Source organism: Juglans microcarpa x Juglans regia, chromosome 2S, assembly GCF_004785595.1.
Source record: "Juglans microcarpa x Juglans regia isolate MS1-56 chromosome 2S, Jm3101_v1.0, whole genome shotgun sequence".
NCBI classification, from domain to species: domain Eukaryota; kingdom Viridiplantae; phylum Streptophyta; class Magnoliopsida; order Fagales; family Juglandaceae; genus Juglans; species Juglans microcarpa x Juglans regia.
In genome coordinates this window covers 28,460,690-28,532,778 of record NC_054597.1, presented here as the reverse complement: position 1 = coordinate 28,532,778, position 72,089 = coordinate 28,460,690, and the positions used below count along the sequence as shown (strand labels likewise).

General features: G+C 33.8%; 3 protein-coding genes across 3 annotated transcripts; 2 read left to right on the top strand and 1 right to left on the bottom strand.

Moving 5' to 3' along the window:
• Nucleotides 1–25,046: 25,046 nt before the first annotated feature.
• LOC121251910 (protein phosphatase 2C 77-like) lies at nt 25,047–29,972 on the top strand. Its single transcript, XM_041151318.1, has 4 exons — nt 25,047–25,612; nt 28,074–28,358; nt 28,814–28,919; nt 29,282–29,972. The coding sequence occupies exons 1-4, from the start codon at nt 25,148–25,150 to the stop codon at nt 29,590–29,592; spliced, it is 1,167 nt and encodes a 388-aa protein (XP_041007252.1). The 5' UTR covers nt 25,047–25,147; the 3' UTR covers nt 29,593–29,972.
• Nucleotides 29,973–33,607: 3,635 nt separating this feature from the next.
• On the top strand, nt 33,608–34,929 carry LOC121253541 (histidine-containing phosphotransfer protein 4-like). Its single transcript, XM_041153542.1, has 4 exons — nt 33,608–33,766; nt 34,000–34,068; nt 34,373–34,450; nt 34,818–34,929. Exons 1-4 carry the CDS (start codon nt 33,627–33,629, stop codon nt 34,927–34,929), a joined length of 399 nt encoding a protein of 132 aa, XP_041009476.1. The 5' UTR covers nt 33,608–33,626.
• A 2,954-nt stretch (nt 34,930–37,883) lies between these two features.
• LOC121251908 (putative ABC transporter B family member 8) lies at nt 37,884–46,049 on the bottom strand. Its single transcript, XM_041151317.1, has 9 exons — nt 45,625–46,049; nt 45,471–45,525; nt 44,897–45,075; nt 44,059–44,516; nt 42,279–42,819; nt 40,809–40,988; nt 39,284–40,573; nt 38,749–39,164; nt 37,884–38,604 (listed from the first exon to the last, which is right to left on the bottom strand). Exons 1-9 carry the CDS (start codon nt 45,871–45,873, stop codon nt 38,235–38,237), a joined length of 3,738 nt encoding a protein of 1,245 aa, XP_041007251.1. The 5' UTR covers nt 45,874–46,049; the 3' UTR covers nt 37,884–38,234.
• Nucleotides 46,050–72,089: the final 26,040 nt, after the last annotated feature.

The window sequence follows — 72,089 nt, the reverse complement described above, 5'->3', positions numbered from 1 at the left end:
AGCTTTTGTGGATGGGAATGAACTCGTTGCTATTTTTTCACTGTCGTCCTTTCAAGACCAGTCGACTGGCCAGATAAACTACAGGGATCCACATCCGAGTCATAAATCTTCGCCTTACCCAGTCTCAAATTTTGATCCTCCATCTCCTTATCTGAAGAATAGACAGGTTTAACAACACTCAAAACTTGTGCAGTACCAATATTACTGACCTCTTCTGAGGACACCACTGAAACCAGAGGCATACTTATCTCCACTGTGTCGTTCATAGAAATAACCAACTCTGCTTCCCCCTGAGATTTATTTTCTTTCGAAGTAGCACCTAGCTCCTCTTCGCACCACACCTCCTTAAACTCCTTGTTATTGTCCGCTCCCTGCTCTCCCCCCCCCCCAAAAAAAAACCAGGCAACCCTTCATCCTTCCATTTTCCTGTCCTCTCCTACTCCAGGTCACCTTGTAAAGCATTAACTGATTCACTGATCACAGGGTTGTTAGGGCCACACAGAGTCACCCTCTGCTCAGACTGGGAAATAACTCGCTCGTCCCCCGTAGCATCCACAGCAGTTACTCCTTCCACATTCTGCATATCCCTATCCTTATTATCATTCTAACTTTCAGACACCCCTTTTACAGATTTCAGTTGCCAAATCTTCTTATTTTTCTGTTTTGCCTCTACTTTGGTCATCTCCCATGCCTGACAAACTACAGACGTGTGCCATTGTCGGAAACATTTTTGACAACAGAAACCAAAATTTTCATACTTGGCTTCTTGCCAAATCACATTTGACTGGAAACAAACAATAGGAAAACCTTGAACGGGCTCCTCAGTCAGGTCTATCTCCACACAAATGTGGGCCCCTGACGCCTTAATCCGATTCAAAGTCGCATTATTAGTCCCTAGGAAACGACCGAAACAAGTTGCCAAAATCTGTAGACAATCTTTTCTATACAAATGCATTGGCAAACCTGGGAGATAAATCCATTGAGGAGCCATCAGAGGCTCCTTATTTAGATCAAAATCTTTTGTCCATTTAAACAACTGAAAAGAATACCCCCCTCCCCAAAGTTCTACCCTCATGTGCCCATCCATGCACGAAGTCACGTTCATTTTTCATCTGGATCAAAACATGCAGTTCATCCATAAAGCTGATAGTTGGTATCTTAAACAACCCCCACGTCTTGACCACTGCAAGTCTAATATCATCAATCAAAGGGCAAGATCTCATAAACTTAATGACTAAAGCAAACCGAAAATCTTCCGCTACCTTTACCATTCTGGTTCTGTGAAAATAAAGCCAAGTTCCCCATCAATGTCAACTGGAAACCTCATAGGCAACTTCAAAGTAGGAGTCTCCGTCGAACAAGACACTGCCTGAGTGTAAGAAATCGCCCCCGTACCACCCTGAACAATTGTCCCCACCAATGGCAAAGCCACAAAGGGGTAACATTTGTTGACATGGGCAAACCCTAGCACGAATGAAAACGTAAAATGACACCAAAAAAGGAAACTCTGTAAATCACGGAATCGCCTCATAATTGCCTTACTTCCTTCCCTATCGCAACAATATTTCAGGATGTGCAGTTCTATCTAGTGAGATTTTTTACAAATACTTTTATATATCTAGATTTTTAATAAATTTTGAAAGTATTCTAACATATTTTTAGAAGGAATATTGTACCTATAACAATATGTATAAGATGAGAAATGATATTAGCAGTTCTAGTATACCATGCAAGCTCTGTGCACTCTTTTTGAAAAAAATAGATAAATATGAGACCGACATAAAAAAAATCATATTTATAATAGTGAGCCACACTTATATTAAATAAAATGTGAGAGATTTGTAGATTCTATAATTGTCTCTATGATTAAATAAAAATTTAAGGTAGAAATGCCCATGAAATATTCCATAAAATATCATGTAATAAAAACATTATCTGAACAATATCAATTAATTAACAACGTATTGAATAAAATAAAACTCAACTCAAATAATTTTAACAAAATATAAGATTAATTAAACCCACTTAGCCTAGACTCTTGGTGAGCTCTTAAATGTCTCCATGTTGATTTCACACCTAGTGTGGCTAGTGCAACAATTGCAATGGTACTGCATTATTGCCAAATTTGTCACAAGTAGTATCATCCAGAATTGGGCACGTCGAAAACGAAACCCTAGCCTCTCTCGCCTTATCCCTATTCTCTCTAGAAAGCCCCTTAAAAAACCCAAACCAGAGAGAGGGGGGGGGGGGGGGTTGGAGCTCCCTCCCTCCCTCTTCCCTCTTTCCTCTAGTTTTTCCCTTTATTTTTCTATTTTTGTTTGGTTTTCGCTCAAAGTAGGGCGAAATGCCGATCTATTGTTCTCTGAAGCCCAGAGACCACCACGCGCCCCACCACAAGATTTCGAAGGTGTCGATCTTTCAGACAGGCAAAAAATCTCGCCGAACAGAGCAGCGTGTGAGCCACATACACGATCCAAAGTGCGCGCGTGACAACCACATGCCACCGCAAGGGGAGCTCTATTGCTAGCACTCGCAATATTTCTGGGACCAGGGCCACAGATTACTTTAGACTCGACTTTCTGTCATACTCCCAAGGTGGCGCATGTCCCTCACACACCATCACAGTCTCTGTGTTTTTTTTTTTCATTTTCTCTAAGGTTGAAAATGCGGAGCTACAACTTTTCAAGTTGTATTTCTCTATTTTCCCACGTATCATTTACGTTTTTTATTATTTTCTTTGTTTTAATCTCTTAGACACTTTGTTCATAAAGTGAAAGTCTTCTTCTCCTCCGGAGGCTGGGGTTTGAAATCTTTGTTTTAGGCAGAGTGTGGTCTCTTAGACAATTTGTCTATAGAGAGTTATAGAAATTAAGACCATATCAGTCACAAAAGAATTTGTGTACTGGTGAAATTTCAACCGTGAGTAGTTAACTTGTAATCTAGGATTGTCTCTGTATGTATAAGTCATAGTTGTAACTTCGCTTTCATGAATAAATGAATTTTATTTCCCATAAATAAAAGAAATAAAAAATAGAATAAAAATTAGGCACACCACCCCACCACTCTTTTCCTCCCAGTACATACAAAGTCAAACAATTTTAAAGTTCATCGTTACAAATTCAACAAGTACTGCTACTAGAAATGTTACAGAGATAACAGATTTTATTAAAATAAATTTATAAATTGATGCGATTTTATGTGATTCATTAGATCTATTTTAATAAAATTAATTTGACAATTTGACGTATTACATTAAGCCACATCATTTTGTATATTTATTTTTATATAATTTCTTTATGCCTAAAATATTTCTCTAAAAAATACTCGGCATCTATGATTGGTCATAGGGGATTTGACTCCTTCAAACGCTAAAATAGTTTCAATTTCTCAATTAGATTTTTTCTTTCTTCTTTAACACAAATAGGCCAACTAATTATTCACATCAAAGTTTCAACAATAATCACTCACCATTTGATCTAAATTAGGGGTGGAACCAAAAAATCTAGTTTGGGGGGAGGGGGGGGGAGAGTTAAAAAAAATAATTTTGGGGGGTCAAATGCTAATTTTCATATAGTCTACGTTATAAAAACACCTTTCAAAATTTAATTTTTATAAAATTTTGAAAACTTTGGGGTGCCCAAGCCCCTTAGTAGTTCCACCTCTGATCTTAATACTATGGATCATCTAAAAATTATAGCCATATTTTCTTTAATGTTATCTTGAAAATGAAGGAACCCAACCGGGTGGCGTGAATTAAGGGCAAAGTGGAACTCACCGGTTCACTTAGTTTTGCTCTTTTTTTTTTTTTGTGATTTAATAAGAAAAGAGAAATTCTACAAGAAAGTTTAACACTACGCACCTCCACCTAATCAATATGTGATTTGTCCTTTTATCTTAATGCTTAAATATGCGTATATTCAAGTAGAAAGACAAAAATGAAAAATAACATGTTGGTTAGGTAAAAATGTGTGATGTAAGATTTCTTTCTGGCATTTTTCGTAAGAAAAAGGGTTGGGTTTGTTTTATGAGAGACAAGCTTTTGGTTAAGGGATTTTGGGTTGGGGTTTCACATCCACTCTTCCTCAAGCATCATGTTTGCAAGTATTTTTCCTTCTTTTAATTAAAAAAGACTGAATTTATTTCTTTTTGTCACCAAATGTTCACGCACAGTGAGCCCTAAGGGGAGGTTGAGCCCTAAGGGGAGGTTTGAATATTGAGTTGAGATGAGATGAGTTGAAATGAAAATTAAAAGTTAAATAAAATATTATTAGAATATTATTTTTTAATATTATTATTGATTTGGAAGTTGAAAAAGTTGAATTATTTATTGTATTTTGAGTGAGAATTTTGAAAAGTTGTAATGATTAGACGAGATAAGATAAGATGAGATTAGTTACAAGATTTTTTGTATCCAAATCTCTCCTAAGAGTTTGTGACAAGATTTTTAGATGTAGTCTTTATTGGATTTTGTGAAATGAGAGAAGAATTTGAATAATTCATCTTTGAAATATGTTTTATATAGAGTTGAAAACTTATTTGAATATAATTTTTTTAATACTAGGCTTTTGTTATGATTCTTTGTAAAACATGCTTTTATTTTTGTATTTGGATAATGATTGGATGAAAAGCTAAAATAGTGTATTTAAAAAAAAAAAAAGAAATTGAAGATGCTTGTTTTGATTTTGAAACTCTTTTTAAAGAATTTTGTGAAAATGGCATAACTAAACAAGGCCACAACATTTCTAAATTAATTGGGCGTAAGACTCACCCAATACTAAATTAACCATTCACCATTCATAATCATCGTTTGGATGTTGAGTTGAGTCGAGATGAGTTGAGTTCTTTATTAATAGTAGTGAGTTAAGATGGTAGAGTGAGTTTTGTTTAGCCCATCTAAGATGAGTGTAGATATGTTTAAATATTAAAATGAGTTAAAATTTATTTATGGAAAGTTGAAAAAGACTGTAGGTCTCGATGTGTAAAAATGTGTTGAATTGAAAAAGGTTGTGAGTCCCATGTGTAAAAAGGTTTAGAGTTGAGATGAGTTTAGTGATTTGAGAGTTGAGTATTTGGATGTTAGACTCAGCTTAAAATTAGATTGAGCTCTTCATTTCAGTTCAAGTTCCAAATGGGGCCTATCTGTCCTACGCTACCACATTCACCAGCCTCAAGTCTTTCAGGTCACTCCTACTCCACTCCACACTGCATTCACCAGAACATGAACCCCACGTGCCAATATAGTTCACATGTGACCATGTGACCAAGTGTGCCATCACCAAAAAGTTGACTCCGATACCCTTTTCTCAGCTACAATTGCAACTCCATCATCCACCAATTGCACAAAATGCAAACCGTTTGTTTTGGCAATCCCATTTTCAGCTCGTTCTAAAAAACATGGGCCCAAACCAATTTATTATATTTATTTATCTTTTTTTTTCATTTTATTTATTGTGCTAGGGGTAAGCACCAACTATGTTAGAGTTGGATTTAGGCCTCCAACTCAGCCTCTGACAAGTGTAAAATACGATCTGACTTCAACTCCGTTAAAATGGAGCATAGTTAGATCGGATGTCAGATTTGGACTTTGAAACTGGGCCATACATGTTTTGGGCCTTTTTTTTAGTTGGCTATGTTTTAAGAAAAATTCTATATGCTATGTTTTGGGCCTTGTTTGGAAATCAAACAAGTCGTGTTATGAAGTCTCGAGCACCGTTGATTCATTCTAAACAACACCACAATTAGAAACATGTGACTTTATCTTCTGATGGTAGCAGTTTGAAGAGGCTGAAATCTATTGATGACAGAGCTGTGGTGGAAGTTCCTGTTCTATCGGCGGAGGTTGGTGGCCAACCCTGCCGTACACCATTAAGATCATGAGTTGGAACTTCCAAAGGCTTGGGAACCCTCAAAGAGTTTGTGCCCTTCAAGATTTACTTTTTAGGGAAGTTCCTAACGTAGTCTTCATCATGGAGACTCATTCTGATACACGTTGAATGGAGTGGCTGAAATGCCAGATGGGCTTTTCTTGCTTCCTTGCAGTGGCTAGTTCTGGTCAGAGTGGAGGACTATGCCTTTTTTGGGGAAGAGAGGTATAACTTTCTTTACGCTCTTACTCTAAATTTCATTTTGATATTTCTGTTGTGGACCCTGTTATTGTTGAAATATGGAGATTAAGTGGGATGTATGGAAACTCTATTACTGGTCAAAGACATGAAACATGAGATTCAATGAAATACTTGAAGAATTAGTCAGATGAACCATGGTTGTGTTTTGGAGATTTCAATGAGATTGTACATCAATCTGAAAAAATAGGTGGTAGGGTAAGACAAATAAGATAGATGTTGGATTTTTTATCTGCATTAGACTATTGCTATTTATGTAGCCTAAATGCAGATGGACCTTTTTTCACATGGAGCAATTTAAGCGAAGGTGAAGCTTTAATTCAAGAGAGGTTAGATCAATTTACAAGTAATTCTGATTGGCTAGAAAAATACCCCACCTGTAGAATTCGCAACACAAATACTTCTATTTCAGATCACAGTTGTTTAATTTTAAACATAGTAGATATGAATTATGTTGCATATAACGCTAATTGTTTGTTTAGATTTGAGGCTATGTGGGTTGGAGAAAAGGGATGTGAGGAAACAATTGAATCCACATGGAAGATATGTCAATTTGACTCTTTGATGGGTAAACTTAAGAAGTGTCAAGCTAATCTCAAAGACTTGAGTTGATCTAATTTTGGGCATGTAAGGAAAAACTTGGCAGCAAAGAGAAGGGAACTAGAGTTAATGCAATCTACACCATTTCCTTTAAAGTCTTCTTACGAGATAAATCAGGTAAGGAATGAAATTAATTTTTTACTAGAGAAAGAGGAACTGATGTGGAGACAGCAATCTAGGGTGAACTGGTTGGGAGTTGGAGACTCAAATACAAAATATTTTCACTTTAAAGCTTCACAGAGGAGACGTCGTAATTTGGTCACTTGTCTGAAGGATGATTTTGAAGCATCTTATGAGGGACATGCTTTATGTAATATGATCACTTCCTATTTTGAGAATTTGTTTACATCCACTAACCCATCTGAAATTGATGTTGCTTTGAGCTCTATATATCCACACCTATCAACTTCTATGAATGGGGATATGATGCGATCTCTTAATGAAGTGGAGATTAGAGAGGCAGTGTTTCATATGCAAGCACAAAAGGCTCTAGGTCCGGATGGTATGCCTACACTAATTTTTCAAACATTTTAGCATTTGGTTGAGAGATACATGGTGGATATTGTGTAAAATGTTTTAAATTCGGGAGTTATGCCTACTAAATTTAATAGTACATATATTGTGTTAATTCTGAAGGAAAAACAACCTGTATATATAAGGGATTATAGACCCATTAACTTATGCAATGTAGTTTATAAAATCATAGCTAAGGTACTAGCTAATAAGCTGAAGATTATTTTACCGAGTGTTATCTCACAATAACAATGCACCTTTGTCTTGAGATGTCTTATTACGGATAATGTTATGGTAAGCTATATAACAATGGGTGCAGTTCGAAGAAGGAAAAGGGGTCAAAAAGGTTGCATGTCCATCAAATTAGATATGAATAAAGCATATGACCGAGTAGGGTGGAGTTTTTTGGAGAAAATGTTGTTTAAACTAGGTTTTGATGGCTCTTTTATCCGTTTTATCATGATGTGCATAACTACACTCTCATATCAAGTTTTAATCAATGGGGTTCCTTTGGATTCAATTAAACCCACATGGGAATTTCGACAAAGTTGCTCTCTATTCCCTTACCTATTTCTTATTTGTGCTTAAGCTCTATCTATTATGTTACAAAAGGCTGAAATGGAAAATTTGGTGAAGGGGGTAAGTGTTTGTAATAAAGCACTACAGGTAAGCCACTTATTTCTTTGTTGATGACAGCATCATCTTTTGCCGGGCTTCTATTAATGAGAATATGCATATTCAGAATATCTTGTTTATCTATAGTGCTGCCTTGGGACAATAATTGAATCGGGAGAAAACAAAACTTCTTTCAGTCGAAACACAAATGGGATAGTTATGAATGATATCAAGCAATTGTGGGGTGTTCAGGCTATTCACCATCATGTTAAGTATCTTGGATTGCCTTCTTTTGTTGGTAGATCAAAGGTTCATACCTTACGGGATATTAAGGAGAAGATCTGGACAAAACTACGAGGATGGAAAAAGAAGTTATTATCTCAAACTGGTCGTGAAGTCTTGATTAAGGTTGTTGTGCAGGCTATTCCCAATTATGTCATGAGTTGCTTCAAATTACCAAAATGATTCTTTAGAGAAATTGAGGGATTAATTGCAAGATTCTGGTGGGGGCAACGAGATAATGAAAGAAAAATCCATTGGATTAGTTGGCGGCAGGGTTGCCATTCAAAGCTTTTTGGTGGTATTAGGGGTGTAACTGGTCTGGTTTAGTCTGGTTTTGGACAAATTTTAGAACTGAACAGGTATACACCGATTTTGAGTTTTGAAGAACCGATACTGTACTGATTACACCCCTAAACCGGTACTTTCAGTTTTAACAGTCTGATCTAGTTCGGTCTAATTTTTCGATTTTAATCATCTACCGTGAAAGAAAAATCTGCAATAAAAAAACTTCTCCCATGTAAAAAATATGTTGCCATAAAAGATATGCTATAAAAATATAAAATCGGGTACAAAATATAAAATCTGCTATAGAAAAATCTACTATAAAAATATAAAATTTATTATAATAAAAATATGCTATAAGTCCATATTACGAGTTCATATTACACGCTGCCATATTAAAAGAAGGAAGGATCAATTAAAACTGACTTTTTTTTGTAAGTGTTCAATAGACACCAAATGAATTGATATAAGGAATCTAAGTACAACCTTGGTACGTAATTCTCACGTTTCAGCCGCTCCCTCATTAAATCAATAAATTCATCCAAAAAAGAACAGAATATGCACGACAAGTAATCTCAAAAGTTACATTGCAGTTTCATCTGGAAAGCAGAGAACTTAGCTTCTTCTCTGGCACATTAAGCAGAAAATTTTAAAGTTGAAAAGCAAAATTGAGGAAAGGTAAAACTATAATAAAAAGATTGAGTTTAAGTTTTAGGATGGAGAAGGAGTTTGAACAATAGCGTCAAATCTATTCCTAAGTATGATTGAAGAGAAAACTAGAAACAATAAATAAATAAATAAATAAAATATAATTATATGGGCTTGTACAATTATTTCATATAAAATATAAAATTAATAGCATATAATATAAATTTATTTTATATAAAATTATATATATTATATATAAAAATTATATATAATATATAATATATATATATATATATATATATATATACAAACCGGTACCGGACCGAATCAACCGGTTCGATCCGATTTGGGCTAGTTCACCGGTTTACTGGTTTTTATTTTCATGCCTAGGTGGTATGGGATTTCATGATTTAGAGGTATTTAATTTGGCTCCATTGTCCAAGTAAGGATGGCGACTGCAAGTTAGAATTCTCTTTTTTATGATGTCTTTAAGGTTAAATATTTCCCACATTCTGACTTTGCATCTTCTCATTTGAGTTCTAACCCGTCTTATTTGTGGTGTAGCATTTGTGAAGCCAAATTTGTGGTGCAATCTGGATGCTTATGGCGCATAGGGAGAGGTGATCTAATTCGTATATGGGCTAATAATTGGTTGTCGAACTCTCCAACCAAGAAAGTTATTATTGGATGCAATTTATTACCAGTAGATGCACTTGTCTCTGAATTGTTGATCAGTCACAACGAGGCAGGTGGAACACATATTTAGTGAAGAAGGTATTTATCCCTCTTGAGGCCTCGAAAATCCTTGCTATTCCTTTATTCTCCCATTGGAATGCTGATAAATTAATATGGGGCTATACACGTAATGGCAATTTTAGTGTGAAGTCAACATATCATTTAGTAATGCAATCTAGAAAGGGGCAGAGGTTGGTACTAGTCTATCTGATTCCTCACAAAGATTATTATGGAAGGCTTTATGGAGAATGCAAGTACCAAATAAAGTTAAGAATTTTTTATGGAGGGCTTGCAATGATAGCTTACCCACAAAGAGCCATCTTTCCCATCGTCATGTCATAGATTCCAGTATGTGTGATTTTTGTCATGAGGCTGTTGAAGATACTCTCCATATCTTGTGTCATTGCAAAGGTATTTCTCAAATCTAGGCAACATGTTTTGATAGAGATATGGATTAAATGGGGACTACATGCTCGGTTTGATAACATGGTATGGGCTGTAATGCAACTCAAAGATCCCAAAATTCTGAATTAGTTTGTTATTCTTGCCTAGAGCGCATGGAAGTTCAGGAAACCTCCACCAATTGGAAAAATGGAAGCTAAATTTTGATGGGGCTATCTTCACTGAACAGAATCTATTGGGAGTAGGAGCTATCTTGAGGGATGATTCTAGAAGTATGATTATGGCAATTTCGAGAAGGGAAGCAGGTACTTATATGGTGGAGGAGATTGAGGCTCTTGCTTCTTTGAGGGGATTACAAATGATCCTCCACATGGGAATATCTCATGTGATTCTTGAAGGAGATACACTAACTGTTGTGGAAGCTATTAGATCAAGTTGTGAAGAAGAATGCACTTACAACCCTCTAATAAGAGAGATTCAAGCTTTGTTATTGCACTTCCATTCATTTGATGTTTTGCATGTTACTAGGCAGGGAAATGAGGCAGCGCATCGATTGGCTAGAAATGTACGATGGATGGATGATACTATTTAATGGTGGCACAATCCGCCGGATCTTATTTTGAGCAGTTTAGAAATTGATGCTGAAGGCCTTTCTGCTATGTAAAATATTTAGTATTTGGTTATTGCTATTGAATGAAGCAATCTTTATTCCTAAAAAAAAAAAAAAAAATTACTAACTTACTAGTGTCTAACTACATGTTATTATACTACACTATTACATGTTATTATACTACACTATTTATTACATATTACTCACTATTAGCTGGTCAAGTATATTATTTCTATGCTTGACTATGTATGATAAAAATACAATGATGTATACATATACTATACTATTAGTCTATTTATATTATATTATAGTATAAGTATATTATTCTAGAATAATGAGCACATTCTAGTATAGTATTGAATTTAACTATATAAGTTTTAGAATTTTTATGAGTATATATGATCAATATATAAATAATACATACTTTTATAACCTATGTATACTTATATAAGAGTTGGAGGAATAAGTCGAAGTTGAATGTTGGTGCAGAGTTAGAGGCTAAAATCGAATGTGGAGGTTGGATGACGAAGTCGGAGTAGCTAAAAAAATAGATTCGTCTCCGACTTTGACTAAAAACACAAGAAAACCTATGACTTCGACTCTGTTTTTTTTTTTTTTGGAACTTTACTTCGATAGTGTGGTGTCAATTTTTGGATTTTGACGCAACCCTAATGTATTAAGGCTCTCTATCTCTTTTCTTGTATTCCTGATTTTGTTTTATTAAAAAAATTGATAGTTTCTTAGCTTTTCTCATGAGCAAATAGTATCATTGAAAGATAAAACAAGTGGCAGAAGCATCGGTACAATTCCAAAAAGGGAATGGAGGCAAATATGAGAGGGGAGAACCTCTACTCTCTAGTACCAAAGGTCCAAAACAATTGAGCCTCCATTGTGTGAGACACAGCGAGAGTGGACATCATAATTTGGGTTGTGTCAAATCGTATTTGAGTCATATATGTGCCAATTCTGTCTCTGTCATTTTAATTGGAGAAAAAATATTTGTAATTATGAATTGTGTAACTGTCGTATAATCATTTTGAAAAAAATGAATAAAACATGAGACTCACATGAAAAAAATTAATTTTTTTTATAATGAACCCCACTCTTTTTCAAAACGATTACGCGACATTTACGCACTTTACAATTATATATAGAATTGCTCTTTTAATTGAACCGTTTAAACTCCTCAATTATAATCCGCTAATTTCATATGAAGTTGGTGCCCAATTCGCAAGCTACGTACAAAATTATTGGCCTTACTTTGAATTTTGAAGCCCTGATCACAACAAGCACTATCAGTGGAGTGGGTTTTGATAGATTCTTTTGATGTTTCTTTCTTTTAGCTAATTTTTTCAGCGTTTCTCTCAGCTTCTTCAAGATGGTGGCAATTGTTTTCAGACTACTTTATTATTATTTACATATAATTTATTATTATTTATAAATTATTTAATTATTATTCACCGATGATTTAAGATATTCTTAAGATCCAAACGAAACTTAATAACTAAATATTTTGTTGCTAAGAAAACACAAGGAGAGAAAATGTAACTTGTGAATCGCATATTAATTTCCGGGTTGCACTTTTATTTTCGATGGTGTTCTTTGAACAACGATGTAGAGAAGCGGATGCCTGTTTGAGTTGTTTACCGAGCCTACTAAACAATGAATGGATTGATGCAAGTTGATAGATCGAGGTGGAAAGATGTTTGATTACTATTTTTCTAGAATAATTTTTGTTTGAAATCGGTCAATTTCCGTAGATTTGCAGAAGTTTGGTTTGGAATTTTAAAAACTGCGGAACAACTTCTTTCTAATCAAACAAGGGTTGTTATTCTTTGGTCCAATCATGTTGTGTTGTTTAGATTCAAGACTAGCTCTTTCTCTGTAGGATTTAAAGCTCGAGTCAAAATTAGAGGGAAATAGAGTCATAGACCAACTAGTAGTAAATGAGATCCATAAAAAAAAAACAATAGTAAATGAGATAAAGACTACTTTAATTAGGACAATGTTACATGGACCGAGAGAGTGTACCGATAAGCGTAAAATCTACTCTTTTTTTAAAATATTTTTATATATTTCTAAATATTCTTTTAAAAATAATATCAATTCACTAATAATTATTTCCTTAGTCATTACTAAAAATAAATATAAAAATACAATCGGTTAAGATTGTCGTTCACAATCCTTTGTTCAAGAAGCATTTTCCATTTAATTATAAGGGATTGAACCTCACTCAATTTGAATCCCACATATTAGAGCATGGGCATTGGCTTAGGTAACATCTTTTAATTTAATCAAAAGTATATATTTTTCATAATTTCAAAACTTCCATATCTATAACTCTACATTGGATTAGCCATTAGATTAATCAAAATAATAATATAATATTATTTTTTTAATAATAATATTTTTAATTTTTTTGTTATATTTTACAATTATACTATCTAAAGAAAGCTCAACGATTAATAATGAAAGATTAAATGGAAGGCATTCCAGATAGCATTGGTAGCTTTTTTGTTGGCCTAGAATTAGATGGGAGCATCAGACATTTTAGCTAATAATATTATATTATATTATTATAACAAATAAAAATTATTATAGCATTAACCCTATAGTATTAACCTTACACGAATTTAATTGGGTTATTATTATTATATTATTGTACATCGTTTACACAGGAAAAAAGTTAGTTTTAGTTTTTATAATAAAATATTACTTTTGATGATTAACAGTATATCATCAAATTTAAAGATGTACTTAAAATTATTGTAGCTCAAAGTTTAAACTTTTGTATTTTGATAAAGTTAATATAGATGATTTTATTTATATTTCTTTAAATTTTGAATATATATTGATTTTTGATAAAATCAATGCAAATGTTCTAAGATATTGTCAAGATTCAAAGACATTAAAAACATAGGAAAATTAAACTTCTTGATTTGATTCCTGTGGCCTTAATGTCAATGGTCCCCTCACGTTAAGATGATGGCGGCTTAGACACACATGACTCCTGGTGGATTAAAAAGTAAACAGGGTTGGAATTTTCCTTTAAAAAATGACAGGAATGTGGACCTTTAGCTTGTCAGTACCTGTATCATGGCATGCATTATGAAAGCTTCGGTTTATTTTATTTTATTTTATTTTATCGATGCACGTCTTTAAAAGTATTAGTATTGGACTCATTATTTTTAACTTTAAAATTTGATAAAAAATATATATTTTTTATAAATCTAAAACTTTTCTATCCATAACTCCACATTAGATTAGTCATTAGATTCATCAAAATAATAATATAATATTATTTTATTAATAATAATATTTTTAATTTATTTTTTTTCATATTTTACAATTACACTAACTATATGTTAATTAATAATTTAATTTGATATTTAAATTATTATTTCTTAACTTAAATATATTGTGGCTCAAAATTGAGAAATAATCATTTAAATAAATAAAATAATAGTTATAGAGTGTAAATAGTAAGTCTTTAAATTTGAAGATGAAGATAAATGTACTGTAGCTAAAAGCTTGACATTTGAGCATATGGTGAATCCAATGCCAAGATTTTAAAGCCAAAATCATCAAATTTTAAAGATTGGACTCATTTGATGAGTCTAATACTAATGCTCTTAGAACATTTTTCAGTTTTCCAATTGCTTATTCTGCTTCTTACTCTTTCCAATATGTTCTTAAAAACTTGAGATCGAAGATCTATCAATGATGGTTGGCAAACCAAGATGATTTTCATAGTTATGATCTATTTGATTAAATACCGTTATACTTGTTTAAGTTATAGAACATTGTAATGAAAAATTAGATAATAATTTTATCTAAAAAATAAAATTTTCTTACTCCAAAAAGTAGGTCTTTATCTTTTACTCTTTTATTTTTAGACTCTGATTGAATAATGGATTGAACATCCCCTTTAGCTTATATTAGTATTACTGTTTATGAAATTGTCTTTTACCATTCATCATCACTTTATATTATTTCCGCAAAACAAATGATAAAATACATAAAGCCTTGGATGGAGCGATAAGGTGGTTTTTCTTATATTTTTTGTTTATTTATTTACTTTTTTTTTATAATTCATAGGCAGCTCGTACGCAATTGCTCGATTTTGTAGAACCGTCAAAGTTGACTTGACGACCGTCGTATCTTTGGAGTTTGAACTCTTTTCAAAGATTTTATTCAAAGATTTTATCGATAAATAATGTTAGATATATAATTAATTATATAAAAATCATACAATTTTTTTTAAAAAAATTAATTTATTATTAAAAAATTAATTTTTATATTAATTTTATATTTTTTATATATTTTATAACTATAAATATTATTCTTCTTTATTCACAAAATTTATGTTCTGAGAGTAACTACAAACACATCTGACAAAAATAAACATTAAATTTATATTTTTCATTGAGAGTGGATACTGAAAAAAGCCATCGAAATAAATTTTGTATTTATTTTTAGTTTTTATTTATTAATAGTTAAGAAAGCATTTTTTAATAACTTTATAAATTTTATTTTTAAAAGTTTTAAAAAAATATTTAAAAAAAACCAAAAAGAATTATACATTCAATGAAAATTCTATAATATTACCCTTGCATCAATGTTAGCTTTGTAAATTTATTTTTAAAAATATTTATAACTTAAAACATTGGGCAAGCCTACTCTGCCGCTCAGCATTTATCGTTGGATGTGTTGTCTAGATTTTTTTTTTTTTTACTTTTTTCTCATGTTTTTTTAATATATTTTAATATTTTTAAAAAATAAAAAATACTAATATAATTAAAATTATTTTCTTAATTATTAAATAAAAAAAATAACTAACGATCAATTAGAGTTGTCAATATAAGTGGACAGAGAAGTTTTTCCAAAAACATTTATCTTTGCGAAAAGGTATGGTACGGCCGCCAGCTATGTTTGCCAAATTGCTTGATCGGCTTCCGATGTGAAATACTGGCTTATTCGTCTTCGGGGCTATTGACAATACGTTGAACATTACTTTTCTTGCCCTTCATCTTTTCATTTATACCTGTAACGTGCCACGAATGACATAAACACCAAACTTTGAAAATCTGCTCAGGTTTGGTTTGGTTGGCTCAATTAATTCTGTAATCTTATCTTTACCCAACTGGATTTTTTTCTTTTTTTTTTAATGTTTTTAACCTCCCATAGGTTGTCGATCTCCTCATGTCATGTTTTACGCAGTTGGGTATGGAGAATTAACGCAAGATTACACAAATTAAAGGGAAAAAGACAGCGACAATCTTATATATTAAGATAATATGATCAACGATTTAACACCTACATAAAACCTAAAAAATCATGATTAGGAAATCGGACGTTTTCTGCAGAAAACTGATTTCCGGCCGCAACTACTCGACGGAGAATTGGCACCGGCAGAGAGGGCAAGAGTCATGGTGGGAGAGCCACGAGGTGATGCACGTTTCGTGGAAGACATGGCCACAAGGGACTTGTTTACCAATACAATCTTCACCCGTCGACGCAAAGCTTTCGAAGCAGACCGAACAAACATGATCACTTGTTGTAGCAACCGCCGGCATGTTCATTAGCAAAGATCTGGGTACTGCAATCCGACGGCCGGAATCTTCAGGTAAAGTGAGAACTTCGTCGAGGTCGAAGAGGAGATCTTTCGGATAGTTTGACATGGCGTTCGATTCTGTGGATATAGCAGCCATAGAATAAGAAGAAATGAGAGAAGTGGAATCAGGTTTGTGTCAGTAAGCTTTTCTAGTGCTTGGGTTTAAATTGAACAGAAAGACGAAATGGGGAAGAGATTATCAGGGAAAGCTGATAAGTTTACTGCTTTCATGTCGATCGGTTTAAATAGGGATCATGTGCATACGTACGGATACTTTTTTTAATTTGACAATTAGGACCAAGTGAGAAACAATGACACGTGGGATTTAGGTTGGTTTAGATTTAAACCATAAAATAGTTTTAAATAAAAGTTAAAAATTAAAAAAAATATTATTAAAATATTTTTATTATTTTAAAATTTAAAAAAATTAAATTGAGAGTTGAAAAAGTTAAATTGTTTATTATCTTTTTATATAAAAATTTTTAAAAAAATTATAATGATAAGATAATATTAAATATTTTTTAAATCTAAATGGGGTTACAATTTTTATTAATTTTTATATGAAGATTTCGTGGAGCATTAAATGAACAATAAATACGGTAGAATTTGTTTATCTCTGAAATCATTCGGAGAAAAAGAGCCGTATATTGAAAGAGAAACTCTCCTCTCTAAAAAAAGCTATTCATCAATTTTTTAGTGTTTTTTATATTTTCATTTTTCTCTTGGTTCATTTTTTAGTACTGATTTGTGTATATGTTTTTATGTTAATATTTTTTATCTCATTTCTATCGATTTAGTTTTGGTCAAATCTATTGTACTCTAGTGACCGACTATCGACATATACCCCATCACACAACTTTTCAGCCACTAATCTACTGGGACGAAGCGGAAACGTAGCAAAAATCTCGATACGTGACACTCACGCGCAACTTGTTCCACGCGTGGTCATCACACATAGGTTGCGCCCTAATGAGTCCATCAGCTACACGCGAAGTAGATTTTCCACCTCAAGATTTTCTAGATCTGCCCCATCCCATCTCACAATCACCGACGCTTGGTTTCCACACGCCACCACAGGTGCGCATGAAGAAACTCGGCCCGCTGCAGTCCAGCTCATCCGATGCCGGTCTTCCTACTATATTTCTACTTTTCCTAACAGATAATCTTGAGGAAAGAAATACGAGTCTATTCAAGAAATATCTCAAGACACAAACTACAGTGCATCTTCAATTTCCACCGTCTCCAGTGGTGGCTCATAGTTAGTGAGAACTGTAAAAAAAAACTCGTCATTTAAGACAGCACCTTCTTTGCAAGGTATATATGATCAGTGGGGACCAGTATTTGACCCTAAAACCCTTTTTTTTTTTTTCATTTTTGTATTGTGGTTGTTGTAATGGGATATTTGTTGAGAAACCTTACCCCCCTTCTCATGTATCTTGTTTTCTTTATCTATATTTGATTGCTTAGGAAAAAAAAAAAAAAGTTGTTCTAGAGAACTTCAAGAGACTTTAATATGATCCGTGTATGTACTTTCTTAATTCGGTTCTGTTTGGATTCATAGATGAGTTGAGATAATTTTAGACGAATTGAATAAAATATTATTAGAAATAAATTGAGGTGCGTTTTGAATAAATGCACCGTTTATGTACAGTGTCCGTGTATTATTTACGTGGATTTAGCATTATTTCTAATGACTTTGTGTCATGTTTCTAATAAAAGGTAACATGGTAGTTGCAGAGTAGTTTCCCTAGCCTGATTTTGCTGGGCCATGCATGCAATTTGTTTTAATGCCGGCTGGCCTCTTTTTGTGTTGCTGACACCATCTAGCCTGCTTCCTTCGTTGAATCTCTAAACTTCTGTCATCACGAGGTTGTTTCCATTTGTTTCAAGAATAAAAAATCAAACGGGAGTAAAAAAATAAAGTTTCCTTTTACTAATTGCTAACTAATTATATATTAAATATCAATTTGATCATATGATAAGCATGCATGCATGCTGGTCAATTATCTGCTTTGACACTTCATAGTGTACCTTTTAATTGGCCCCCACACACCCACTCCCACCGCAGCCAAATCTTACTGACATGATCAGCAGCCCCCGGCCATCCAAATGGGAAAAGAAAGTGTTAATAGATGTCAAATGCTTCTTATACTTCTACCAAGATCATAAAGAGTAATCTTGAGTTTGTCATTTCCAGTCAATTAGGAGCACAATTCAAATAGGTTATCGTGTTAACAACTTAACAAAATAATAGATCCCAAACTCAGAGAGTATAAATGCTAAGATAATTTGTCTTCTCTTCGGGTGAGAAACGTATCACAATTTGAATGCAAATACTTGACTTCTATTAACGAAAGCATTGGCTGCTTAAATAAGTAAACCCATGTACATATTGCCGAAATAAAAGAGTCCTATCAGCTAGTAATAGAAAGTATAAACACACGTACTAAAAATAGAGCATGTAAAAACAGAGCATAAAATGCGACGTAAAACTCTCAACGATCCATTCCACTTCTGCACGTTAAGACATGACCCAGTCCACTCCTGTGTTCATTCTTCATGTGCTTAATGACCTAGTCCACTGGTCTTTCACGTCCACTCTCCCAAAGTCATGGCCTATCACAAAAATTAATTAAAATACATCACATCAACTTTAGTCGAATACGCTTGCTTGTTCAACCACTAGTGCTGCAAGTGGCTGATGTGCTTGCAAAAAGGGGTGCCAAAGTTATCTACGAAGAGTTTATTATTACACCAAATGCAATAAGGGATGGTTTATGTAAATGTAATTTCTGTTTAGTTAGGATTAGATGAGTTTGTATTTAATTCGAATTATAGATGAATGTAATTTTAAATAGGATTCTAGAATTGCATCCAATATGGATGAGTATTTATCCGATAATGATAAGTATTTGAATTGTAACTCTTATCAAATCTTGATTATATTATAAGATAAGAGTCTACAAGAGTCAAGAGTCATATATATGTTCGGGTCTAAGAGTTAGTTGAAGAGATAAAGATGAAAACTTTATTAAAGAAACTAAGGTTAATTTGAACTCGATGCAATCCAGAAGAAGTGATCCAGTTCGAAATGTTCGCAAATAGTGAGCAATGTATCTGACTGAGATTCTGGATAAACCTGTCAGCGGAGTCCTTCTCCAAATCAATCACAACATTGCCTATTTGTAGAGGAGTCAGCTGAGGGTTTCAACATACTTGAACAACATATATTCACGAGTATTGAGAGCTTGAAGATTTGGATAGAACTTCAAGAGATTGTGCAAGAGAACATTCTTGAGAAAATGATTTTCCAAAAAGCCTAGTCTGTGAGATTTGAGTGAGAGCATACTCCAAGGAGGAGTTGCCGTGTTTGAGTTCAACTACTGGAAGTTTCAGTTGGAAAGACAAAGATTAGAGAGTGTTAGAGGTTCTGACTACCTACTATTGTAGAAGACAAACGGGTCGCGTGTCTTGGGTAAACGTGTCTAGTTACAAAAATTTTGAAAATGTTTTACTTGTAATACTCTCAATCGATAAAATTGATTTTCCTGAGTTTGGTTACCGCGTAGGGTTTTTACTTTTGAAGAGTTCTTCAAAGGGTTTCCCTTCGTAACCAAATTATTGTGTTAATACTCTTAATATTTTATATTGGTTACTAATCCATGCTAATAGCTTTTGTTTAGTATTAACATGAATAATCAGAGGTACTTGGATAATTTCAGTTTACGTACTGATAAACTAGGACTCCTAGTGTTACATTGTAAATGATCTGGGTTTTATTTATTTATTTATTGAATTTTGTTTTTGGTTTTTAACTATGTTGAGTGTTTTTACATCTTGGATTTGATCTTGTCTTCCTCCACTATAAGTGAGGGATAATAATATGAAAAATGCTAAATATATGTTTTTTTAAAAAAACTTACTTTTCCACATGTAATACTAAAAATTTAAAATTTAAATTTTGAATTTCAAAATTTAAAATTTACTTTTCCACATAAAATTTAAAATTCAAAATTTGAATTTAAAAAAAGAACTAAAAAATGAATTTTGTAAGTAAAAGTATAAGTATATGTAATACTACTCTAATAATATATATTTTTCTTTAAAAGAAAAAGAAATTCTTCTCTCTTGAGTTGCTCGATCTAAGGCTGTGGGTTGGTTGAGTGTTACTCTTTGTCCCTACCATGGAGCACTCAACCACCACCCCCATGTGAAAATCAGTTAGAAACTTGGTGATCAACCAATCCGTGTAGTATAACTATATATATATGTAGAAAGCTAGACAAACTTATGTAACAACTTGTTCAATTACATTTGAGATTATCGAGGTGGAATAGAAACACGACTTAAAGGCTGAAACTTGGGTTGAGAAATGGAGAACTGGCTATATATGAAGGGCCCGCTGAAGACAAAGGCCCAAAAATGTTTTCTAACAAAACCCAACCATGGAAGATGGTGAAGACTATATGGTAAGACCGGCAGTGACAATATTAATCAGTTTGATGTTTTTAAGGATTTTTGTACATATATATATATGCTTAATCAAGTTGGAGTCACATATTTGCTAAATTAATGGACAAATCTTCATGAACATCGTTCTCGCATTGCAATCATTGACAATATCATCGTAGCAAGTGGAGCAAGACAAACCAGAAATTTAATAAATTATTGAGTATTTAATTTTGTCGAAAAACTATTATGAAAATACAGTTAGTGTGTCTATCTCGATCTAACTCTAGACTTTATAGTTTGGAAAATAATCTAAAAAAATTTGATTAATTTCAAGATAAGTTATAGAAATAGGATGATATTTATATGATGAATCCCCAAGATTGAATTATTGAACCACTCGATGCTAACTACGTTTACTAAATTGATTGAAATCATGAGAAATGAAAGGAATTAAGATGATCAATATAAAAATCAAACCAAGAAGATTTAATAATGGGGTTTCTTTTAAATTCTTTTTTTTTTTTTTATCTGTTCTTTTCCTCTATTTTCCATTATAGTTTTTATTTTTTTTTAATTTTTTTCCCTTTCTATTTTCGCATTTATAGATGAATTTTAATATCACTACTCCCATACCAACATATTTATTTTTTAGGCAAAACATACATTATTAGAGCACACCTCTCATCATTGGAAGAGCCGTTCTAATCAACACGTAATGCACTCCTAAAAATGAATTAATTTATAAGCACGCGGACACGGTTTGATTTTCATAGAATAATTATATAAGACGTGGCACATACTTTATATATATATATATATATATATATATATGAGCCGCAAGCTAGCAAAATTGATTTCTCAACAGACAAGCTAGTGCGAATGCATTACAACTAATACAATGGCTAATTATTGAGATTGTTCGGTTAGTTCGCATTATTACCTTGTTTGGATTCATAATTATTCTCGTCTCATCTCATATAATTTTTATAATTTTTTTAAATTTTCACACAAAATAAAATAAACAATTCATCTTTTTTAAATCAAAAAAAATATATTAAAAAATATATTCTAATAATATTTTATTCAACTTTTAACTTTTATTTTAATCCATCTCATCTCATTTATGAAAACAAACGAGATCTGAATCAAATCACCCTCTCGGTTTATTTTTTTCTTGTCAATTGACCAATAAAGTAGAGCCTCGTAACCCCTCGTTTGTTTTCACAACTCTCTCTAACTCATCTTATCTTATTTAATGGTTATAACTTTTTTAAATTTTCATATAAAATAAAATAAATAATTTAATTTTTTTAAATTTTAAAATAAAAATAAATAAAAAATATATATTTTAATAATATTTTATTTAATTTTTAATCTCAACTCATTTTGTATAAAAGCAAACTAGGCATGGTTAAGAAACCAAACACAATATCGGTTGCTCAAAAGTTGATTGTCCATCGTTAGGAAAGAAAAAACTAAGCTTTTCTCTCTTTAATATGTAGGCGAAAGTCCTGCCTCTCTAGAAGTAAAACTTCCTCACTCTCTCTTTCCTTTGTTCCACCGTCTTCCCCTCCTTCCATTTTCGACCCAATCCTATTTAATAAGCTTCTTTGATTTTATAACTTTTCATCTCCAACTATTCGGTCTAGTCCCGACCTATCGCTTTTGTCTACACGCCTGACGCCCCCCACCTGGCAAGTTTTTTCGACGGCAACACGTGTTGTACTAATAGTTTCTTCGTCTTAAAATTTATGCGTGGATTCCATCCATCGTCACAGGCAATAAAGGTGTAGAAAACCAGAAAACCGGTTTAGATATAAGAAATTTTTTTATCTCATCTTATAATTTTAATTTTTTAAAATTTTTATATAAAATATAATAAATAATTTAATTTTTTTAAATTTTAAATAATAATAATAATAAATAATATTTTATTCAACTTTTAACTTTTATCTCAACTTACTATATAATAAAGTATTTTAATCTCATTAACACTACTTATACTATACTAATATAATTATATACTAATAGATTAGTAATTATTAATAATAAATATTAAATTCTAACAATTAAATTTAATATTAAAAATATTAGTCTAATCCGATTTCGATGACGAGCTACTCCATATCGGTTCTTAGCACCATAGTGATATAGATAATTATATTAGACCATCATTTAAGATTTTGTTTGTTTTTATAGGTGAGATGAGATAAAATGAATTGAAATTAAAATTAAAATTTAAATAAAATATTGTTAGAATATATTTTTTAATATTATTTTATTTTAAAATCTAAAAAAATTTAATTATTTTATTTTATTTTGTATGAAAATATAAAAATATAAAAAAAATTATAATAATTAGATAAATTAAAAAGATTTGTGAATAGAAATGATTGCCGTGAATGATGCAAATCTCACTCCCTCTTCGTATATCTTGATTTATTTATATTAAGAAAATGATTGATTGATTAGAAATAAAAGAAAAAAGAAAAAAAGTACTAAACAACTTTGCTGATAAGTCAAGTTACATTTGTAACAAATAGCTCGCCCACGTGTGTACCCGTGACATCATTCTCCCTGTTAATCTTTTTCTGCGCATAATTTCTTCCTTCTTTACAAAGATTATGGTTACATCACAATCTGAGGTCAGTCAGATACCACGGGTTTGTATTTTTTAATTTTTTTTATCTAATTCTTATCTAATAATTATTTAAATATAAAATTAACATAATTTTAAAAAAAATTAAAAAAAATTAATTTTTTACAAAAATTTTATAATATTTTTATTTTCCTGTCATTTTTTAAACTCAATGAATATTTTTAATCAAATCATTTCAGTACAAGAAAACATACCCTAGAGTGACTTCAGAAAATTATTACACGACGATATGTAACAAGATTTGGCTCCTCACTTGACTTCACATTTAGGTAATTTATTTTTTATTTTATTTTTCTAAATGTAGAGTTGACACGCGAGCAATCTCTGATTCAATTACATATTTTATATTATTTTCTATGAAGAAAATTAACAAAAAGAAATTCATTCTATAAAAATATTATTTTTTTAAAAAGATTAGGGCTAACATATACAATCTATTTATTTATTCATAAAATATTCATCTATGCAATAAATGCAAAGAGTTATTCGCAATTAACATAAAGAAACGTGCTTGGTATTCACTATTGCAACGTTGCAAACTTGCAAGAGAAGACTTGGAAAAGAAAAATAAATAAATAATCCGTACATTAAATTAACCGCTTCAATCCTGGACTTTTGGAGGATACGTGTCCACCCTAGACGTGGGACCCTCGTTAATCCCACAGTAGGCTCCTCGCGAATACTGCCGTTGGATCAAGTCTCAATCCCCACACAATGTCGTGTCGGTTTGATGTTCCGACTCGAGTGGTTATTTACTTATTAATCCCTGCCACGCGGGTCCCACGTACCCGCAGTCAAGTCTGTGTGGGTCCCGTAGATTTTTTTCCGTGCCGGACCACACATCCTAAGATGGACGAATATAGGCCGTCGGATCCCCACTTTGTTGCTCAAATTATGGACGTGTCCTACGTGGCGACTCATCATGTTCTCCACTGTTATTAGATTTGTCAAATTTAACCTAATTAGTTAGGCCCCACAGCTTTTCCAATGTGCCACCTAGCTATGTTATAAAGACGGTTTACCATTGCATATGTCCTTCCCATCGGCACGTTTAGATTCTGTTCTCGTGAGGTAAGAATCTCCTACATTCACATATCAAAAGAAGACGTAGGACTATGCAATCAGTCTCCGCCACGTCAAGATTCTTGGTTACGGGTACAGATACTGGGGGGTGTTGAGTAGGGCGTGGTAACAGAGAATTGTTTCCTCCAATAATGGCGCAAAAACCAGCGTGGCACTCTGCCAGATCGAGAGAGGACACGTGGCGGTGAAGCGAAAGGGAAGCAAGTACGACGCTTTTACAATCAATGCCTTTGCCTTTTTTCCTTCTCTCTCTCTCTCTCTGTCTCTCTCTCTGTTGTTTTTACGTTTGGTAGAACAATGCCCCTTTACATCTTTGCCCCTCCTTTCACTGGGGATGCGTGTGTCATCCGAACTGATATCTTCCCACACGCGTCACACTCTGAGCCGTCTCTTCTGCTTCTTTTATCCCATCCTCGACCCCCCCCCTCTCTCTCTCTCTCTCTCTCTCTCTCTCGCGCGCGCGCGCTAGGTGACTTCAGTGAATGCGAGTGAGACACTAGCTACTATATTAGTATATTATTATAGAAGGCATGGAGGAAGAGCAAGTCGAGCGAGTCGACTCGGTCACCGAGCCGGACCTGGCATCGATGAGCTCAGGCTTCTCTTCTATACTCAACACGGAAGACTCCAGGAGCACAAGTAGCTCGGGCGACATCTCCATCATGAGCAACAGCTCCGGTGACATTCCAGCGATTCTGGTGCCGGAGATTTCCGCGACGATGCAGGCGGAACCGATGCTGTCTTTGGAGGGTTCTACGATGGCGGTGACAGTGAGGCAAAAGTGCGTGGGGAAGAACAACAAGGGAGTGAGCTATGGGTTCACTACGGAGATCGGGAGGCGGAGGGAGATGGAGGATGCCATGGCCATCATACCAGGGTTCATGTCACGCACTTGCGATCAAGTCGGTGGTTGTACGGCCCCGGGCTCTAAAACCTCCTGCGAGATCTCGCCCGTCCATTTCTTCGGCGTATACGACGGCCATGGTGGCTCTCAGGTCCGTTACGTTCATTTCCAAATTTAAATTTAAATTTAAATATAAACTTGTGGAAAAATCTTAACTCCACTAGACAGACAAAGAAGGGGAGAGAGAGAGAGGAAGAGGAGAGAGAGAGAGAATTGCCATTTCTGCATTCCGAAAAATCTAAAAAAGGAAAAAAAAAAAAAAAACTATTTTCATTAATAAGTATAAAAGATTATGTATCAACTATCAAGCATCGTTGGTTCTGGGTCCTCTGAGAACGGGTGGCACGTGTTGTACTAGGAGTGGTCCATAGAAAGAGAATTTAAGGCGCGCTCCCTGTTCGTTATGAACACGTGTCCTTCAAGGCCCCACCAAAAAAATGCTTCAGTACGTGTCATTTTTATAAAAGCTTTTGCATCGTATGAGAAATTCGGTGCACAGGGAAAGCTACGGTAACGGGGTCGTATACTAAGCACTTTCCCTAACAGTCACGGGCACATCCTTGTTTCGTTAGTCGCGGCTCGTTCGGTACGACTCTCTGAATATCAAATAGCACGAATACCTTCTTTACACTATCTGCATATATTTTTCTAGAAAAACGCTAGTATAAATGTACCCTCGGTTTGATCGCTTGATCAATTTTATTTTATTTTATTTATTTTTTTTTGCTGAATAATGAAATAAGTGATTTTAAATGTAGTGATATATATATTTTTATTTTTTAAAAATATTTAAATATATTAAAAAAATATAAAAGGAAAAATAAAAATAAAAAATACTGTACGGTACACTTGAGCGGACTATTATAAACGGTTACTCTCTTTTTTCTAATAATTCTGTCTTTTTTAAGGCCTATTTGTCTACGGAAAAGAAATAAATTAAGATAGAAATTGAGAGTTAAATAAAATATTATTAAAATATATTTTTAATATTAATTTTATTTTAATATTTAAAAAAATTGAATTATTTATTTTATTTTTTAAAAAATTAAAAAAATATTTAAACAAGAGTAACAGTTCTGCTGCTGTAGCGTCGAGGTTATATTATTGAGTGATAAGTATTGATATGACTTAGAAATTTTCATTAACTTGACGACATGTAAATAAGAAAATTTCTTAATTTTTCTCATCAAATAATTATAATTTTTTTAATTTTTATATAAAATAAAATAAATAATTTAATATTTTTTAATTTTAAAATAAAAATAATATTAAAAATATATATTTTAATAATATTTTATTTAATTTTTAATATAATATTATCTCATCTCATCTCATCTGCAAACCTTTATAAGATACGGACTGTGGAATCTCATTGCTAAATTGTCGGTACAGCCTAATTATCAGATAATAGCAATAAATAACGATAATATATCACTAAAAATTAATAATTATGTAAATATTTTTATAAAACTTCTATGTTCAGTCGTTTTTGCATACTTTTGCACACTTTATAGATTGAGAGTACTTCATAGTATATTTGTATCTAACAATTATTCGAATGTCTATCTACCATATTTATGGATTTTTTTTATGGGTAAGTAACTTCTAGTGGAATATTACGTTACAGTAAATTAAGAAAATATTTATTAAGTATTTCGAACTTGGTTCATGCACGTACACATATGAAGACATCTATTTTTTTGTTGATCAGATCATTTTCATCATTCGTGTCAAGGGAAGTTCGTCAATATTATACCTTAAGACCGAGTTGAGTTAAATCGAGTGACTAGATGTGTCCTATTAAGCAATGGGTGTATGAGATCTATTTATTTATGAGAAATAATAAGTCTATGGAGAGAAAAATACGGACGGAAAAAGAGTACTCGTATATGAATACAGTTCATAGTCAATATGTCTTGTTGTTTATGTGACTATGAACAGTAACACATGTGAGTATTCTATTTTTCAGTCCATTTTTCTACATGTATATGTAACATCACTCTTTAGTTTTTGAGTAATGCTACGTACAATTGTAAAATGTGCAAGCGCTGCATAATCATTTTGAAAAAGAGTAAGGTTCACTATAAAAAATTAGTTTTTTTCATGTATATTCCGTATTTACTCATTTTTTAAAGGGATTGCGCACTCCACAATTACAAATATTATTTCTCTTATTTTTTATAGTCAATTTTGTTTGCTCATTCACACGTGTAATGATCATATATTATTGGAGTATGGATACCTGGTATTCTTATCATATTATAAGATATTTCAATTAAAACTGGTTCTGACATAAGTAATTTTAATTGCATGACAATACGTCATAGGATAAGATCATCACGCCATTCGAACTTCGTGAATACCTAATAATTTTTCTATTCACACAAGATGACACATCTAGTAATTTTTTACTTTGACATAAGCCTTACTCCTGAAGATCAGCCTGCCCCACCTTTAGTTAAGTTCTTTTCTTCACAACTTTAATGATTTTGTTCTTCCCAAACCTCATAATGTGACAATTTGAGAGCTTAACTTGGGTGGTTGTTTCCTAGGTGGCTAAGTTTTGTGCAGAAAGAATGCATGAAATGATAGCAGAAGAGTGGGATCGGGAAACAGTTGACGGCTATGAATGGCAGAGGAGGTGGGAGTCAGCATTCACTAGTGGGTTTGAGAGGACTGACAATGAGGTCTCAGAGGCAGCTGCACCAGAAATGGTTGGATCAACTGCAGTTGTGGTTGTTCTATCCGGATGCCAGATTATGGCATCCAACTGTGGCGACTCAAGGGCAATTCTCTGTCGAGGGACTCAAACAATCCCCTTAACTGTCGATCAGAAGGTCGAATCAAATACCCTTTTATACTTTTCCGTCCTACATAGAATTGAAAGAGAGCTCTAATGGCTTACTGTTTGTCTTACTGATGTTATTTTGTTTGATTGATACATCGCACTAGAAGTTTCATTGGACTTTATGGGCTCAACCTCGTCAAGTTTCGTGATTTATAATTACATATCCGGGGGGATGGTTATATATAATTATGCAGATATAGTATTAATAGAAAAGTCATATGGCCCATTATGTACATAACAAACTATAGTATTTGCCTGGATAGTGGGGTCGGAAAAGATTGGACTTGCCCATAAACGATGGAGAAGGGTAAAGAAGATGGGAAAAAGGAAAGCCAATTAACCAACGACTTTCTGCTATTCAGATGATAGTCCTTTTGTTCATATTATCGGTAGTTTTATGTTGACACGATTGAGGAAACTTCTTGTTGTCTGCTGCTTTTACAGCCTGATAGACCAGACGAACTCATGAGAATTGAAGGAGAGGATGGGAAAGTCATAAACTGGAATGGTGCTAGGGTGTTTGGAGTCCTTGCTATGTCCAGAGCTATAGGTGTTCTTTTATCTCTATTTCTCCTATTCTTGCATCTCTTGTTCGACCGCAGTAAAGCTTTTATCTTCCATGGATCATTGATCAACACAACTATACATGCTTTCACCAATATCATCATGCAAAGTCCAACTAGGATCTTTTTGAATCCCTAGTGGTACTACAAGTGGTCTCTGATCACATCTCATGAAGCAGAGATCATCAGTCATATCTCACCCTCCTCCACCCATTGGGTGTTTGCGTGACTATTATGAAGAACCCAGGAATCTGCTTGGAACTGATAGTGGGAGATCTGAAATCCAGTTTTAATAATCCAGCATTATCATCTCTATTGTAGTATTTATTGCTCAGTGGCTATGTTTCAGGTGATCGGTATTTAAGGCCGTGGATAATTCCAGTGCCTGAGACCACTTTCATGGCTAGGACAGATGAGGATGAGTGTTTGATTTTGGCTAGTGACGGGCTTTGGGATGTCATGACCAATGAGGAGGTTGGAGAGGTGGCTCGCCGTCTTCTAAGAAGGCGGCGCAGATCCACGACAACTGATGAGGTTTCTCCAGCACAATTTGTTGCTAATAATCTCACTGAGATAGCGTATGGAAGAAACAGTTCTGACAACATTTCCATCATCGTTGTTGACCTGAAATCAAAGAGAAAGCGCCAGCAACGGCAATGAAAAAGGGGAGTGGTGAATGAATGTAAATGAATTACTCTTTCATACGCTTTTGAAGTTGTGAGATAAGGGAGGCAGGAATGATCTGGTGAAATTGCGCTTGTTCTAAACATGGACATGCCCCTTTTGGACACAATTTGGTATCATCCCCTGTACAGTGCTGACCGGCAAAACTCTGCTGCTCCGTGACCACCATCGTTGGTTTGTTACGGCGAAGAAGACTGGATCAATCCTCCGTTTTAATTGGGCTTGGTCAAGGAAAAAATTAAGAAAAAAGGACATAGTGTTCCTCACTGTTCACGTGAACGAACAGAAGAAAGAGGGTAAGAAATTGGCATGTATGAAACAAACATCTTTCTTTCTAAAGCTATTTGCTTTACTTCTCTCAGGTCCAAATTACCGTTCTCCTTTACTTGGGCCCCAGTGAGAGGTATCAGGTAAGTAAACAAAGTAGGAAACTAGCCCAACTCACAAAATTTAAACGCTTCTCAACTCTTCTTATTTGATGATTATAATTTTTTTTAAATTGTAATTATCTAATGATTACACTTTTACAAAATTTTTTAACTCTGATAATAATTCTTTTTAAATTTTAACACAAAATAAAATAAATAATTTAATATTTTCAAATTTTAAAATAAAAATAATATTTTATCTAACTTTTAATTTTTATTTCAATTGATCTCATTTAAAAAAATATACGACAAATGAGGCCTAAATAATAGAAAGAAAAGTTTCCTCGCAAAGCCAATAATTTTTTCTGTTCATATTTTGTAGTCATTTTTTTCCTCATGAGTCAATCGGATTCTTATGCATGTGTGCAGGGAAGAACCCAAAACCCTACTTTTATTAATTACAAAAAGACTTTACTCGCAATAAGCGTATTTATTACAACTTTAACATGTGTATACTACAGTGGATAATGAGTGTCATGACCTTCCTCAGCACTGCTCGTGATTGTAGTTTTGAAGTTAAGAAATAATTAAAGAAAGAAAATCACACCACGCGCTGGTTTTCTGAGGAAATAAGGCCTCGAAGAATTGCAAATTTTATTATTTCTCGTAGTAATATTGTACACTATATTTTTATCTTATTTTGATCATATTAAATAATATGTGACATTTATTATTATTAGATGATAAAGAAGCATGTAATAAACGATCATTTAATAGTGATAAATATATTATATTTTACTTAGTAGGATGAAATAGGATGGTAGTGATATATAGAATTTTTTTATTTCTTAATAGTAATGATATATATTATATTTTTATCTTATTTTTTATCATATTAAATAGTATGTGATACATTAATTACTATTAGATAATAAAGAAGTATGTAATAAATAATGTGATAAATGTGTCGTGGGATAAAAATAGAATGGTAATAGGTATATAAAATTTTTCATTTCTCAATGGCAAATTGCCAATTACAAAGGCTTCCCACCTATTTGTTACAGCATGGGCCCTAACCAATCTGCGCATTAGTCAGGCCCAACTAAGAGCATTCTTAGGTATCGTTTGGATTTGAAGATGAGTTGGGATGAGTTGTGAATAGTAGTAAGATGAGTTGTGAATAGTAATGAGATTTGTGAGTTAAAGTTGATGAATAATAATGAATAGTAGTGAGATGAGTTGAGATGAGTTGAAATGAGTTGAGATGGCTTGCGATTACAAATTGGGTCTTATTGAAATAGTCAAGTTTTAGTTAATATGAGATGAATTTGACTTTGATTATTACATTCACATTAAATTTCTAAATTAGATTATCTATTTATTCATTATATGGTAATAAAATAATATTAATTTTATTTTTTTAATTATTAATTTATTTAATTTTATCCTATTTTACCATTATGCCTATTTATTTAATTTTAATTACCTAATTTATTTAATTTTATTTAGACCATTTTTTCCTTCATAGATTTTAGTAGGAAGAGAAAAAACCAGAATAGAGATATGAAATAATAGTAAACAATTGATTTGGTAGGAGCTACAATGCACATCTAAATATAATAAAAAATTTAGATTTACTGTAATTGAAGTCTATCTTTTTTAAATTTGCCTAATTCAATGCTATCAATTTTTATGTCTTAATGGTTATTTAAAGTAGTTTTTTAAAATTTAGCCAATCCATTAAAAATGCTCTAAGCCATAACTATCAAGTTACTGACTTGCCCATATGGGTCAATGAAACCCAATGCATCATGTTTCTATATAAGAAAATGACATAACGTGCAAGTCTTGTGTAAGTCATTTGAAAAAAAAAAGAAAAAGAAATCAGTTAAAAAGACCCACTTCTTTAAAGTTGATTATACTTTTTTCAATGGGCTTGCATGTCCTAAACCTTTATATTCCAGCATTATTCTTAACAACCAGTAAGAATTTAACATCTGTATATAATACGTACAAGTTATAACTTATCACTTCCACGTATACTACTTATTTCTACACATCAAGCTCTCGAAGCTTCAACAAATCAACTTAACCAATTATGTTGAGTCAACAAATCTAGCTATGGTGGAGTACTGGTGGTTGAAGATGGTCTTGAAAATAATTAGAATATGGAATTGTAGAGTTTACGATTTTATATTTTAGCATTTTAGTTTAGATCCAAAAAATCATGTGTGGTGCATCTTCTTTTTTACGAATTGTACATTGATCTCTATGTGACATAGATTTGTTTTGCTAATTTGGTTCTTAAGGTTTCCATTTTGCAGCTTTGTGCTCTACTTTAAGGCTAGAAAGTTTTCGTGTGAGACACCAAAACTAAAGTTAATAATAGAAAAATGATATTTGCAGTCTTTGCTGAGTGTAAGGTCTCCGTTTACTTCTTTTGAAAAAAGTAGATAAATCTTTGACTCACATGAAAAAATTATTTTTTTAATAGTGACTTTCACTTTTTTCAAGGGTGTACGTGGGAACTGCACACTCAAAAACTATATATAATATTACTCTTAATTGTAACATACTATACTACATCGATATAGTAGTAGTACTACTGGAGTGAGATGGGAGTACTGTAATTAATATATATAACATGATGATCTATTTACTTCACGGTCAGTCATGATATCTCTTGACGAGATGCATGACTTGTTATCTCATAATTGTCGTGTTACATTTCAAATATATGATCTGTTAATGTCACATACTTGATATGCCCTACCTAGTCATAGTTTTCTTATGTTTCTTTGATTGTTGCGACCTCTTGGTTAGTGTTACTAAGCGTGACCGTCGTTATTTTATCCAAACTAACAAATTGTTCCTATATATATATATATATGTGTGTGTGTCGTAATACTTGTAATAATATTTAGAATTCATTAATGCATACTTAAAACACGTTTTTTCCTTAAATTATTTTGCCTGCCTCGCTAATATAATTCTCATCAGTAGTGCTTAATTCCTTTAATTTGGTCCTCTCTCTATATATAATATAGTCTAGTTTTATTGCTTTAATCACGTCCATGGCCAGTAATAATTTCAACTCGAAGCAACAGATTGCCAGCTTTAGGACGTCCCTCTTTGTTGAGGTCATTGATCTCTTCTTTAATTTTAATTTTAATTTTTATAAAACATATAAATTAATTATACAGTACCATGCTGCAAATTACAGCTTATTGCGATATTTATCTATCTATCTTCGTATAAAGATGAGAATTTAAATATTTTATGGCAAATTAATCTCTGTAGTGTTTTTCATCAATTACTACTCCTGATCATCCATATATATATACCAAGTTTTAGATGAATCTCATCAGCTATTTAATTTGATATATAAAAATATATATATATATATATATATATATACACTCTGGCATTAATCTCCAGAAACACGTACGTTCAAAGTAATTCATGATCAGATTCTAATCAGCAACGGAATGATGTTGGGGAAATTGCATGCATGCAGGGTTTTCTATATATATATATATATATATATACACTCTGGCATTAATCTCCAGAAACACGTACGTTCAAAGTAATTCATGATCAGATTCTAATCAGCAACGGAATGATGTTGGGGAAATTGCATGCATGCAGGGTTTTCTTAATGATCAGTTCGTTGAATTGGAGAAATTGGAGGATGATCGGGACAACCCCGCCTTCGTCGAGAGTATGGTCAACTTGTTTCTCAGTCAGACCCCAGATGAAATAACTTGCATTGAACAAGCATTGTAAGTGATCGTACGTATATCTATATCTATATATATATGAAATTGGTTTGTATTAATTTTCATGGACTACATGAATAATAAAACTTTATTCATTTTGTTTATTTCTTTGAAAAATAGTCACAACTGCATGCACCTTCAAATTCCCTATTTAGGCTTTAATTGATCATTAGCTGGAAATTATTAATGGTTAAAATTATAACATTGGGCTACGTTTTTTCAACATATATTTATAGGGAGGAAACCCCGCTTGATCTCGTTGAGCTGAATAGGTGTATTTATAAGTTCAAAGGCAGTATTGTCAGGTATTTATTTTTCTATTGATCTTTATATATATATAGTTGCAACTCTGTTTGAAGCACACATTAATTCTCCATCCACACCTCGACAAGATTTAATTTAAAAAAAATTAAAAATTAAAAATTATATTCTTTTACAAATTAAATCCATCCATCATGTCAACATGCATGCAGTCACAATATTGCAGAGTATATATACTTGCAAATCATGTAATTATTCTTCTCTTCTGATCATCTTTTGAATTTTTTATTGTATTTTCTAATTATAATTATGATTATATTGGGAAAAATTCATCACTGGTATCTGCAGCATTGGTGCTAAGAGGGTGGACGCAGAAATTGTTAAAATGTTGGCTTGTTTGAGGGAAGATGCCATTGACATTGGAGGGTAAGTAAGGTTTATATATGTTTTCAATACTACTAGTACTACTACTCTTTCGACTGAATTTTCATTTTCCTTTCTTTCATATCATGATTTAGAGTAAATATATGCAAAAATGATCATTATATATATATATATATATATGTGCATGCAGGTTTAGGGCTGCACTCTCACGGGTGAAAGAAGAGTTTTCCATGCTGAAGTATAAGCTGGAGGCCTATATAGGGGTTTGATCTCTCTCTCTCTCTCTCTCTCTCTCTCTCTCGCTCTCACATGGAGCCAAAACTAGTTTTCATGGCTTGGTTGGGCGTACTTGCAGATAAATGATGAACATGAGTGTCAAATGTTGATTTGTTTTCTGGTGATTTTGCAGCTGTTGCGACCTAAAGATCTACCTTCCGAGTCGGATGACTCTAACTCCCCAAAAAATGAAGGAACGTCCACAAGCGGAGACAAGGAAGAAGTTGGATCAAAGCCGTCGGTAGATTAACCATTTTTATATATAGAAGTTCCGGTTACTTACAGTATTAATTAATTATTAGTGAATAAAAGTCCGGTGTTTTTCCTGCGTCTTATCATGTACTGTGGTCTGCAGCTGCTGATCTACTTAATTTGATCTTCTTTTTCATTATCATGGGAATTTGTCATGTCTAAGGAAATTATCCTGATCCATCCACTGTAATAAAAGCTAGGTTACCTTTGTCAAGGAAACCCATTTATATTATATGTTGTTTTATTTTGAATATTATCTCTCTAATATTAATCTCTGATCGTTAGCTTGCAATACTAGAAAAATAAAATAAAAAGAGCAATAATAACGATAATAATAATGGGAGGTTTTTTGGGAGAAAAAGTATTGGGGTAGATCATGAGATCAGCTAATTAATTTGTTTATTTCTATTGCCACCAAAACATAGTTTATTAATGGAGAACAAAGAATCTTTTTACATGACTAGGGATACAGCTTGGATGGTTGATATATATATATATATATATATATATATATATATATATATATATAGTTTTTAATGTAGATGTCCTGGCGCACTTGGAACTGCCTATACAATACCAATTAGGCTCTTGAAGTTGGATGCTTATCCCTAAAGTTAAAGCAGGGCTTCGGATGTGGGTGGACTTTGCATTTCACCAGGCCTACTCTACTCAAAGTCATTAATTGGGATAATAACATTTGAGAAATTTAATTGTGAGAGAGATCACCACCTAAAGTACGTGCATCATGTACTATATATTAATATTTATTATTGTTGGTCTAAAAATTTGTGTTAACACAAATTGCCCAAAAACTGATATAGGGTCTAGTACTTTGTGTTAATTATCTTTTGTATTGAGTATGGGTGCTACCCGCCCCACATGGGCAAAGGGTGGGGTTGTCTTGGTGCAGGGGCAAACCACTTGTTCGTCCACCCCCACTTCCATTGTGGCATCGCCCACCCACGAATGTGACACAATTGGAAAAGACAAAAAAAATCCTTTGCAAATCTCAAGCAACAAATCAGTCCATCGGGGGAGGGGGAGAGAGAGAGAGAGAGAGAGAGAGAGAGAGAGAAGAAGAAGAAGAAGAAGAGGAGGATGCTGAGGAGGAGGGCAAGAGAGAGAGAGAGAGAGAGAGAGAGGCTCTGAGAGTGAGAGAAGAACTGAGAGAGAGGGGGAAGAGAGACTGCCGGGAGGTTTTACATTTGACTTAACCCCCAAAACGATGTCGTTTTGTCCCTTTTTTTTTTTTTTTTTAAATTGTTACCAAAATGACGTGTATATTATATATATATATATATATATATATATATATTTTGGCTGGGTTTAAGCCTAGCCAAGAGTGCAAGGTGTGGGCTTGGATGCTTGTGCCTCCCGCCCTTGCATGGTGAGGGTAGGGATGCCCGTGCCGCCCAAGCGGGGCTGAGGCAATGGATGTGAGGTGGCGGAGGGCAGTGTCCCACCACCTACTCCTAGTATAAAGCTCTTGAATTTGAATAAGAAGTTTAGAGTATTTTTTTTCCTTATTTGAATTATTCAGTCTAGTATAGACTGAAACGCCGATTTTATATAAGTAATTAGCACAAATAGAGAGAGAAGTTGAGAAGCAAAAACAAATGCCAAAGAAGCGTGACTCTCTAGTAAGTAAAGCAACCTCATTTCTGGTGCGCATGTGGGAGGCAACATATGCATGACAATGTATTGCTAAGCAGGTAAGGAAAAATGCATAAAGAAGAAGAAAAGAGAAAACACATAAAGTATTGACATTTAGGAGATGTAGGCTAGAGTTTCGAAACAATTTTTCTAACATGGATGAAAAGGGCCAATAGCCCAATATCAGAGTGACATTACCCATACCAAATACTTGTACCTGAACTTAGCCCTAGGTTTAGGGGTTTAGATATATGAGTAGCTACTAGCTAGGCTTACAATCTCAAACACCAAGGACAAGACTCACTGGTCAAAGCCATTCATTCCCTAATTTTGGACCAAATGGCTGTTGCAGGCAGATGCATTATATAGGAGGGCTACAGCTTTTCAGTATTCCAATTCAGATTCTTTCTAATTTTCTAGTCAAATTTGGTGATTCAGTATAAAGAAAGATAGACACATCATTAAACATTGCAGCACTCACACAATCTGTGATCTATCTCTCTCTAGAATTATACCATCCAATATGGCCTTGCAAATTAAAGAGAGATCCCTATTCCAGTAATCCTATATATGTTTGTCATTTTTGGATCATTTATTATCATGATTTGCTTGTTTGCTTTTTGCCTTATCTAACTTAAATAATTTGTTTTTATTTTTTGGCAAGTGATAGAAAAAGGCCTAATTCCATAGAGTTAGTCCTCGTTTGTTTTCAGAAAATATCTCATTTCATCTCATCTCATTTAATCATTACAATTTTTTCAACTTCCAATACAAAATAAAATAAACAATTTAATTTTTTCAAATCCTAAAATAAAAATAATATTAAAAAATATATTCTAACAATACTTTATTCAACTTTTTAACTTTAATCTCAACACATCTCATCTGCAAAAACAAACGAGACCTTAGTCCACATATATTCTCAAAATGGAGACTGTTCATGTAAATCCATACAGTTATGTTTAAAAAAAATTTTAAAATTACAATAATATCATTTTTAAAATGATATTTTTTTTATTTTATCTATATTCATCATCCATGAGACTGTACACGCAATCCCTCAATCAATATTGCAAATAAAATTTCTCAATTCCCGTAATAGCAACAAGTTCATGATGTTAATTTTCTTGGTCCTACTGATATTCTGCTCATTTTAATTAAATTTCTATTTCCCCTCTTTTTCCGCGCAGCTCATTTTTAGTAGATTAGATCACTACTAAAACATTGATGTGATTCATTAAAAAACAACTTAATACAAAGGTGCAATGAATTATTGAGTTAAGATAATTATTTTATTTATTTTTGACAATCCTTTAAGAAAAAAAAAAAAAAAAAAAAAGGATACATCCTGCGTGCATGCATGAACATTTTTACAAACTCCAGCTTAAGCTGGAATATTGCTTCGTTATTGGGCGAGTTGGTCTGTACCTTAGCCTCTTAACACTACCATATAATTGGCTGTATCCAGCCATATGCTACGTACATTGGGCATTGAGGTAGAGTAATGGTGCAGCACTGTTATGGCTAGACTTCCCACCTAAAAGCCAGCATGCTCAAGCTGGGTGCCATTGCCTTGCCTTTTACTCTTGAAGCAGCATGCATTGACTAATAAAATACAGTACCAACAGTACTACACCATTTTTTTTCAAGTGCAGGTTGGACCCAAATTTTGAAGGCTGGCGAGACTGAAGAAGGCACCACGCTTGCTCTTCAGTTGAGCGTAGGTTCCTTGCTCCACCACCTTCCCATCCGCTACAACCGCGATCGAATCGAGCTTTTTTATGGTGTTGAGCCTATGTGCCACCACAATTGTTGTCCTCCCTACCATGATTCTATCCAATGCTTCTTGAACAAGTTGCTCAGATTGCACGTCCAGAGCGCTTGTTGCCTCATCTAGTAGCAGAACAGTTGGGTTCCGAATTATAGCTCTTGCTATTGCTATTCTTTGCTTTTGCCCTCCTGACAATTGCACTCCTCTTTCTCCACATTCAGTCTCATACCCTTCTTTCAGTGATCTGCAATGAAGTGATCAATAATATTAGACTAATTACCTCATGATTGTTGTAGTTTGCCAAAAGCCAAATCCCACTTCCTTCTCAAATTAATTAACCATTTGAAACAATACCATTTATGTTGCTATCTATCAAGAAAATACTTACGAGATGAACTCATGAGCATTGGCAGCTCTGGCAGCCTCCACCACCTCATTCTCCGGTGCATCCAGCTTCCCGAATACAATGTTGTCACGAATGGTGCCAGAATATATGACTGGCTCTTGGCTAACAAGTGCAGTGTGCCTCCGGTACCAGTGAATATCTAGTTCCCTTATGTCCACCCCATCCACTTTCACTGACCCCCTCTCAACATCATAGAACCTTTGGATCAATCCAATTACTGTTGATTTGCCACACCCACTTCTCCCAACAAGTCCAATGCTCATGCCCGGTTTCACCTCCAGGCAGAATTGACGCAACACTAAGCACTCAGGACGGCTTGGGTATGCAAAATCAACCTTCTTCATCTCTATCCTTCCACTAATTTTCTCCAATTTAGTTCCACGATTGTCACCCCCGTCCTACATGAAAAATGCAGAAGTTAATTAGTTAACTTAAAATGGATTTTCTGCAACTGTACTTTTAAGACAGATGTATGGACTGATAAAGAAAGTGACAAGAGTTTGGAGATGAAACTTACATTAATATAGGAACCTTGAATGAGAGACTGGCGGTCAAGAATCTTGAACACGGATGCAACCGCAGCAGCACCCTTTGCTAAGTCAGAAGTCATGCTCCCTGCTTCTGCTATAACCTTGCCGGTGCTCACCAATATGAAAAATGTCTTGAACACATCCCCGGCAGATATGACTCCCTTTTCCACAAGTGTACCTCCATACCAAAAATCCAGAGCCCATGACATGAATGTCAAGCACTGAGCCGACCCTATGCCAATCCCAGCTAGCCATGACTTCTTCTGGGCCTCCTTCCTGGGCTCCTCTTGAGCTTCTTCGAACAATTGAAGAACCTTCCCCACACTTCCAAACGAAGTCACAATTCTATGATTGTAGACTGCTTCCACGGCGATTTGAGTACTTTGGTTTTGTGCCTTGACAAAGTTAGTTGAGATGCTGGAGAGTAAAACTTTACGCGTGTAAAAGCATAGAATTGTGAGAGGTTGAACTGCAATCATGACGAGTGCTAGCCTCCAAGCCACAACTAGCCCCATGATCATTGCAATGGATACGGCGGAAGTGGTCTGGACTATTAGAGAAACTCTGTCTGCGACAAGAGATTTAACCATGGAAGCCTCGTTGCTTAATCTCGAACATAAGGCCCCGCTAGTGTTCTGCTCTTCATCAAACCAGGCTGTTTCAAAACTCAATATCTTCTCGAGCATTCTCAATCGGATTCTCTTTGTCAGCTTCTCTCCCATGTAAGCGAAATTATAGTGCTGCAAGAGGTTCATTGTGAGAGAAACCAAGGTAAGTGAAGAGAGAATTAGGGAATATGTACGGATTCTGGCACGCATTTCTTCGTGGCTTTGTGCAAAGAATGCCGCTATCATGCCTCCTATGGTCAGGGCATAGACAGGTTGGACGGCCCCGAAAGCTATAGCTGAAAGACTTCCAATAAGACCATGCTTCCATTCTGGAGCATTCAAAGAGAGAAGTCGGAAAAAGGAAGGTGGGGGGTGAGATATGGGAGGAGGGTCATCGACGCTCAGTGGTGATTTTGGGAACAGTGACGGGCTTGATCTGGCGGTGCTAAGCCGACTGGCGCTGCTTCTTGCGACTGAAGAAACACGAACTTCAGAGCTTTGTTCTTGATCATCGCAACTGAACTGTCTCTGTAGTTTTGCCAGTTTCGCATAGTGACCATTTTGTCGATTGATGAGGCCGTTATGGGAGCCTATTTCAATTATGCAACCCCCACCAACGACAGCAATGAGGTCTGCATTTCGAACTGTAGAGAGTTTGTGGGCAACCACCTGCAGATTGTAATCAACACGTACGATCGAGTTACTGCATATATATAAATGTAAGGCGTGAACACTTTAAAAATGTCGTATCAATTATTAGTGTGGCTGAAAATTATTTGACTTTAGCTATCATGATCAAACGAAAAACAAAAAAGATCGAGGAGGCCGTAAGATTCTAAAAGCCAGCGACATGATCGTCATGAATATTATTGAAAGTATATGATGATGATGGATCATTAATTACCAGGGTGGTTCTTCCCATAGAAGCTTGATCAAGTGCATTTTGGACCAATGCTTCTGATTCGGAGTCAAGAGCACTTGTTGCTTCATCAAGCAGGAGAATGGCAGGGTTCTTGATGATGGCTCTGGCAATAGCAATGCGCTGCTTCTGTCCACCTGATAATAAAGCTCCTCTTTCACCAACCTGCTCCATTTAATTAAGAATATAGTAGTACAATTTGATTAACAAATCATCATGTGTAGGATTCATGTATTCTCTCTTTATAACGCCATAATGGAAGGCTCAAACCACATGGCCTATACTCCAAAATGATTAGTCAATGATACAATTGGAACGCCATTAGAATATTATAAAGAGCAAGAACTTCTTCTTCGCAATTAATGCACGTGGGATCCTATACACCACCTACCCTTATCCTTATCATATAGAGTATCACACTCCTAAAAGATAATGATGTATAAATGAGAATAAGAAAATTCATGCAAACTAGCCTAGCTAGTCTAACCTCCTTAATTTGTGAATGTAGTTGAAATATTATATATGAATATTTCGAAAGTGAATTGTTGAAACTATCTAAATAGATATTGATCAATATATTAGAACATCCTAGATTAGATTTGATTGGATGAATGTGATGGCATTTATCTCGGAACTTGCTAAGTCATTATATATTTAGTTTGCGCTAGCTGTAGGAAGAATTAGATTAAATGCAATATTCATGGCAATCTACTTTATTTTATGACATGTGAGAACAGTGCATGAACGCAATTTGATTTTGACATCAAGTCTTTGAGAGATCGAGAAACATGGTGAATATATTAATTTGTTTAAGAATATTGAATGTAATCATGACAGTTTTTAAAGGCGTGCGCGCATCATGTTCTAATTCTGACATTGATCATTGTATTCTAGGTGGAATGAAATTGAGTTATACATGATCAGATGAATATGGATTAACATAGATTAATGGGATCAACTGTTTGTCTTTTTTTTTTTCGGGGTATGGTGTAAATGTGGCTTGCGCAATATCCCCAAATCAGAAAAATATACTAGATTGAAGTAGGCTATATATGGGGGAGTAGTCCTATTTATTGCTAGTTCTTTGTGACTATATATGCAGATGTGAGTACTACCATATGTCCTAATATATAAGATACTAAAAGATTAGCACTAAGCAGAGCTTTATGTATCAAAGAGCACAGTTGCTTAAACCTTCCCCTTGCCTATCTAATATATAAGACCAGATTCCAAGTCCCTATATATATGAGATGAAGGTCATGACTAGCAACTATATCTTACCATTTATCCCCCCACCCCAAAAATATAAAGTGCTAATTGTTATTAATTATTTTAGGTACTGCAAACATATCATTAGCAAACCCCAGATAAAGACATTCTTAATCAGTACTTAAAAATGATTTGAACTTCAAAAATAAGCATATATATTATGATGTTTTTCATAACATAACCCACCTTGGTCTCATATCCTTCAGGAAGCTGCCTAATGAAGTTATGAGCATTTGCAGCCATGGCTGCAGCCGTGACTTCTTCCATGGTAGCATCAAGTTTCCCAAACATTATGTTTTCCTTTATTGATGTCCCGAAGAGTGCATGTTCTTGACTAACAAGCCCCATTTTCCCTCTTATCCATTTCAACTGTAGTGACTTTATATCCACCCCATCAAGACGCACTTCTCCCTCATCTGCATCATAAAACCTTTGCACTAACGCAATTGCCGTGGATTTGCCACTTCCGCTGGCGCCAACAAGAGCAACAGTTTTCCCAGCTTCAACTTTAAGATTGAAATCTTTGAGAACTACTGAATCTGGACGAGAAGGGTATGTGAATTTGACATGCTCGAATTCTAGCTCTCCTCTAATTCTCTCCAATACAACTCCTTTTGTATTTTCACCGTCAATTAAAGGTACCCGATTGATCCTATCAAATATTCGTGTAGCTGCTACTGAGGCTTCTGTGAAGTACTTCAAATCTGGAAGTGCCATGCCAAGAGATCTGCATTACATTTACCGTGCACATTCTTAAATAGCTTTCATCAAATTGATCACAATATTACATAGAGATGAGATGAAGTACTAAAAATCTTGAAATTAAGTGATATTCCCTTGATAAGGTAAATATACGATGATTATAAGAATCAAGTCTTTTGATTTGATTAGATATTATCTCTAACAAGTGGTATGCTACACTTAGATAGGAAAAAGCAAACACACTTTGTCAATTTGTGAGAAATATTATGTTTAAGTAACAAAAGAAAAGTCAATATTCTTATCACTACTATTCATTGAAATTTGTACAAAATTGTGAATTTTAATTGTTTAAAACTTATTCTGGATAATGCATGTAAAACTAATAGTGATTGTTGGAGAAGGTGATGGGAATAGTACTTATATATGTGCAATAGACTGCATGCATGGTATGCCCATAAGACAAAAGATCTTCTCTTTCACAGTTTCACTGTAGTTTCCTTCTCTGTACGTACGTCTCATCATTTGACAGCTTGTCTTGAAATATATACATTGTTGGTTTAGTTAGATCTATTATTACAATCATGTTGTAATTATAAGATGTTGATAAGTGCAAGAAATTAATTATTTCAGGCACTGATCTCCTGTTAGTTTAATAAGTTTGGTATCTTTAATTTCCCCTAGAAATTGGGCATTCCCATGGTTAGATAAGACTCATGGTCAGGAGCTTCTACACACAGAATTCAGCTTCGTAACTTAAGGTAAAGCTGAATATATAATTTTTTTTTTTTAATTTGAGAATGGGGTTTCGAACTCCAGATCTTCATTTTAGAGGGTTAAAGGTTATGTCAACCAGGCCATTTGCCTTTGACAATATATAAACTAATTAATTAAGAAACAAATGTGGCTTTTTGTGTGGGGGATTAAATCTGTAAACTCATCTTCCATGCTTTGTGTGTGGGGGAATGCCATCCAAATTAAGACCATTGACAACAAATTAGGTACTCATACTGCTGAAAATGCTGAAAAGTCAAGTTCTAATAATGTTAGGCATATGCCTAATGCAATATTGCTCAATTAATGAGCCTGTAATGTACGTAGTACTTCTCCCTAATTAATAATGGGTTGAACAGAATGTGCAAAAATTTATAGTACTAGACCCTGCTAGCTCAGAGAAACCAGAAATTAACAATATGTTTAATTCATGAAAGATCGATGTAATGGAAAAACTGAAGCTAGCATGTACTAGAATACTACTCATACGTACAGTCCACTTAATATGAAGGAAATTCCAGCCGCATAGATCCTTCCTCCACTTTCACCTTTGTACATAACCAAATGACTTCCATACCAAGCTAGGAAAGCCCATATTGAGAAAGAAAGACCTGTACTTCCAATGGCAAGTCCTTTCGCAATGCCTTGCTTGATTCCCAGCCTTGTGGTTTTATCCAATGTTGACGAATATTTTTCAACAATTATCCTTTCAGCAGTGAATGAATAAACTGTTTTAATGGAGCTTAGAGCCTGCTCAATAATGGTGTTTGCTTTACTGTATTCCTTGTAAGACTTCTTGGACAAATAGAGAAGATATTTTCCATAAATCAGTCCAGGTATAATAAGCAAGAGCAAAGTTGGGAAAGCTACTAAAGACAGCCTCCAAGAGAAGTAAGTGGCGAATCCAAGGCCCGACAAGAACACTGACGAGTGCATCAAAAATATGGGCACCTGAAATCAAAATTACAAACAGGAAAAAAAAAAAAAAAAGAGAGAATATTAATGATGAAACAAGTTATTTATTTTTCCGTGCAATTGATTTTGGATTGAGAAAACAACACATTGACAGGTAGATCTTGGTCATATAGATGTTGAAAGATACATAAAAAGCAAAAAGCAAGAAGAAGAAGAAAAGAAGAAGAAGAAGAAGAAGGTGCAGGTCAGTCATGTACTAATAATCAGATAATTTCCTTCAAAAGTTCGTATAAGTTCTAAAGGATACAAGAAAAAGTTGGATCGCATCTTTCTTTTTAAGAAAGTAGATCTACATATCATGTGATCATCAGTTCTTTATAATTAAGAAAAGCTTCATATTCATGGAGAATTTTTACCTTTTCACTAAGAACTTCTTGTATGAGAGAAGTATCTTTTGATATGCTATTGATGATCTCTGAAGTAGTTGCTTCTTGTGAATCAAAAAACCCAACTTCTTGTCTGAGAACAGCTTCCAAATACTTGTAACGAATTTTCAGCACCTGTCGCTCACTTGTTTTACTCCAACAATAACCTTCTGCAGACATAATTTCTGAGTTAATCTAGAAGCCATCTTGATCTATCTCTCAAATTATGCAAGGGTTTTGAACGATTCCCCAAAGAAATTCGAGTCTTGATCCTTGTGTTTAAGATGGCAATATTATATTTAAACGATTATTCGTTTCCCTTTTTCCAGACTGGGGCATTCTAGGGTTTCAGAAAATGACCACGTTTTTGTTTTCAGTCTTGTAACTATATATGATGATGATGTCTCCTTATTCCCCTACAAACTTAAATTGAGAGACCTTGTTGACAAGTGGACAGATTTAATTTGAGATAAACATACCAAACACTTATGCAATATTGTACTCTGAAAGCAAATTGCAAATGAAGGGGGTGGGGAGTACTGAGGGAGAGATGTTTTGAAATTACCCATAAAAGCCACCACCATTACTGCTAATCCCAAGTACACGAAGTATAAACTGCACTGTTAACAAAACCCAAAAGAGGAAATGACGGTCAGCAGTTAGAGAGACAGAGAGACAGAAAGAGATCTGAAGATTGCGCTGATTGTTGACCTACTTACCATTTCAACCTCATCCATGAACTTCCCACGATTTTGTTGTGTCTTTCCATAACCCAAGCTGTTCATGATACGGCTAGCGAAGACGAGCAAGCAGTTTGTAGACATGCCATCCCCAATAGCACCAATCGTACCCGAAAACATCAACAAAATGTCAACCCAATCAGCATACCTGAAAAGCACGGCTACGGAAACTTTTTCCTTCCTTCTCATTACTCCTTTCTCTAACTCATTTTTCTCTGGAGAACTCATTGCTTAAAACCCTCAGTCCAAAAAGAAAACAATACTCAGAGTCGATGCTAGCTAGTTTAATGTAAGGAAGGCTTGAGTACTCTATTTGCAAGAGAAAAATACAAAAGCTTGTGCATTCCAGACTTGACTTGCTCAGAGAGATGGTCTTTATATTAATGTGTACGGGTTGGCTGGTGTTTCCACTTTCCATGAAGCAACCTTTACATCATAAGCAATATTATGCATGTGGGGCTCATGTTAAAGATATATAGTCTTTTTGTTTTGGTGGTTGTTACTGTCAATAGCATGGGAGGGTTAACCCATTTCATGTATGACTACGATCAGGATCCATTAATTGCCTTTTTTTATTTTTATTTTTATTTTTTTCATTCTCTTTTCTTTTTCTTTTCCTTTTGGTTTGTTTACTTGCTGTGATGTGAGATTACTTTACAAAATGTCGTTTCATGTCTGCTTTTTTATTAATTAATTATTAAAACGATGCTATTATAATTAATTAAATATCCATTAATATGTACGCTAGCTAGGCTTGTTGGCTCTCTTTGCAGCCTGTAGATCGATTTCATCCCACTACTGAATAAGCCTGTCGAAGAAACTGGGTTTTCTGCTGATTAATGAGCTATATATACATGATCATGATCATGATCATTCACAGATTTAGTTCTCATCGCACTATATAGCAGCTACCTTATCCCGACCGAGCTGGATTTGTTGGACTTCAATATATACCTCTGATCTCTCTGTCTCTCTCAAATTGACAATAATATCACTTAATAAATTAATAATATTTAACATGTATGTTTTAAAGATCTCTTGATTCGCTCTAGCTTAGCTAGCTAGCTGCATTATTTTGTGTCTGTCGATCATTATCTTTCTTGGATTCTTTATTTGCCATACTGACTCTCGTGAGGTCTCGAGCCCTCTGCATTAGATTATAATCTTTAATTTGGCGTTACCCTTCGCATTTTCTGGATTGCATATGATAATGTAGGTATAACAAACTAATAATAATACAACACGTACATTTTTTTCTTTTTTGTTGTCGTTTTTTGGGAATAAAGAATATTTCACGCGTCATATACAATAACAAACTATATATATATATATGGGCTACCTTTACTCGTACGTATTTTAATTTAATTATGACCTAACCAGATCATCAAATTAATATTTCCCCCGCGAATAATGTATTCAGTAATTATAACATCATCACCCGGCGGCCTGAAGCTCCTTTTCAGGAGATAATTAGATCATGTTTTCTAGCTATGAGATATGATCAGATCTTTCTGAAAGAATCAATCTATATATATATATATATATATATATATATGATATATTCTATGCCGTATTATATATAGTACTTTGTCATGAATTCCTTTATATTTTTCTTTCATAGCTCTTTCGATCGGCATATATATTGATGATCAGAAAGTGGTACGAAGCAACATGTCATGACCTGTTTGAACGTCCTGGCCTATACATCAATTAATATCATAACCCAGTTCAATGTCATGTACACGCATTATAAGCATCGATCCCATCATCACTAAAAGACATTAATATTGCACGTTGGGAAATTGTAAAAAGGGTAGTACTTATTCTGCTCCAAAAACCTATTATACAACAATAAGATTAGTGGTTAAAGTGATATATATTGATGAAAACGATGTGGAGCCAAGCAATGAAATTAGGTGCATGGTAGTATAGTACTGCCTTTGTATGATTCCTGATCGATCAGCTTGACTGATCTGCATGCGTTGTCATTCGAAAGATTCAAGCTAGGCTAGCTGCAGCCACCAGTCGCCACATTTAATTATTAGTCATGTCCTTAATATATATATATAATATATATATATGTATATATATGCATCAGAAATGGATTGTTGATCACATCCATATTGCATGATCGATGTACATACACACATTAATGGCTAATATATAATACGTTTCTTTCAGAAAATATATACTCATGTATTCATCTTTCATGCATATACTTGAAAGAACATAATTTACTAATTGTTAGCTAGATCATCACCACTGATCTCGTCCTTAACTTATTCCATAAACACATGATATATCATGATCAATATGTTTGTGTGTGTGTGTGTATATTCAATAGATTACTAAAGTTTAGCATCCATGATAAATATGCTAAATATGCAAGATATATATATATATATATATATATATAATATAATATAATATAACATAATAGTTATATATTATACTAGCTAGCTAGCTAGGATCCAATAAGCTTTTTGTCACATGATCAGTTGGTTGAATTCTTATCTTTTGCTTTTGGTTCTTTTAGGAGGATAATAATAGAATAATTACACGATAAAGGCCGTCCACCTTCTGAACTTTCTTCGAATCGAAGAATAACTTACGTCAAGGCCGGGGAGCTGCTGGCTAGATTATTTATCTTATTTCATTTCATCTTTTTATTATAAATTTTTTAAATTTTTATACAAAATATAATAAATAATTTAACTTTTTCAAATTCAAAAATAATAATAACATTAAGAAATAATATTCTAATAATATTTTATTTAACTTTCAATTTTCATCTAAAATCATAATCTCATCTCATCTCATCTCACTATTCAAACTGGCCTGTATATGTTTTACTGCACGCAAGCTATAGATGATCAATATTGAACTGGTACTAATGCCTTAACACTACAGTTTGAGACAGTTATTACTATTGTATTTAACAGCGAGAACTGATCGATCGAACAACGTAATATATATAATGATCTTTGTATGTATATACATATTTTTTTCTTAATCTTCAAATTTCCTTTCGCAATGATGATATTGCAGGAGTCTGCCCGAAGTGGATCGATCGAGGTTAGGCAAAAATAAGGCATGCTAATTAATTACAATTAGTGAAAATAATTAATAATAAATTAACAATCTGCATGCATATATTGGGAGACAAGGCAGCAGTATAGTACTATTATATATCTGCGTGTGCCACCATTAACATGAACGAACAAGGTATAGGCTGGCTGGCTAGCTCATGAGTCTTCGATCTGTATAATTGACGTACTTCCTCCTTTAAAAAACTAAGAATCAAATGCTAGTCAACTGTCAAAGCCATGAACGGCCTTCCTTCCATAAATTAAATTAAGCTTAATTAAAGTGTTTTCTCACGCATATGAATCATGTGCAGCAACTAGCATATATAACCTAGTACGTTCGTAACTGGTGAAAGGTTAATTTTAAGCAGTTTTTTAGTACACATACATGAATTAAGTATTCGAGACCGGCCGTTCACTGTTTCTGGGCAATCCCAAAGAATGCTTTTAAGTTGAAGTGGCCATGCACTACTTGGAGATACGTGCATTAATTGGGATCCTAGGCTGGTTATATTAAGTTCAAAGTTCTTTAATAAAAATAAATAAACTCTAGCTCTTTTTGCCTCTATTAACACGTGATTTTAAATGAAATAAAATAAAGATATAGCATTGAATTAGTTTCCTATTATTACTAGCTTTCTATAAGCTAGCTAGTGCTGGGGTTTACCAATACATGATATCCACTAATTATGCTTAAATTTGGTAGAACATGATGTTTAATTTGAATATACATTTATAAGTTTGTTAATAAAAAACACAAAAATATAAGCTATCAAAGAATTAGCTCGATCAAATAAAATTAAGATGTGGGATTGGGATTTGAATGATTTTGAGTTTAAAGTTATAAAGAGGTACTGGGATTTGGGGCGCATGAGGTCGGCCCTACTGATGATCTCAGCTATCTTTAATCTCAAGCCACTAGCTAATAACTTTGGTTGTTTGCATGAATGTTTATTACTTCTACATGATGCTGTGAGTGCAAAGGAAAAAGGCAATTAGAACTAATGGATCAGTTGGCTGTTGAATGTCTTACCTATTTATCCTATATTATATGCACGTCTGATAAGAATAATATTTTAGGCTACCTGTAAAAAGGTTGAACAGTGAATTCTCACTTTCAAAAAGAAGAACACACTTTATTAAATTATATACAATCTTTTAGTTAGGTATAAGTACTAGTTAGTGTGAAAATAATATTCATGTCTTTTACCTATCATTTGATTATTTATTTATATCATGAGTACGTCAGACAAGAATAATTTAAATTTATAACAGGTTGAACAATGATTTCCACTTTGAAAGGAAGAAATACTATAAAGAGATCAAGTCTTAGTCTTAGGTCTAGAAAGAGATTTTACAAAAGTAAATATATAAACTAGCATGACTTCATGCTACACGTTAGATCATCTATTTTATAATAAAAAGTGTTTTATAATCTGACGTCTCACATCAAACGACGTGATCATCAGTATATAAGTCCTAAGTTTTTTATTGCAAGATCTCTGTATAGACCAAATATTTGTTATTAAGTTATCATCTTTTAGCTGGGTAATTGTTTGATCTTGATAGCATAGAGACATGAGTATTTAAGATTAATAGAGATGCCTTGCCCAAATTGAGTTGACAATTCTTCGACAATAACATGATGTACACCTCCATGAAAAAGCAAAGACATAGAGCAGTCGGTCTGATCTAATATATATATATATATATATATATACACACACACACACACACACACACACACACACACACAAGCAAGGTTTGGAAATTTGAAGAAAAAGAAAAAAGAAGCCTCTCTTATTGCATTTAAAAGTGAGAAGGACTATTCATATAATTAAGAATGAAGATATCGAAAAAGAAAATAGAACTTTTTATTTTCATATTCTTTTTTTGGTGAGATATTTTTCTTTGTGGCGTGCAACACAGATCGATCATATATATTGCATGCTTTTGTGGAACACATGGATTGCTGAACAGTGGTTATAAAGCAGAATTAAAAGGACAAAGGATCAATAGCCATTTCTAGCGCTAGTGGGAAAGAGGGGTCCAAAGCTGTATTATCAAGTTTGTGTGCTTTCTTCTTTACATCCTGTTTCTAATTAGGAGCCATGCAAAATCTTCAGTCCAAATCTCCAAAGCCTTTATATGTAATCACTTCTTTGTGTGCTTTGTTTGGTTATAAATTAAGAGGCCGAACACATCACCACACCATGCATACACATTATATATGTACAACTCATGTATATTTCAGCTTTTGAGATCTAAAGCCTAATGTCTCTCTTTTGGGTTCCTTTTCATGGCATTGAAGTAGGGGTGATAATATTTGACATGACCTGTGAACCCAACAAGAAAACAATACGAAATTAGCAGGTTTCAGTTTGATGCTAGCGGGTTCAGGTCAAAACGAGTTGACCCATTAAGACATAATTTATAAACAGGTCAATAATGGATCAACATGTTTAACCCGAAATCAACTCATTTTGATTTTACTTCAAAATTATAATTTTATTATTGTTGAGTTATAATATTGGTATTTCTCAATATACTTGTGTTTTTATTATTAAAATTGTAATTCTGGACTTATATATGCTCATATTTGTTATTGTAGGGTTTGTAATATTACTTTTATTATATGTTAAGATTTAAAAAATATTGATATTTTTTGTTAGTAGATAGTCAATTTTTTTTTTTAAGATATTGTTGCTGCTAATAAATATCAATTTTAACTTTTATATGAAATTATGTTAATCAGGTCAAATGGGTTATGCGTGTTAGTTCAACTTATTTACTTTAAACAAGTTTAAATGAGTCGTGTCATGTTGACCTATTTCTAATTTATTATTTAATGGGTCAAAATGGATGACACGATATAACTCATTATCTAAATAGGTCATGTTAGAATTTGAAAGTTTGACACGTTTAGCTTAATGGGTCGGGTTTGGATTGACCTATATAGTAGAATACTTATAACTTAACACGACACGAATACAACTCGAAAATACAATTTGCCACCCCTACATGGAAGTGTGGTTAAATCAAAGAAAATGATACCTGGTCCCATGATTTTGTCCCCTCAAAGTTACTGTTCGAGTATTTTAATTCTTTTTATTTTTTTTTAATTATTATGGAAATAACTATTAATAAATCATGTATTTTAAAAAAAATATTTAAATATGTTTAAAATATATATGAAAGAAAAAGGAAAAATAAGATAAAATTGCACTACTGTAAGTTTGAGGGAGCAAAGTCAATATGGGGCTGAGTAGCAGTACTCTTAAATCAATATAGATCTCAAAAATACTGCTTTAAAGGCAAAAAGTAAGTGGTAAACCAGGACTGATCATATAGCTGACTCATAAAGGCAAAGTGTGTGGATAAGGCTGTTAGAAAGATAATGTTATAATAGAAAATCATGAATCATGTTGGAAATAATTATTTCGGACTTTAAAGTTAGATCATAATGATGATTTTCTTTATAAATTTTGTCAAACTCTTAAGAATTTAGACAAAATTATTTTTGTTCTTTGCTGATGATAGTTTGTTATTCTTTCGAGCAAATATGCAAGAGTGGGTCAATTTAAATCAGATCCTACACTGCTATGAGCAGACCTCGGAACAAAGACTCAATAGGGAAAAGACCTCCTTATATTTCAACAAAAACACAAAGCAAGAAACAAAATATTACATATTGCAAGTTGCTGGTTTGAGAGCCTCATCAAACATGGAGAAATATTTTGGATTGCCATCTATTATAGGAAGGTCAAAATCCATAGCTTTTCAAAGAATAGTTGAGAAAAGTAAGAGAATTGAGAATTGGAAGGTCGAATTTCTCTCACAAGATGGTAAGGATATCCTAATCAAGGCTGTTGTCCAGGCCATCCCCACATACAGTATGAGTGTGCTAATCCTACTTCCAAAAATTTTATGCAACAAGTTGAACTCACTTATGTCTAATTTCTAGTGGGGGAATCAAGACAAAACTGCAAAGATTCACTAGAAAAACTGGGAATGTTTGAGCAAAAGTAAAGCAATTGGGGGCTTGGTTTCAGAGATTTAGTGACCTTCAATTCTGTTCTATTGGCCAAACAAGTTTGGAGAATTCTCACTAACCCTACGACCTTAGCAGCTAGAATCCTCAAGGCTGTCTACTTCCCACATAGCTCTATTATGCAGGCAAAAACTAGTTTCAAACCTTCTTATACATGTAAAAAACATCAGTTCAGCTATCAACACAGTTAAGGATGGTATGATTTGGAGAATTGGCAATTGAGAAGAGGTTAAGATGAGGCAAGACAAGTGGATTCCAAGCAATGAATCTAGCACCATATTGTCTCCTGTGAAGATATTGCCAGCAAATGCCAATGTAGCTAAACTAATTGATCCTAATACTAGGTGGTGGAATGTTCATATGCTTAAAAACATATTCTAGGAAGAGATGAGGCAAGTTTTAAAGATGCCTGTAGCACAGACCAGATCTAAAGATAGATTGGCATAGAAGCATATAACTAATGGGTATTTCTCAGTCAAGAGTGCCTATCACCTATGCAAGCAGAGGCAAGATCAGGAAAAAAAAAGGGGAAACTTCAACAGAGGGAGAGCATAGAGAATTATGGAAGCAAATATGACAAATGCAAACTACAAATGATGTCAAAGTGTTTATTTGGCGTACATGTCATGATGCTTTACCCACTAAACAAAATTTATGCAAGAGGAAAACTGTAAAGGACCCTTTATGTCCAATTTGTCAACAAGCTGAAGTGACTCAGGTCATATCCTTTGGACTTGTCCATCTGCACTAGATGCATGGATGTTAGGAAGTAAAAAATTCAAAAAGCTACAATCACTCTAGAAGAGTTAGGAGCCATTTTTATGTAAATGCTTTAGAGAATAGGAACAAGTAAAATATGCTTGTTTGCAGAAATAGCTAGATTTTTGTGGACAAGAAGGAACAAAATGTTATTTGTAGATTTTTTTTCTACCCCCTTCAATTCTGATGAATAAAGCTACATAGGCATATCAGGACTTTTAATAGGTGCACAACAAGCAACTCAATTTGAGACCCTATGATAATCAACTGTGCTCTACTCATTGGGGACCTCCTGGTGCAAATTGGATCAAGATTAATTGGAATGTAGCAATGAGAGAAAAAAACAACAGAATTGGAGTTAGGGTGGTAGTTAGAGACTGTGAGGGTGATTTATTGGCTTCATTTATGCAACCATTACAATTTTGCTCACAATCCACCATAGCAGAAGCTAGAGGTTTAATATCAGCTACAAAGTTATGTAAAGAGCTTAGTTTGCAGAATGTAGTATATGAATGGGACTCAATTCAAGTTGTGAATGCAGTAAAACAACATAAACAACAAAATGGTATGCTTGGATGCCTTGTGGAGGATGTTCACACTATCTTAGTTGATATAAGTTGGGAGAGTAATCAAGTAAAGAGGATTACAAATCAAGTGGCTCACCAATTAGGACAACATACACTTCATCAGAGTTGTGAGATTATTGAGATTGATCTCTTCAATCCATGTATAATAGCTCAAGTCATGGCTGAATGCCATAGACAAGATTCTTGGACTAATGCAATGACTGTAGGCCATGCTAATATAACGGCTGTAGGCCAAAGTAATGTAATGGCCGTAGGCCATAGTCATGTTTGATGTAACGAAGGTTAGAAGTTAAAAAAATAAAAAATAAAAATAAAAATAAAAATAAAAAGATTATGATCTCTCGTGGCCTGCCAATACCGACTCTCGTGACTCGTGAGATATCGAGCCAGGCCTATCATGATAGACAGCATGATAAAATTGTAGGTCTTTAACCAACTAATAATATTAATAGAACACATTTCGTTATCTGTTTTTTGTCGTTTTTGTAAATAAAGAATATTTTACGTGTCATAATAAGAATAGTGAAATAGAACTACATATAGGCTATCTTTACTAGCTCGTATCATGTTATATATTATATATATATATGTGTGTGTGTGTGTGTTTATATCTTATATGACCGAACTAGATCATTAGATGCTGCCCCACATCATGTTCAGTAGTGATTAATAATTATAACATCACCAGTATCACCAATGAAACTCCCTCTTTAATTTTCAGGAGAAAACGATATAATTTGATGTATAATTTGATGTATAATATCCATATATATTGAGAAAGTTATACAAATTATAAGCACAACATGCATGTCACTTGTTGGAACTGATCTATACATCGACTGTACCTAATTGCCAGTACCTTTGCAATATTGTGGACGCATATATAATTATAAGGTGAATACATCCTGTTAACATCGTGTTTCGTAGACTATTGGGCTAGACTCTAACAACTCAAGTTTTTCAAAATCTAAGAGAGAATGCAATTAGGAGAGGGCGGCCTTAGAGTCGGGGAGTCTCTATTGTCAAAATTAATAAATATTCTTGAAAGTTTATAAATAAGTGAAAAAAGTTATAGGGATCAGAGAGCTTTTTCGTATTTGGAGTTTGCTATTTATACCGTGGGCTAGGGGAGGTGTAGATCGTTTTTGTCTCCACAGAGTTTATGCCTCTACTATTGTTTCTGTTGTCAGAACTCTTTAATGCAGCTTGGTTCTACGGCGACACCATAAATATGGCGTGTAACTCGATAGCAACGTCATTAATGTGGTGTGATTTCCTGGCCTTACATTTATCCCTTGTGAGCCATAGATGATCTGCTGTTGATAGATCAAGGGCTCTCCACATTTCTCGTTGTGATCTGTGCAAATCTCTAAGTTTTAACCACAGCCGTGGGATGTCAGGCTGATCTATCTTATTGATTACTTGACTCTTTTCCAGATAGATGCTTTGCTTCATGCATGATCCTTGTGGCCCCTTGAGCTGGGTATTGGACTGAGGTCTAGTGGACTTTATGGAGTGGGAAAAATCCCCTTATACATCCCATTGCAAGAGCCACTATCGAATGCATATTGGAAAATTAATTAGTGGTTAAAAAGGATATATATATATATATATAGTACCGATGGAGACTAACACAGTTTGCCATCCATCATAAAATTAATATGATGCATTAGTTATATGATAGAAGCTGGAGCCACTGAGCTTAATTTTTGTCACATCAGCTTATATAATTTTTTGTCCTTTTTCTTTTGGTCCTTTTGGGCTAATAATAAAAGTGTAATTGCACCTTAAGATAGTCCACCTTCTGGATAATATTGGACTTTCTCTCAATTGAACACCTTAGCTTAGGTACTTCTTGAAGGGAGAAGTTGTAACTTCAACTTGTACTTTTTTTAGGACCTTTTTTTGCCTAATTCTAAGCTGGCGTAGAAAGTTTTGATAGAAAAATAGTGGACATGGCTTGCAACTTTCAAAGAGAAGAAAGGAACTTGTAAATCTAGCATATTCTTTTTCAAGAAGTAACAAAAAAATCACATCCACGTGAAAAAATTAAATTAATTTGAATGGATTCTAATTTTTTTAAATTTTAAATTTTTCGAAGAAAATGTACGAGTTTTGTACAGCTTAATTAAGACTACATCTACCATTATTCTTTTAATAATTCCTACAAGCTTATACACACGATAATTAATTAAACACCATATATATATATATAATTGTTTTTTCTAGTATTTTCTTTGGTAATATTGAACCTGCCCCGATTAACACAACTAGGGCAGACTATGGTTGCGAGTCTCAAGTGCCTAAACGAGGGTAGGTTTCGTAGAAGTAAGCTAGGCGGCGTGCTAATTAATTTCAATTAGTGAACTTAATAATAAATAAATAAATCATATTGGGAGACAATGTCATGTTTAAGTCGAGGATCATTGACGTACTTCCTCGACGTTTTAAAACCTGACGACCTAAAAAGCTAAGGCCACTTCATAAAAAGCTATATTTTTCAAATGTTAGTCAAAGTTGCTCGAACCTTTCATAATTAATAAGCTAATTAAAATGGCATATGAATCATGTGCAGCATTTTTATATATCTGCATATATAATACATGATGATGAGTACTACCTGGGGAAAGGGTTAATTTTAAGCAGGTTTTTAGTACCCAAAGTTGAGACCGTTCACTGTTTCTGGGCAATCCCAAAGAATGTTTCAAGTTGAAGTGGCTTTCACTTGGAGATACGTTCAATATTGGCGTCCTAGGTTTGTTAGTCTATATATAAAGTTCATTTATAATTGACAAGGCCAAACAATAAATAAATAAATAAATAAAAATTCTTAATTTATGCCTTTAATAACACATGAGTTTACAAGAAATTAAAATAAGAAATGCAGTTTAGGTTCCCATTATTACATGAGAAATTTTATTTGCAGCCCTCATTTAGAGATTGTATGTGCAAGTCCTTCATTAAATAAAAAAAAGTACTATTTTAATAAGGATATTATTGTAATTTTAAAAAAAATTAAAGACAAAATTAACTAAGCTTGTAAAGCAGTCTTCATTTAGAGACTGTACGTAACATTGCTTTTATTACATTAATCTATAAGGTAGCTAGCGTGGTTTACCAATATCCACTAATTATAATTAAATTTTAGGTGGTATATATAAATATAATGCAAGGCACATAGCAGAACGCCAATTTTGCAAGACAATATATATATATGTAGGCAAAGCTAGAAATGTTTTAGCCACGCGAAAGCGAAAGCCTATGGGTCACTGCTATAACTGGATAACCAATACTGAAAATTGACTCACAAATTAATATAATTTGATGTAATATTATATCAAATTATAAAATTATTTTTATTATAAAATAAATCTAATATAACACATGAAGCCATATCATAAATTTGTGAATCTATTTTTATAATTTTTTTTTTTTTTTTTTAATGTAGCAATTGTCATATCTACATTAACTTTGCTAATAAATATAACTAAAAAAATATTATAAGCTGCATGTCAAAGAAACTTGAATTAATTAAAGTAAGATGAATGATTTGAACTTAAAATCAGGAGGTGGGATTTGGACTTGATCATGTAGGGCCAGGTTGGTCCTACTATCGTTAATCTCAAGCCACTAATTTTGGTGGTTTGCATTACTAATGTTTATTACTTCTACATGAAGTGCAAAGGTAAAAAGGCTATTAGAGAATTAATGGAATTAGTTGTTAAAAGTCTTGTTTATATATTCTTGCGTATGCACGTCGACCTGATCAGAATATTAGGCTATCTATAAAAAGGTTGAACGCGGGTGGAACAAGTGTTACTTCTATAAGTAAACTTACAAACTAATATTATTTTATATGATACGTTAAGTATATTTTATAATAAAAAAAATTTTACAGTCTAACATACCACATCAAGTCATGTCAATTTGTGAATTTACTTTTATGAAATCTTTTTATGGATAAAATATTTCTCATTTAAATAATAATCTTGGTAATTGTTAGTGTGAAAATAATATTAATGTCTTTTTCCTATCATTTGAAATTTATATATTTACTTGTTTATGTATGTATATATGTCAGCTAAGAATATTTTTAATTTTTATGAGGTTAAACATTGGTTAATTTCCACTTTGGAATGAAGAAAAATGCTAGCTAGTTTATATATATATATATATATATATATTAGAGATCTTATAAAAGTTATAAACTTGCAAACTAATTTATCTTGGTGTAAAACATTAGATTATCTACTATATAATAAAAAGAATTTTTACAATCTGACGGCTCACATCATGCAAGACATGCTGATTTATAAACTTATTTTTAGAGTAAGTAATTATTAGTCTTATGGTATAATAACACCTCCATAAAAAGGCAAAGACAACGAGAGTCAATCAGCTCTAAGAAAAGAAAAAAGAAGCCTTTCATTTAAAAAAGTGAAAAGGACAATTCATATAATTAAGAATCATGTAGATATAGAAAAAGAAAATAGAACTTTTTATTTTCTTATAGTACTTGTTTTGGTGAGACCTTATTCTTTGTGGCGTGCAACACAGATCGATCATATATATTGCATGCTTTTGTGGAACACATGGATTGCTGAAAAGTGGTTATAAAGCAGAATTAAAAGAGCCAATTAGGAGCAATCGCCATTAATTTCTAGTGCTAGTGGGAAAGAGGGGTCCGAAGCTGTATTATCAAGTTTATGTGCTTTCTTCTTTATAACATCCTGTTTCTAGTCACGAGCCATGCAAAACCTTCAATCCAATTAACCCACCCTACAATGGGGCCAAGCCAGCTACGTACAGAAGCTCCAGACCATTTTTTATTTCTGTCACTTGTTTCTTTTATTTCAGCTTTTGAGATAATCTAAAGCCTAATTTCTCTCTTTTTTGGGTTCCTTTTCATGACGCCATGAAAGTTATAAAGTTAAATCAATATATATAGAGCCCAAAAATAGATCTTAAAGGGACTAAAGATAACTGATTATAAAATAGTGGAAAATAATTGGGTGACTCCCAAATGTGCACTCCAAACATGATGCCACTCATGTATTTTAATTTTTTTTATTAATAGTTAATTAAGGAAGTAACTATTAGTGAATTTGTGATTTTTTTTTTCTTAATGATTATAGATGTTTAAAAAATATTTGAAAAAAATGAAAATAAAAGTATAATTTTAGCGGTTTCGTCCGTCACAATAGATCAAATCTATTGTAGTGATACTTGGGATGCACATATAAGAGTCATCCTAGTATTGTCCTAAAATAGTGTCGTGAGTGCATGCATATTGCATAAAGGAAAAGCTCAAATTTTACGCCCATGCAATTGCTGTGTATAAGATCACTTGCATGCCATGAAAAAGGGGCGCCTAATTAGAAATTCAATAAGCCTGCTTTCAAATGAGTGTAAATAGTTTAATCTCTCGGGCTAAGCCATGAAATTTTGTCTTTTTATGGATCTATTCTTAAGAGCTGGTGTAGCCCACGTACCATGGGTTAATCTTATTCTCGGCAAGATCGGCAATGGCTCTTCAAATGGCTCATTTCATACCAGAAAAGCCCACGGCCATCAAATATTGGAACCAGTGAATAAAGGAGTGATAGTGAAGGCAATTATTCAGAAACGTCGTCCATCCAATATTGGAATATTGCTTTGAGTCACCATCTGCAATAGAATCTCACAGCAGAAATGTGAACATTGTCACTGACTGTTAAGAGTGGTCATTGAAGATCGCGAGCCATCAATAAAAGAACTTTATATTTTGTATTTCTATGTACTTTTTTTCATTGGTCAATTGTAATATTTATATATATATTTATGATAAAAGACAATTTCATTAGGGGTGTTGAAGATCCAGATTTAGGTTATAAAAATCGGGCGGTTATCTGTCTGGATAAGCCCAAAAAAAAAATCCGGATGGTAGCCGGATATAAACCCGGATACAATCTAGGTATTCAAGTTTATTATACAAAAAAAAAAAAAAAAAAGACTTTTCAAAACTTTTAAAATTTATTTTATAGTACTTTTTTTTTTTTTTAAATTCGAATATCATGTATAATATCCAGAATTTCTTGAAAAAATATTTTCAAACAGGTTTTAAAGGGTTTTTTTTTAATCTTTTTAACAATTCAAAAGGCTTTTTTTTATAAGACTTTATGTTTTTTATTTTTTTATATAAAATAAATAATAATACATCAACACACACAATACATGCATACTATAAATTACATTGTTATTTACATCACAATGTAAAACATCAATTTATAAAGAATAAAATAAATAATAATACATCACAACAATATCAAGATATTATTAATGTTGATCTTCTCCATCCATTAATATTATTGTAGTATGTATGTACCATGCATGTATAATTTTTATATTAATGTTGATCTTGTCCCTTGCATTCCATGCACAATGAAGAAAGATATTTCTCTTTCTTTTTTGCTTTTGAATCCAAAAGAGAAGAAAAAATCTTAAAATGACTCTTAGTTTTGTAATTAGAATAATATAATTATATAATGATATATCAAAGCGTAAGTTCGAACGATCATTATGTGCTCCATACAAATCAAAATAATCCTTTTAGAATATAATTTTTGTATATTATTTTTATTTTAAAATTTGAAATAATTAAAACTTGTTTGTGGTTTTTTTTTTTTTAATAAGATTCAGTTACATAACTGGATTCGTAACTGAGTCTATATCGGATCTAGTTTCATTTTATCTGCCTGGGTCCAATCCGGGCGAATAACCGCCCAGATTCATCTGAATTTCTGAATTCTAGATTGGACCAGAAAAAAATCTGGCCCGGTTGCACACCCCTAAATTTCATAAATACAAACTCATCTTAACTCATTCCATCTCATCATTACAAATTTTTTAAATTCTCACACAAATTATAATAAACAACTCAACTTTTACAAATTTTAAAATAATAATAATATTAAAAAATAATATTCTAACAATATTTTATTCAACTCTCAACTTAACTCAATTCAACATCCAAACGCAATCTTAATAAAACAATATACATGATGAGCGTAGAGATCTCAAAGTAAGTCCTCAAACATTAGATACAACACAAATTTAAACCTTATAATCTGGAAACGATACCAATTAATTAGTTTGATTCCATGATTGGCTGTCACAAAGAGTACGATTGTTGGAGCAATCTATTGACCGGATTGCTTAACATCTATTGCAAGAAGGTCCTATAATAGAAATGTGTGCACTAACATGATACCAAACGTTTCAATGGTAAGTTGAGATAAGATAAGTTGAGAAGAAAGTTGACCGGATTGCTTAACATCTATTGCAAGAAGGTCCCATAATAGAAAAGTGTGCACTAACATGATACCAAACGTTTCAATGGTAAGTTGAGATAAGATAAGTTGAGAAGAAAGTTAAAAGTTAAATAAAATATTGTTAGAATGTTATTTTTAATATTATTATTGTTTTTGTTGAGGGAAAAATTAGTTGATTAGCATATTCTTGTGAAAATCTGTATAAAATTGAGTTGTAACAAGTGTTGAAGTAGTGTAATATGAAAAAGATTGAAGTGTGCTCAACATGGCTCGACTGGCGCTCGATTGGTGCTCGAGCGGGACCTTCCAGAGAGGTTCGCTCGACTTGCGCTCGAGCGGAACCCATAAAGAGTGATTCGCTCGATGTGCGCTCGATGAAGCGCTCGAGTGGAACCATACAGAGAGGTTCGCTCAAGGTGCGCGCGACATGGCGCTCGAGCAGAACCCATCCAGAGAGGTTCGCTTGATTTGCGCTCGAGCAGAACTCATCCAGAGAGGTTCGCTCTATTTGCGCTCGACATCTCGCTCGAGCGGTTTCAGAAGACAACGTGCGTTCGACCTTCGCTTGAGCCAATGTTCAAGACAACCTAATTTTGAGCGTCGTGTCTTGCTGGGACTATAAATAGAACAAGTTATTTCTGTTCTTTGTTGTGGAGAAACAGAGCAAAAATCCTAGTTGCCTCAAGAGCCATAGAGAGAAGCTTTTCCACATTGTTGAATCTCTCTTGGACAAACACATCTTCACCACACTACACTCAAGATCAAATCTTATTCAAAATCCATTGAAGTGGACATTTTGTTTGGCCGGAAGGTTTCCGGAGCTGCTAAGAGCGAGAGGTTCTCGAGGGATGCTATAGAAAGGTCGGAGTTCCGACACTACATGCGTGTAGAGATCGAGTGGTCACTCGTGATGTTGCAAGCCAAGTTTAGGAACTACAAAGGTTTTGTGAGTGTCTCTATATTGGTTATAACAAACTTTTTCTATAGTGAATTTTAGGTGGTGGCTTACACCCGGAGTGGTTTTAGAATTTGAAGATGTTCTTCAAATGAGTTTCCACTTCATGACCAAATCTCTGTGTTGATTATTTGTATGATTTGTGTCATCTTTTAATTGTTTATTGTCATTAAATTTTATTAGATTATAAAATTTGAACTGCACCTATTCACCCCCCTCTAGGTGTTGTATGGGATAGAACCACTACTTTTTCAATTGGTATCAGAGAGGGTTCACTACGCTGGGATTAAATTCCTGAGTGTGATCCTGCTGTAGTGATTTAGATGGATAAGTCTCAATCTCTCATATCGCCACCATATTTTGATAGAAACAACTACGCTTATTGGAAAGTTCGAATGAGAGCATTCCTAAAATCTGTGGATGAACATGTGTGGGTTTCCATAACAAATGGATGGAGAGAACCAGTTACTATTATTGAAAGAGTTCAAATCCCCAAAAGTGTGGATAACTACTCTAGGGATGAATTAAATGAGTGTGGTTGGAATAACAAAGGCCTGAATGCGATTTTCATGGCTGTGTCCTAGGATGAGTTCAAGCGAATCTCCATTTGTGAAAATTTCAAAGAAACTTGGGACATTCTTGAGGTTACCCATGAAGGTAACAAGGTTGTAAAGAATTCTAAGTTTCAAATGTTGACCACGAGTTTCGAAGAACTTAGAATGAAAGATGATGAAACATTTGATGCCTTCTATGCCAAACTCAATCATGTTGTCAATTCTAGTTTTAATTTAGGGGACAAATCCCTGAGAATAGAATTGTGAGAAAAGTTCTCAGATCTCTTCCTGAGAGATTCCGTCCCAAAGTCACTGCCATTGAAGAGAACAAAGATTTGGACAATATGAGGATTGAAGAGCTGGTGGGCTCTTTACAAACCTATGAACATACTCTTCCTATGGATAAGAAAAATAGGTCCATAGCCCTCAACACTATCGATGAGTCATCGATGAGTCATCCGATGAGTTGGCTATGAGTGACAAAGAAGTAGCATTTTATGCTAAAAAATTCAGGAAGATGTTTGTGTCCAAAAATAGAAAGAACTGGGTCATAAGAAGAAAAATTTTGAGAGAGTCATTAAAAATTCTAGTTCAGGAAACAAGAAAATGAGCTTTAAGAAATACACTAGAGCTACCAAAGACAAGGTTCAACTTGATATACAGTGTCATGAATGTCATGGTTTTGGGCACATTCGCCTTGAGTGTGCAAATTACAAAAAGGCCAAAGGGAAGGCAAAGGGTGCTTCCTTGAGTGATAATGGTTCTGAGACAAGTGACTCTTCAGAGAGTCCCTCTCCAAAGAAAATTTTTAAATACATGGCATTCACTTTTTCTGTTGGTGGCCAAAGTCACAGAAATGAATCAACGTCTGAAAATGAGAGTACATCCGGAAGTGAATCTGGAAATGAAGATGAGTTGGAGGAAATCTATGAGAAGTTGTACAGGAAATGTGTGAAATTGAGGAAACTCAATAAAGAACATATTGAGAATATAGATATTTGCAAAAGAGAAAAGGAGGATCTCCAAGGTAAATTGAATGAAGCCATTTGTCTAACCGATCAGTTGCAAAAGAGGAATGTGTCACTCGAGGATAAAATAAAAATGCAGGAAAGTGAGTTGATTTTGTTAAAAGATAAACTGAAAAACTTTTCTTCTGGGAAACAAAAGTTTGAAAAAATCCTAAACTCGGGAAAGTCCTTTGGTGACAAGAGAGGTATAGGATATGATGTGGTTTCAACTTCAAAAATCGCCTGCAAAAATGAAGGAAAAATAATGTTTGTTCCTGCATCGAATGAGAATGGCCAAGCACAACTTTTTAAAAATGGTAAGAAAACCCTACATGTGCAAAAGTTTGTCCCACCTCTCAAGAGACAAGGAGCTCGCAACATAAGTCCTATATGTCATCACTGTGGGAAGGTTGTTCATGTTAGACCAGATTGCTTCACGTTAAAAAAACATTATGATCATGCTCCTATATTCTCTAAAAGTAGGACTGTTTATCCTTTTAAAAAGAGTAAGAAGTTTTTGAATGCTCCTTGGTACGTCTCACTCTCCATGAGACATGAAGTTCATAAGGCAAACCACGCTTGTCACGATTATGGTAAGATTGGTCACATTCGACCAAACTGTTTTGAGTTTAGGGGCCATCCTAAGAGAATGGAAAAGTCCTACTCAAGAAAAGGGCATCAAAACTTGTGGAGCCAAGTCATGGTCTTGACCAAACAAAATGAGATGATCAATGTGAAGTTAGACAAATTGACTACTAGCCAGAAGGCTGATAAGGTGAATCATCCAAAAGTGAGACAAGTGTGGATGAGAAAGGGGGAGGAGCATACCAGACATGGTATATACTGATGGTCATGCATTCATGCATTTTACACTTGTTTAGGTCTTGTATAGTTTTTCTTCATTTTTGTCTTTGTATATTGGTGTGTGTGTTCCTCAACCATCATGAATAATGTTTTGCACATGAATGTGACAAAGAGTATTAGTGATGTCAATTCTGAAAATTCTAGGTACTTATATCTTTTAAAAATTGTATCATGTACCTTTATAAGTTACAAAGGTTTGAAACATGTATCTTTTGTAATTTGTGACTAGCATCACACACTTCACTCCCTGCTTAGTCAATCGACGTTTCATCACTGTGAGTTTTGGGGAGGCAATCAAAAGTGTTAGGAAGCTCTACCTACACACAGAATTGACCACGGGCTAGACAACATCATTAGTGTTCCCTGCTGCAAAGAAAAAAAAGTGATGTTTTATATCATTGAAAAGAAAAATAGATGTTGCAAATTATTGTTCCCTTGTGCAAAGAAAAAAAAGAAAAAAGATGATATTGTATATCATTGAAAAGAAAAATTGATGTTGCAAATAAAAAAAAAGGGGGGGGGGTAACAAGTATCTTGATATTGATACAGGTAATCAAACAGAAGAACCCAGGTTCTAGCGGCATTAGGTTTGACTTTCTGCATCTTGGAAGAGCTTCCCAAACACTTATGGTTTCTTGTATAGCCCAACCCCGCTCACACTTTTCGGTTGAAATTTCTTGATTGAGCAAGGACCTTGTTAACACGCATGTCTTTATTACTTGTTGTACTTTATTTTTATTACCTGGGTGTTTTATGAGGATATGATGCTCTTTTACATTTGATGTGATTTTCAAGCTTCAAAATTGACTTCATTAATTGTTGGATCACACTGAAATTACCAAGAGAGAATTTTGGTCCTCCGCTCGAGCGAACTTAAACTCCGCTCGAGCGAAAGTGTTTTAAAAACACCCCGCGTCACTTTCTTTTTCCCCAGCCCGTTTCTCTTCTCTGCGCCGTTTCATCTCTCCTCTTCGTGCGACCTCTCTCATTTGTTCTCCGTGTATTTTTCACTCAACTCCTCCCAAGAAACCTTCTTTAATCACAGTAAGTTTCTTCCATTTGGGTTTATTTTCCTAATTTCGACATTAGGGTTTGATTATTTTCTCCATTGGTTTGCTGCATTTGGGGATTTTGTTTTTGGATTTTGAAATGGAGATTTCATTTGGGATGGTTTGTTGGTTTGTGAATTGGGTGTAGAGAATGATTCTCTCACTCTTGTATTGAGGAGGTTCATGGAACTCCTAATGTGTTTTTCATTTGGTTTTTGTTTGCATGCACTCCAAGTGCTCGGTGAAATACCTCAATGATGTTTGGCTTCTCATTTTCATTATGCATTGGCATTGCCTTGTTCCCTTGTTCATTCCATGTCTATCCTAGTGTTGGGATAGTGTTTGACATTGAGGATTGGGACCTCCATTGGGTTTAAAACCCAACATTGGCTTAGTTGCATTTGAAGTGCTCAAAAATGCCAAATGGGTTGTTAAATTGTGTTTGTGGGCATGTGCATTGTGCATTTAAAAATGGTTTTTGATAACATTCATGCCTTGGTTTTGAAATGGATTTTTATAACCTAATTTTGGCAAAGTATACATTGGTTTGAATCATGCATTAGGCATTTTAGACATGCATTGGACATTTTACATTTCCTTTAGCCTTGTCTAAAGGTCACTGATTATGTCCACAGCCAAAAGCATGTCTCGACATGTTTGTCCACGCCAAAATCCTCCTGCCCCCGCTCAAGCACTTTTTCACGATGCTCGTACAAGAGAACTTTACGCTCAAAACTTTTCTAACCGTTCTCCTATTGTCGAGTGGGTAGTCACCCTCGGTGAGCTTTCTGAGACTATTATCCCACATATTTTTGAGTCTCGCCAGTGGCTGGCCTTGACCACTGGTCATCCCACTCCTTCTATGGAGTTGGTTAAGGAGTTTTACTTTAACATTCATGCCATCTCTGATGATGGCTCTTTTGATGTTAATCTCTGGAACATTGTCTTCCGGGTGACTCCGGGCATGTTAGTGGACTTGCTAAATACCCCGCGTGTGGCAAATCCTGTGTATCCCTATACACGGACTTCCCCTCCTAGTTCGTCAGTCATTGTTGAGTGTCTAATTGGTCCATTTTCTAGTTGGGATGGTAAGTCACCCATTCTAACGGCACGTTTTCCACCTGATTTTCTCATTCTCAGTAAGGTAGTCCTTACAAATCTCTATCCTACTAGTCATCAGAGTGATGCGGGTCCTGACCGTGCCACTCTTTTGTATGCACTGATCAACGATGTCTCCATAGACCTGGGGAGTCATATGTGCCGGGTTGTGCTTGAGGCTTTTAATTCCTCTAAAACACGGACTGGTTTGCCTCATCACTAGGTTAGCCCTCTCTCGGTCAGTTGCGCTTCTTCCACATGAGCCTAGAGTCCCTCTTAAAGCTCCTATTGGTCGTAGGACCATGCAACTGAGTCGGGCTCACATTGGCCCTCAACCTCTGGATGTTGAGCATCCTCCACCACCCTCTTCTCAGCCATCGAGCTCTCGGCCTTCAAGCTCACAGCCACATAGCTCGGTACCATCCACATCGGCACCTGGTTTGACCAAGCCTAGCCTTCAGCAGGTCGTTGAGTACCTTACCCGTCTTGAAGCCCGGTTTGATGCACGGTTTGATAGCCTTGATGCTAAAGTTAACAGCTTGCAACAGCTTGTGACTCAACGCTTCAACGATATAGAGGAGCGCCTTGATGATGATGGCAGTCAGCCTAATGGTGGTAATGATGATGGCAGTCAGCCTCATGGTAATACTTGAGACCCTTGGCTTGTTATGAAAAAAAGGGGGAGTAGTACATATTCAAGGGGAGTGGTATAGATATAGGGGGAGTAGCAAGAAAGCTGTAAGGGCAGTTTTTGTTTTGTTAGTAATGGTATCACATTGTTTTTGTGGGGGAGCAGCTTTTGTTGTTAATTGCATGCTGCTATTGTTTGTCTATTGAACTCAATGTCTGATTAATTTCTTAATGAAAAGTTTTTTATGAAAACTGTGGAACTGACATTGTTTATGCTTATGCGATTATTTCTTGCATATTTTTTGTGGTTCGTTTAACCGTTTGCTAAGTGTTTGCAGAAATTTCTCAACATGTTCAAGATTTTGTCTAAATCATAGGAATCCTATTTGGGGTGTGTCAGGATTAGGTCCTATGTATAGGTTAGAGGTTTTGTCACAGAAATTCCAAAGGGGGAGATTGTTGAGGGAAAAATTAGTTGATTGGCATATTCTTGTGAAAACCTGTGTAAAATTGAGTTGTAACAAGTGTTAAAGCAGTGTAATATGAAAAAGATTGAAGTGTGCTTAACATGACTCAACTGGCGCTCGAACGGGACCTTCCAGAGAGGTTCGCTCGACGTGCGCTCGACTCAGCGCTCGAGCGGAACCCATACAGAGTGATTCGCTCGATGTGCGCTCGACGTGGCGCTCGAGCAGAACGATTTGCACTCGACGTGGCGCTCGAGCAGAACTCATCCAGAGAGGTTCGCTTGATTTGCGCTCGACGTCTCGCTTGAGCGGTTTCAGAAGACAACGTGCGCTCGACCTTCGCTCGATACCTCACTCGAACCAATGTTCAAGACAACCTAATTTTGATCGCCGTGTCTTGCTGGGACTATAAATAGAACAGGTTATTTCTGTTCTTTGGTGTGGAGAAACAGAGCAAAAATCCTAGTTGCCTCAAGAGCCATAGAGAGAAGCTTTTCCACATTGTTGAATCTCTCTTGGACAAACACATCTTCACCACACCACACTCAAGATCAAATCTTATTCAAAGTCCATTGAAGTGGACGTTTTGTTTGGCCGGAAGGTTTCCGGAACTGCTAAGAGCGAGAGGTTCTCGAGGGATGCTATAGAAAGGTCGGAATTCCGACACTACATGCTTGTAGAGATCGAGTGGGTCACTCATGATGTTGCAAGCCAAGTTTAGGAACTACAAAGGTTTTGTGAGTGTCTCTATATTGGTTGTAACAAACTTTTTCTATAGTGGATTTTAGGTGGTGGCTTACACCCGGAGTGATTTTAGAATTTGAAGACGTTCTTCAAATGAGTTTCCACTTCGTGACCAAATCTCTGTATTGATTATTTGTATGATTTGTGTCATCTTGTAATTGTTTATTGTCATTAAATTTTATTAGATTATAAAATTTGAACTGCACCTATTCACCCCCTCTCTAGGTATTGTATGGGATAGAATCACTGTTTTTTTCAGTTTTGAAAATTGAAGAAGTTGAATTATTTATTATATTTTATGTGAAAATTAAAAAAAAATTATAATAATAAGATGAGATGAGATAAAATACTTATTGTACTCAAACGAGTCTGGAGACATCATTTAAAGAGTTCTAATCCGACAGCTTCTGCATTCTTAGATAGGGTAGGTGAATAAAAACTAACTCTTAGAATCTCAGTAAAAGAAATGAGAAAACACTCATAAGCTTTTGGAAAGGGTGAGATCAATGTTTTGAATATCATTTTGGTGACCGTTTTAATTGAGGTATTGAAATGAGATACTTTGATATCGATACTGTTTTGGATACTGTTTCGGAATAATTTATATATGAATAAATTATATATATAAATATATATCAATTATATTCTAAAATAATAGTCTATATATGAATAAATTATATATAAATATATATAAATTATAAATAATATGGTATGAATTGTGGTCCAAAAATGAAGAAGATATAAAAAGAAAAAAGAAGAAGTAAAGGTCAAAATCCAAAATATCAGCAGAAATTTGAAATATCAGTAGATACATGACGAAACGGTCGAAATTATGACCGGTACAAAACTTGGCCCTTCTTTATACTTGCTATCCAGTTGGTACGGTATAATTCAACCGTACCGGCTCGTACGAAATGAAATTAAAAACTTTGAATAGATAGCTATACATTCTCAAAATGGCAACTCATCAAGCATTCAAATACTTAAAAAAAAAAAAAAAAAAAAAGGTTACTGCTCATTTGGGAAACAAAGTGCTTGGAGGAGAGTGTGAGGATGGAGGGTTGATTCCAAAGGTGGCGGCAACGGAGTGTGTAGTCCACGTGTCGGTGAGTGGGGCTAGGAATCGGTACTTGGCGATAAGTTAGGGACAAAATTGGAGAGGTCGAAGGGATCACATGTTCACATTTGGGGGGTTTTGGTGGAAGGTATGTCTAGGGCGTGGGATCCATGCATTGTGCATGTGGCTCACCCCCCCCCCCCCAGAAGGAGGACAGGCTAGGTGGCCTGGTTTAGATAGAGGAATGTTTTTCTTTCGTTTTATTTAATCTTATCTTAATATTTAAATATTATAAATATAAATATTTTTTAATTTTTAATTTTTCATCTAATTATTATCTAATTATTATAATTTTTTTAAACTTTTAAATAAAACATAAAAAATAATTCAATTTTTTCAAAATTCAAAACAAAAATAATATTAAAAAAATAATATTCAAATAATATTTATATTTTATAATATTTTTATTCATATTTTTCTCTATCATTTTCTAAAATTCTATAAAAGATTTTAATTCAAATTATTTCTAATTCATCTCATCTTATCTTGTCTCGTCTCATCTTATATCAATTAAAATATATTATTATTAATAAATTATTTCAATTTATCTCATCTTTAACTTACTGTACAAACGAAATATAGCTGAAAACGAACTAGCCAAATTTCCATATCGTAATAGATTTTAATGGGCTGAGTATCTATCACTTTCTTGTATCACTAGCCAAATATTATGTCTAGGTGTTGCTACTATTGTAGATTTTTTCGGTGTGCATGGGCTTTCCCTTTCAATCACATCAAAAAAAATTTGTTTTACTGATAAAAACAACAAAGCATAGATTGTTAGAGAGGTATGAGTTCATAGTAGCATTCTGATCTGTACTACGTGTTACATTAGAGCATCCTCAATATATTAATTAAATTCATTGAATTTCAATTTAACTATTAAAACATAAAATGGCATCACAATAAATTAATTAAATTCTAAATAATTAAAATTTAGTTAATCACTTTCAAAATAATTTCTAAATTTTAAAAAAAGTATTCATACATCAAATGTATTTTATATTATTTATTTCTCTCATTTTTATATCAATTATTTCTCTCTTTTAAATGAAAATTGCAAAAATATAATTAAAATATGATTATTAATTAATATATAATATTATAAATAGTAAAATATGATAAAATAAAATAAATTTATAATCAAAAAAATTAAAATATTTTTAAAATTATTAATTACTCATTATTATAATGAATAAATAGATAATTCAATGTGGAGATTTGATGTCAATAACGAAAGCTAAATTCATCTTATATTATTTTTTTGTCATATAATAAAAAAATAATTATTCTAATGTAGAAACTTATGTGAATTAAATAGCCAAAGACTAAATTTACCTTACAACTTTAATTTTAGCTAATCCATTGAGAGTGCTCTAAAACGAAATTTCAAAAATGTAAAAAACCAACGTTAGTGGATGAAGAAATAAAAAGAAAGGGAACTGTTAATTTAGGATTCATTCAGCTCAGCTAAGTTAGATTTAAATTTAAAGTTCTTCTAATATTCAAACACTCAATTCTCAAATTATTAAATTTATCTTAACTCAAAACATCTTTATAAGTTAGATCCATAATTTTTTTCAATTCAACAATTCTTTATATATAAGATCCATAATATTTTTTAATTAAATAACTTTTTATATGCAGAGCTCACAATTATTTTTAACTTTTCATAAATATATTTAAATTCATTTTAAATAGATCACTATTTTAACTCATTATTATTCATAAAAAATTCAATTCATCTTATCATCCAAACGGAGAGATCTCATCCCGAACAGCCAACTTTGGGGCAGTGACCGAGACCTGGGGAGCATTTTGCTCCCATTGGGCACAACGTACTCTATCCTCTATATCTGCGACCTCCTAATTACACAAATCGAGCCCCGAGCTTAGGCGAAATATAGGCCAGCTGTCTTCATCATCACCTGCTCCTTTTATATAATAGACCTGTGTTGAATTATGCCACTTGATCAGGAAGGGGCAGGATGCTATTGGTAAATGTTGAAAACTAAACTTGATTTTATTGCTGAAACTGACGAGTTACTTTAAGTCAGAATTTGAAGGGCAACAGTTATCCAAGTTTTTATTGAGATAGTTATGGCCAATTAAGAAATTTTGAAAACCAGAAAGTGTTTTTTTATTAGCAGCATGTGATTGTGTAAA

What these genes read in the sequence shown, in the direction of transcription:
- LOC121251910 (XM_041151318.1), top strand. Translation starts at nt 25,148, where the DNA reads ATGGAGGAAGAGCAAGTCGAGCGAGTCGACTCGGTCACCGAGCCGGAC. An exon ending in ACGGCCATGGTGGCTCTCAG is followed by an intron (nt 25,613 to 28,073) that starts GTCCGTTACGTT and finishes GTTGTTTCCTAG; the next exon opens with GTGGCTAAGTTTTGTGCAGA. An exon ending in CCTTAACTGTCGATCAGAAG is followed by an intron (nt 28,359 to 28,813) that starts GTCGAATCAAAT and finishes CTGCTTTTACAG; the next exon opens with CCTGATAGACCAGACGAACT.
- LOC121253541 (XM_041153542.1), top strand. Translation starts at nt 33,627, where the DNA reads ATGCAGGGTTTTCTTAATGATCAGTTCGTTGAATTGGAGAAATTGGAG. An exon ending in ACTTGCATTGAACAAGCATT is followed by an intron (nt 33,767 to 33,999) that starts GTAAGTGATCGT and finishes ATATATTTATAG; the next exon opens with GGAGGAAACCCCGCTTGATC. An exon ending in GATGCCATTGACATTGGAGG is followed by an intron (nt 34,451 to 34,817) that starts GTAAGTAAGGTT and finishes GTGATTTTGCAG; the next exon opens with CTGTTGCGACCTAAAGATCT.
- LOC121251908 (XM_041151317.1), bottom strand. Translation starts at nt 45,873, where the DNA reads ATGAGTTCTCCAGAGAAAAATGAGTTAGAGAAAGGAGTAATGAGAAGG. An exon ending in AATGGTGGTGGCTTTTATGG is followed by an intron (nt 45,076 to 45,470) that starts GTAATTTCAAAA and finishes TTATGTCTGCAG; the next exon opens with AAGGTTATTGTTGGAGTAAA. An exon ending in TCCTTCATATTAAGTGGACT is followed by an intron (nt 42,820 to 44,058) that starts GTACGTATGAGT and finishes AATGTAATGCAG; the next exon opens with ATCTCTTGGCATGGCACTTC.